The sequence below is a fragment of the Eublepharis macularius genome, chromosome 7 (assembly GCF_028583425.1).
Source record: "Eublepharis macularius isolate TG4126 chromosome 7, MPM_Emac_v1.0, whole genome shotgun sequence".
Taxonomy (NCBI): domain Eukaryota; kingdom Metazoa; phylum Chordata; class Lepidosauria; order Squamata; family Eublepharidae; genus Eublepharis; species Eublepharis macularius.
In genome coordinates, this window is record NC_072796.1 from 36,775,147 (window position 1) to 36,847,235 (window position 72,089).

The 72,089-nt window shown below is 42.1% G+C and overlaps 1 protein-coding gene across 1 annotated transcript; it reads right to left on the reverse strand.

The window, feature by feature from the left end:
- Positions 1-2,480: 2,480 nt before the first annotated feature.
- DUSP22 (dual specificity phosphatase 22) lies at positions 2,481-49,972 on the reverse strand. The gene is made up of 7 exons (XM_054985627.1): positions 49,633-49,972; positions 39,816-39,849; positions 31,084-31,166; positions 18,098-18,147; positions 11,120-11,194; positions 7,818-7,989; positions 2,481-3,726 (listed from the first exon to the last, which is right to left on the reverse strand). Exons 1-7 carry the CDS (start codon positions 49,651-49,653, stop codon positions 3,550-3,552), a joined length of 612 nt encoding a protein of 203 aa, XP_054841602.1. The 5' UTR covers positions 49,654-49,972; the 3' UTR covers positions 2,481-3,549.
- Positions 49,973-72,089: the final 22,117 nt, after the last annotated feature.

A 72,089-nucleotide genomic window follows, 5' to 3' on the forward strand; every position in this document is an offset into this window, starting at 1 on the left:
GCGTGATATAAAATACAAATGGTTATTTCCGGAAGGCATCTGGTTTATATATAAAGACCAAGCCTACAAGATAATATCGGAAGTACAGCTGAGGGATTTTGTGCTTAATCATCAAGAGTTCGAGCAAGAAGAAGATCCAGAATCTGAAGGGGGGAGTGGGGAGGAGTGAGTGAGCACAGCTATTGTAGCTGTTCAAAGAGAACTGAGACCGAGACGCGGGGGGGGGGGGGGGGAGAAGACCTGATCCTGACTGTAGTTCATATCTTATAAGATCTACCAATCTAATAGCATATTAGAAAGTTTAACTTTAAATAATTGTACTATGAAGGGAATTCAATACTTGTAGTTGTAGTCTGTGTTCTTATGTTGTTGTTTCGCTCCCCCCTTGTTTCCTTTTTCCTTTTTCTGTTTGTAGTTTTGATGTTAGTAATTAAAATAAAAATTTATATATAAAAAAACAAAACTGAAATCCACTTAGCTCTTTTAGGGGCTCCACTACTGCATGTATGAACCAGGCCCTAGGCAGTGCCAGTAAAGCTCTAGAGTTTAAAAGTCCACTTTCTATTTTTCTTCCCACCCATGAGCAACTTGGAAGTCTGAGAACAGGTATTTTCACAGCACCACTGTAGACAACTATCTAATGACCAAACAACCACTTTTCTTGGTAGCCTGGTTCTTATTGCTCACTTTCCTGCTTGATCCTTCCCATCCCCTTAGCGTCAATTTCCCAGCAACCAAGACTGTAACGTACGTTTTTTAAAAAAATGTTGTTTAGGGGTATTTTAATGGTGATGGTTATTTTTATGATGTACTGGTTCCAGTTACAACAGAAAGGCAGGTCTATACATGTTTAAAAGGAAATAAATAATGTATGTATCATAAGCAGAAAAAAGGCTGACATCTTGAAGAGCTCCTTGCCAATGAAAACTAAACAAGTGCTAGCAGAAGTGGCAAACTTCCATAAACAACAACGGGAGAAGGATCTTATGGGCAAAACCACCCTACATTCCCTTATTATCGGAAGTAAAAAAAAAAAAGAGGCCATTTCAAACATGCTTCTTTCAGATATTTTTTTTTAAATCAAAAAACAGAAATCTTTTTAAGGGGATACCAGAAGAGGAGCTGTCATACCTGCCCAGTAGTACAATAGAAGAAAAAGAAGTGAGAGAGGCACAGTTATGAGAGTACTCGTAATTTACATATATATTTTCAAATACAAAATCCACAATCGCTATAATATTAGCATTCAAATTCCCAGTCAGAATCAATCTTTCACCACGATGGGTAAGTATATGGTTCACAACGATTCAAACTGTAGTATGATACGTTGTAGGCACTCGGAGCAAATGGCTATGCCAAAGCAACATTGTTGCTGTTGCTGTTGCTTTGGCATAGCCATTTGCTCCGAGTGCCTACAACGTATCATACTACAGTTTGAATCGTTGTGAACCATATACTTACCCATCGTGGTGAAAGATTGATTCTGACTGGGAATTTGAACGCTAATATTATAGCGATTGTGGATTTTGTATTTGAAAAAATATATGTAAATTACGAGTACTCTCATAACTGTGCCTCTCTCACTTCTTTTTCTTCTATTGTACTATTTATGTGGAAGTGACCCCCCCTTTTCTTTCCCTATACCTGCCCAGTACCCTGATTTATTTTGCTTAGTATAGTGTGTTCCAACAATAAATGGGTGGCAGCCAACCAAGAGAAAACTTATAAATAGGTCATATGCCAATAGGTACCTTCGATTTTTATCAGGCCTTCCACTATACAGGCAGGGAATTAGAGCAACAGTAAAGAGATGGAGGGATGTTTCACATGTGGCCTTGTTACAAAGTTGAGGCATCTGGAATGTAAATCCCTACAGGCTTACATTACACATTCAGACCCAACTGCAAGATCCATTTCACAACTTGTGTGAAAACACCCTGAACTGTGAAACTCTCAAATCAAAACGTGCCTCTGCCATGAACTTGATAGCTAACCTGAGGCAAGCTAGTCTTAGACATTCTCTCAGCCTCACTCACTTTCCCCACCTGCAATATGAAGATTCTATTGACCTGCCTTACAGGGTTGCTGTAAGCGTTACTGAGATAATGTGTGCAGTGTTTTGAACACTAAAAGCACTATCTAAATATTAATTAACAGTGCTCTTAGGAAATTCTACTTAAATTAACGCTTGGAAGGGGTTTACACTACCTTCTGGATTTCAGTAGGGAATTTTGATTGTCCAGAATGATTCAAGATGGTCAGTGCTACCTATAGCATGATGCAGAGGTCACAAGCTGTCTTTTCTGCTATGGGCTCTTCCTATCCAGATTCAGTGACAGAGTTGGAAGATTCTATTTAACTTAAAAGTCCGATCCAAAGCACAGTGACACACTTGGAAGTCAATTGAAGTCAATGGGCTTTGGATTGTCCATTGACTTCAATTGACAATGCAGGTAAACCAATATCACAAACTATATCTATGAAGAAAAATACAACATAACAACATTGATTTTTTTATTTATCAAAAGATATGCAGCTTATATCGAATATACCCCATTCGAAAAGGCAAGCAAAAGTGATGCTTCCTCAAGTCTATTAATATTCAAGGAAACTTTGTTCAGTAGTACTGGCAGAAGTGAGGACAAGTAATTTTTATGATAGTACAATATCCATTATAACGCCAATATAATCTTTAAATATATACATCTGCAATATACTTTCAGACTCCTCCCATCAGAAATAATTCAAGCGAACTATTGGGAGACTAACGCCAGAATAACAGATGCTGACAAAATTACCTGTTAATACTTTTGCTTTACATTAGAACACAGTTAAAATATACAACTTTATGAACTGCATATTCACTTCAGTTGGAATCCAAAAGAGGGATACTCAAGCAGGAGGTAAGAATATGCAAAGCCAGAGCTTTGATTTTGGACTGGGCTGCAGAATTTCACTCTGCTGAAGAGACTGGCTACCTTCTATATTGCATAGCCGTGTCTCTGTTCTGGGCAGTGGGAATTGCTGCAGTGAAACCAGGCACAGAACGCCAACTGAGCACAAGGTTTCCTTGGCCTGCCTATTTCCCATCTTTAGAACAGTGAATTTCAAACACAGAGTCAGAAACTTTGACAAAAAGTGCAGTTGTGCAAAATCCTGGATATACAGGTCAGCCTGAAGAACAGGGAGACCTAGAAAAAGATTTGGCATCTCTACTAGTAGAAACTGGCATGCTCTTCATCCATCCAGTGGATGGCTGTGAAAGGGTAAAGTGCTAAGGAAGAGAAAGAATGGCCCTGATACTTGCACAACGTAACAATGTTAGCTGCGTGTCTGACACTAACATGCTACCAAAGGAAGGATTCTGGAGACCTGCTCCTCAGAGAAATGAGACGTCCCAGTCTGGAGTGATCACATACAATCAGCAAGTCATTTTTCCCCCGTGTAGCTATAGGAGAAAGTGAGAGCAAGTTGCCCTGCCCAGTGAATGCAATTTTTTTGAGTGTACAGATTTGTGTTTTCATAGATGGAATGACTCATTAGTTGCCCCTACTGAGGAGCAGTCATTGACAAGGAACCTACTGATGAAAAGTTATCCCACTGCCTTCCTGAAGGATTCAGTTGTGCAGCTGCTGCGTGGGCTTTGTACTTCTGCAGGAGATCCTTGGCCTCTTGTTCATCTCGCAAAGGGTTTTCGCTGTACTCTGCTCTGAGCCACTCTCTGAACTGGAAGAAATCAAAAGATAACAACATTACGTGGTCAACACAGAACTGGCACAGGCACAATTTAAAGCAGGAGATTGTTATGATTAAATTGCAACAGCAACCATGATTTGCAACAATGTATTGAGAGAGAGAGAGAGAGAGAGAGAGAGAGAGAGAGAATGTAAGTGCAGCCCTGCTGGATCAGACTAATGGTCCATATCTAGTCCAGCATCCTATTTCCCCATAGTGGCCAACCAGAAGAACATGGAGGCCAAAGCTTCTCCTGTTATTGCCACCCAGCACTAGTTTTCACAGGGCTATTGCTTCTGAACATGGAGGATACATCTATTCATTGGGTTTAACAGTCATTGATGAGTTTGTCCTCCATGAACTTGTCTAAGTCCCTTTCAAAGCCAACTAACCTTGTGGACAGCACTAAATCTCTCTGTAAGGAATTCCCCTTGAAGTGACTTGCAGTCGAGTGACCTGGAAGGCTGGGATCAATGTTTCTTTATCTCTAATTTGTTGTTCTCTCTGCACTCCAGGTGCTTTTCCCCACTTGACCACCTTGGGACACTGGCAAATGGGAAAATGGCAGGCGAGCTGGTTCCAGAGGAAGAACTGTGGATGGGAAAAGGGCAATAGGCGCATCTCCCCCACTGCTTCTCTGCACTTCTGCAGCAAACACCGAGTTGGGATTTTCTGCCACCAAACAAGTTGTCCTAGCTATACTCTCCCTAAGCAAGCAACTGCACCGCTAACACCATGGCTACTATCAGGGTTTATTTCTTTTGTTAAAAAAAAGGACTCCTCGTTGTCAGATGCTATATTTGTTTTTTGTTTAAAAAGAACAAATATAGCATCTGACGAGGAGGAGTCCTTTAAAAAAAAACCCAAATCAATGTTTGGTCTCAATTTTCTGGCAGAAAGATGTGCAATTTTTAAAATATATCCATTAAATGTGGTAGTGTAAATTGGCTACCAGAAGTTACAGCTAAAATAAAGCAACTGGTGAATTTGCATTAAAAGTGAATCACAAATGTGAAGTTCTTTCTGCCCTCGAGTTAAGTGATTTTAATCTAGGAAATTTGAATTTGTGTAACCCCGGAAAACCCCCATGGCTCTTTTTAATACAAGCCCACTATAAAAAAATAAATTTTGGAACTTTTGTTTGGCACTGGGGCAACAGTGACATGTGTAAACACCTGATACATTATTTGTTTCGGTCCTTTTCAGAAGAGTTTCCGCCGGTCAAGATAGGGAAAGGAACCCTAGCACTATCAGATGATATTGGTCTCTGAAAGAAATACAGATACCATAAGTGGCTATTGGACACGACCTTGCAGTATCCTTAAGGTTTTGAAGGTTTGTGCATTTGTAAAGTTAGGCAAGGACTTGAACACTTTGGGTGTGATCCTCTGAATCTTAAGCAGAAGATGCTCACAGAAGCAGGTCCCTCTCTTCCTATTGGCCCCCGCCAAGCCTTGTGGACAGAACATTGTACAAAGAGCTTTGTATGGAGGGAGTTATCAAAAAAGAATTCTGAACTAGCAGGGCCCGGCTGTACGAAAGGGTGCCCTCGGTCTGAGCAGTCCCTTTTGTAAGCTATTTGAGGACTCGCACAGCAGCAAAAAGCAGCTGCTATTTTCACTCCTAAAACAGTGCATCTGGACAAGCCTTAGACTCAGCACCATACCACCCTGAACATTTATATATTATGCTGCTGTATAATTTATAAATATCGTAAGTAAATTATAGACTAACGTGAGCAATACTTAGACATTTATACTCTTTTCTGCCCCAATGAGGGCCTAAAGTAACTTACAACATTGCTCTCCCCTCCTCCATTTTATCCTCACAGCGACAACCTTGAAAGGCTGAGAGTGTGTGACCGGCCCAAGGTCAACCAGCGAGCTTCCAAGGCAGACTGAGGTTTCAACCTGGGTCTCTCATAGCCTGCTCTGACACTAAACACAGTACAACACTGTATTTATTTTCCATTCCAAAGGCTACACAGTTCAGGTAACAGAGAAAAACGACGTTTACCAAAGAAAATACTAATTTAATAAGTTACAATGCCAAAACGTCACAAGGAGGGGATGCTTCATCTTATCAGTGATGCTACAAACTTCATCCAGAAGATGCCCATAACAGTGACACATCATGTTTGCACGCTATTGTGTGGGGTGGGTGGGATATCACATTTAAATCAATAACACCCAACTGCTATTGGAGAGCCAGGCTTCCTGCAGTGAGGGCACAAATCTGAGGGTACGTATCACCTCTAGACTGTAAGAGTTATGGAAGTGCTCTCTCTTCTTAGAATACCATTTTTTGCAAGCCAGCATGTTCTTGTCTATGAAAGCTGCAGGCTCTCCTCCTACATGGAGTTTTAAAAAGACACATACTTATACACACTACGATCTCAGTAAAGCTATTTGCATAATAGAACAATTAAAGTCTTTTCAGCTCAGACCCATCAGATCTGAAATGACTAAGTGTTCAAAATAAGGACGCAGGAGACAAGACTGGAAAGTCCCTATGTGTTCCATTATGTAAAGGCAGTTATATTCCCATTTGCCCTAGTTCTGTATAAAGCCTGGAAATATTAAGATTTTGTCATAAATAAATATTAATGGACCAACAACACACTGCCTCAAACACATCAGGAATATGGCTCAGACTCAATGAGCCACAGTTTGTTGTTACATGAATGAGCACAGCAGATCGGTGAATTTTTTGCTTCACTTGTGCATGGTGATCTAATCAAAGACTACTACTTGTACAGCAAGCTAGAATTTGTTGTTCTGTGTGAGCAACAAGCTATAGTTCCTGGTTTGTAAGGAGTGCGAAACCGTGGTTTGCAGTTCAGACACAATGACAAGTTACGGTTTGCCATAGTAGAAGCAGCGATTAGATCACCACATCCTAGAGGATCTCCCAGGTTTGCTCATGATACAACAACTCATGCTTACTTGTTATAGCAGAATGATGCTGTAACTTCCTCTACAGCAACTGCTTCAATGATTTGCTCTTCCGTTATTTCCTGTTTGAGGGGCTGTATGAACTTACTGGTTTTTGGAACGTTTTTGGCTACTGAGGTAATCAGCAGGCCAGATATTTTTTTAAAAAATGGTCGCAGAGCTTTGGGAGGCATTATATGCTTAGGTAGTATTTTACAACACTTTACTGTGCATGAATGTAAACTACTTTGAACATGGGGGAAAGCGATACACACACATTAGATAAAGACCAATGGGAAGAATATTGTATAACCTCATTTGTAGTGTTCATTTTAGAGAACATATGAAAGTTCAGAAAATTGGATACACTTGTTATTTACAGCAGATTTACATGTTGGGTAACTGAGAGCCAATTCACACGTGGCCAACTGGACTATCAATTAGACTGCGTTGAGAGTTACACGCTGGAAATTCAATTCCCAGGTACTCGTGTATCCAATTCAGTTTAAGACCATGGTGCACAGTAAGCGGGGGCTTAAGCCTTCCCATTTATGCTGTTGTCCCTACCTGAAATGGCTCAGAGGAGACACTATTGACCCACTGGAGAAACTGACATGTAATGAGGGTTAAGTTTCTCCAGCAGGTCAAATAATTGCTCCCAGGGCCACTTCAGGTTGGGAAAATAGTGCAGGGAAAAAGCTTACCCCATCTGTGTTTCCTGGTCCCAATCTGAATCTTTCCCATGAGTGCCTTGGAATTGTTCCCAGCATGGATGCAGATCTGTGCTGAGAGTTCCATAGTACCTAAAAGGTTGTCTCCTTCCATGGCAACCTACCAAACACTGTGGTCTATGAATGGGGCTCTCTTCCTGGAACCCATCTCGGTAGACTTGCAAGATAGTGTTTTCAACTGCTGACCCCAGATTCTGGAACTTCTGTCCCTTGTAGATGAGACTGGTGCTGTTTCTGCAGACCTTCTAGAGAAAACTATAAACATCTCTGTTCCAAAAAACCTTTGGACTGACTGAATGATGATGGCACCTTGTCTCCCTCTCACTGTTTATAATCTCCATTTCAATGCAAACAAAGAGTGAGAATTCATACTGTGGCTTACGAGTTGGGCTTGAGACCACAAGGGTCTCCCACTTACATGAGCAACATCATTTTTCTCGAACTCCTCTAGCTGCCGCTGGAAGCCAGTGTTAGGATTGGCACATGATCTTGATGCACGCACAACAGACAATGCATCCTCCCAGCCAAAATCAGTGATGGTCATGATGTAAGCCACCACCAATGTGGCACTTCTAGAAACTCCAGCAAGGCTACATCACCATCAAAATGCAAACAGACAGAAACATGAAAACAAAATAAATCATTGAACATAATACCAGGATTAGCAGGTTTCACGATAAGGCATATTTCCTAAAATATTTTTGGGTTCAGAGCTGAAGAAAGTATTCTTTTAGAAGCTGTTGTTGAGGTTTAGTTGAAATGCCAGCTCTTGTACAAGTTGTTTTTTACAGGTACACACTCTAAGTGTAGGAAGAAGAGAATGCCCTCAAGTCATAGCTGACTTGTGCCAATCCTTGACAGAGTTTTCAAGGCAAGAGACTAATAGAGGTGGTTTGCCATTGCCTGCCTCTGCAACCCTGGTCTTTGCTGGAGGTCTCCCATCCAATTACTAACCAAGGCCAACCCTGCTTAGTTTCTGAGATCTCATGGATCAGACTCATCTGGTCTAACCAGGTCAGGGTACTTTAAGTGTCAATTTTATAACTTACATGGCTAACCAATGTGCTAGACAGATAAACAGACCCCAAAACTGTAATTTAGTGATGCCACCCTTCTTAGAAAGTTACACTTTTCCAGGGTTCTATGGGAAGAGGGAATGCTGGATAAGCACAATACAAACAATCTGCATGAAAAACATCTGTATGACATGACATCATAGAATGCAACCATGCCAACCACACCAAGAAATTTCAATCAATTATATGTTTCGGCTTAGTTATTCTACTAAAGCGCCAGAATCCAATTTTGCTCAGGAGTTAGGTCCTGGGCAAATTATGTCTCTACCATTTTAAAAATTATTATTATCCCTTTCTTTGTATCATCTCTTAAACAGACATGATGCTACACTCTCCTTTGGTAAGCGTTGCCATATATTGGGAATTTGTTGTCTGAACAGGCACTGCACGGCAGTGGCCATTTAACTTATAGGGAAATTTCTTACTGAGCCTAGCATCTCAGGGGCAACTTGGCTCAGATCAATGGCAACAGCAATCGGTGCCAACACACCCACTGCCTCCTGTAGTGCTGTCAGTTTGAAAGTTGAAGCAACAGATGAGCTAATGTCCATTGCTGGCACTGCTGAGCTGAGTACCCCTTGCAGCGCTGGCTTGTAATGTCATAAGGGTTACTCAGCGTGGCTTGGTCCAGGCCATTTTTACTTCCCAGACTGCTCCTGCAACTCCATTTTAAACATCTTCCTGGGAGTTAAGTGAAAAAGGGGATCATTAATTCAGCATCAGAAGCCACAGTAAAGAAAATGCATGCAAACCCTCAAATGTCTCCCTAGACCTGCTATACCAGCTGTTGGAATTGCTTCAGCCATGTCTGGCCTACAGGTCACTAGTTACTCATCTTCTGAATTAAATGACAATATCCTCAAAGTCCCAGCTTATTGATAAAGGTAGTAGCACCATTCTTTAACAACTATATAGTTCAGTGGTGAAAATAGCTGGGCTAATTACAACAAAACAGTGAAATACAGATTATTATTTTTTTGCTTGTAAGTTTTAATGACTTTTTTAACAGATAAATATATCCTGAACATAGATAAAGACAGATATACATTTATCATTCATATTAATCTATGTAATAAATTGTGCCCAGAATATTGCTTTTCATATCAAACTGCTGAGAAATGCATTGCTTTGCCCAATCCAGGAATCAGCAGGTAGGGAAGGAAAGCAATTTCTAAGGGAACAATGGAGTTAGTCCTTGAGACACTCTTTGCCATTCCCCAGCTAAGAAACTGACTTTGGGGAGAGGAGATCATGGCATGGACTGGATGTGATGGAAGGAGAAAAGAGTATTTCAGGGTGTTGAGACAAAGAAAAGCTGTGTAGCATCCTATCTTTCCCGCACCCTCCTGTACTTCAAGCCATAGCCTGCTATGGAGGGAGGGTTACCTTCCATCACACCCCCTGGTGACCCAGCTATGTCTCTCTTCCGTCTACCAAGCAGGAGCTGCCACCTCAGCTTTTATTTATCTGATATACTAATAGCAAAGTTGCCCTGATCATAGGAGACTGGAGCTATGCACCAAGAAGACAGATCTTCCTACACACCTGAAAAATGCAAATTTACAGAAAAATCTGAAATCTAAAAAAATACATTGGGGGGGGAGAAAACCCCCCAAATAATAAAGGGAGTGCTTATTTCTTTAAACAGATGCCCTCAATGGCTGTTGCTAGGCTTCCATAACAGTTTAGCCAGTATTCTAGGCTTGGTTTCTCTCAGTAAAAGGCAGGGGGAGGGGCAGGACCCTTTCCATGGCTGTTTTGACCTTTGAGAGAGGACTTATTGTGGCCAGACCCAGAAGCAACCACTGGAGGACTTGATGCCACTTAACTTACATGGCTCACCCAGGCCTGGCTGCTTGCTACTGTTCAACAGAAGCCCCCCTGCCCCAAAAGCCAGTGTAGTGAAGTGTTTAGAATTTCAGGGTAGGAGCTGGGATACCCAGGTTCAAATCACCACTTTGCTGTGGAAGCTCACTGGCTGACTTTGATCTAGTCACACACTCTCAACCTAACCTACCTCTCAAGATTGTTGTGAAGATAATATGGAGGCAAGGAGAATGAGGTAAGCTATTTTGGGTCCCCATTGTGGAAAAAGGAAATATAAAAATGAGGTAAATTAAGAAATATAGGAAAAAATGGAAGCTGCCAGAGGGAAGGAAAGAGGAAATATTGTGGGGAAAGGGATACAGGGGAAAGTCAAGTATACCCCTCAAGTTCTTACAGGCTCTCCACCATGCAGCTGGGCCTGGCTTAGCCATCACCACACAACTGGGCCATAGGGGAGAGAGGCTGCCAGAGAGGGAACTGTGGAGATGGGGGGAGACAAAGGTGGGTGGGAAAGAGAGAAGGGAACAGGGAAAGGGGAGAGGCTATGGGGAGCAGGACTTGGTGGGAGAGGACTTGATGGGAGAGAAAAAAATTAGATGCCCCCCAAAAGTTCTGGTGGTTCTCCACTTTTTAGTTTATAATCTTTTAACCCTCCTTTCCCCCCCAAGGACCTGAGGCCAAGTAGTGGGTATTATTGAAATTGTAAGTCCTGTAACTCAAAATGCAGCTCCCCATTCCCACCCCTGAATTTTTATTGGCCTAGAAGTAACAAACAGTAAAGGTGAAATAATCAATTACAATGGTCTGAAATACATACCAGTGGACAAGACAGCTGTCACCTCTAAGCCGGCACTCATGGATAAATTCAATACTTTCTTTAAAGTGTCTGGCTCTAGACATCAGAAGAGGGGGAAAGGATGTAGTGAAATCCAACGTAGTGGGACAGAAGTCTGAAAGTCATTTAATAGGCTTATGGAAGTTATAAACTGAACAGCTGTTTAATACTGTATTTCTTTTAAACAGAATACAGAGATAGGTAAGAACAGGCAGGGGCAGCTTTCAGCACCCTTCACTCATATGATCTGTTTTTTATTTTTAAAAAAATCCCTTGTAGCTTCCCACTTAGATATGAATGGGTTGGCACAAGTATACCTGTGAATTTCCCATCATGACCTGCTTGGGCCGCAAAATGATCATAGACTTTCGCTTGATAAATCATTACAATAGCCCCATAAAGTAGGACCTGTGGCTGAAGACGCGTGATGATAACTTCCTTAAAGCTATCTAACGAGTTTGGAGCGGTGGCGTGCTGACCTGAACCACACAGCAAACTCAGACTAGAAATAGGGCTTCCTGGCACATACAGCACACATTCAATCACATGGCCCTATTTAAAGCATGTGGCAACTGCAGTGGGCAGACAGCCTCTTGTTTTTAGTAACTGAATGTTAATCTTTGCTTCTAGCAATTGGAAAATACCTGAACTTTTATAACTAGCAACTTTTATAAAGGGTTTTGTAAAGCTTGGTTGTTTGTAAAGCCAGCTGGTTGCTGGCAACCACATGAACACATGACACAGTCTTATATTGAATCAGACCATTTTGTAAAGACCAGCGCTACCTACTATCTACTCTGATCAGAAGTATCTCTCCAAAGTCTCAGGGAGAGGTTTTTTGCATTACCTACTATCAGCCTACCACTGAGCCATGCCCCTGTGCCCAAGATGAAGAAGCAGTGGCACCAGAAGTGGCACCTGCTATAAAGGTGGCAGAATAACACAAGTGATGCAAGTATACCTCAAAGCTTACACTCAGAAGTGAAAAGCAGGGCTCATCTCATTCTTCCTCCTCCCCCTGTCCCAAGTCAGATTAGCCATGTGCATTAGAGATGCACTGTATGGAGCCAATTTGATGTAGTGGTTAAGAGCAGCAGGACTCTAATCTGGAGAGCCAGGTTTGATTCCCCGTCCTCTGCTTGCAGCCAGCTGAGTGACCTTGGGTCAGTCACAGCTTCTTGGAGCTCTCTCAGCCCCACCCACCTCACAGGGTGATTGTTGTGAGGATAATAACAGCACACTTCGTAAACCACCCTGAGTGGGCATTGTCCTGAAGGGTGGCATATAAACAGAATATTATTATAGAACTCAAGGAACATTCTGCCATCCTAAGCAGGTCTATTCAGAATTCTGCAGTGGTCTAGTCAATGGGGCTTACTCTCAGGAAAGTATCCTTAGGATTGCATGGCCAGTAACACATTATTGTAGATTGCCAGTGGTTTGTTGGAAGGCCTGGGGCTCAGTGATAGAGCATCTGCTTTGCATGCGGAAAATCCCACATTCAATCTCTGGTAATAGGTGATATGAAAAGATCTCCACCGGAAACCCTGGAGAGCTGCGGTCAGTGTGACTAGGCAATAGCAATCTTGATGGACCAATGGTCTGATTCAGAATTGTGCCTGATCATATGTGTTCATGTGGAACTTAATTTTAAAATCAGATTTTATTCAGATTTTGGGGGTTGTAACAAGCTCAATAATAATTTATTTACTTCATTTATACCCCACTTTTCTCCCCAATAGGAACCCCAGGTGGCTTACATAATTCTCCTCCATCTTATAATAAGCTCATGAAAGAGCCACATATTTTGTGGCCCTGATGCGTTGATACAGAGTCTTCCTTAGTTACCATGGCAGCCATTCAAGAGTTATTTATACATGAGTCCACTTGTTCACGCGTGGAGGGAAATCTAACCGTCTAAAATAAAAAACAGAACTAATGAGTGAGGACTCGGAGAGCTAAACGCTGTCCTTTCTCCCTCTTTACCTTCAATGTGTTCTTGTGCTTCTTGTGCCAGCCCAGCTCTGATAACAGAAATAAGCCGAGCAGGAAGAAAGGAGCTGAAAACGCTGGGGCGGGGCAAGGAAGGACAGAGGGCAAGGGTTAGCTTCAGTCACCTGCACGTTTCAGTTTTGTTAAAAACACTCTCCTCGCCCTTTTAGACACAAACAGGTGCCTATAAGGATACCCTCAGTCAGGTATAATTTGGGGAAAGAGCTCTATAACTAAAAAACAGTCAAATGGGGACTTAAGGAACTGGAGCAGCAGGTGGTGAATAACTGGGAAATTCACCCTCCACTCTACCTGTAGCATACTAGAACCTATTAAGAGCTAAAATAGGCTGGTTTCGCCATCTCTGTCCATTTGTTCGTCCACTTTCTCTCAATATTCTGAGGGCAAACGGACATGCTCAATCCTCCTCACATTGTTTATTGGCGGAAGGGAGATTCTTTTATTAAAAAATTGCCAGCTAAGATTTTTCTGCACACTTAGGGAGTCCTCTGAGGAAGCAGAAACTTTAGCTTTGTCTGCAGGTGGACGGCTTCCTGTGCCTTCAACACAGGCATTCAACCATGAAGTTTGCATTATATAGCTAGCTACTAAATAGTAGTAAATATGCCGCTCATTTGCAACAGCTCACCTCTTAGTCTATTTTCTTACAACCACCATCCAATACGGATTCTGCAATCATGGGGTCAATTCCCACAACTGTTAGTAGAATGGTAAGCTTTCTAAACGGAATGCATGTCCTGTCGGTTTCTATTTTCTAGCCTTTTGGCTCTAATTGGCAAGTGTTGAGTTAAAAACAGAGACAGGTTCACTGTCCTTCAAGCTCAAGCTAAGGAAATCATTCTTTATGGGCCGAGAGGAGGCAGGTGTTATAGATATAAAAATCTTCTTGCTTTTGCCATTTTATGGAACTTTTGCCTTTCTATAAGTAAAAGAAATGGATATAGAGAGGAATTTGGAGCAAATGATATTCAGTTTTCAGCCAGTCTATAGAGGGGAAAACAACAAAGTCAACACTATGAGAAGATGTCTGAAATAGCTATCACCCTAACCACAATGGAAAGCATTGTCACATGGTTTAGACGCAACAAGCCATAGCTTGCCTTCCAAACCAGTTTGTGTCTGAGATGCAACAGGCTGACCATGGTGTGTGCGCAAAAACTATGATTTATACTCCTTGGCAGCTTCCATATGATGCTGGCTTCCAAACTAGAGCACTTAAAAAAAAAAAGAGCTACCACATATTATACTGTAACCATTCTATTTTCAGATTTTCTCCATCCTCAATAAGATGTTTTCCAAACCCGCTTTACTCCAATCGTTTTTGGAAAGAATGCAGTCTAAGCATATCAGCATGCTGTCTGGAAGGAATGGGATACATTTTTCTGCCCTGCAAAGGTGCTGCCGACATCCATCATTATTCCCTTCCAGGAGCCATTTTACAACCACATTTTCTTGCCTTGGCACTGGAAAGTTTCTGAGTGCTTTTTAAAAGAAATTGGTAATTGCTATACTGCTATAATCATCTATTGCCACATGTACTTCAAAGTTCATTAGAGCCATTATAGCATTGCAGTGTACTCATGAAGAAGAAAAACAAAAAAAGAACATAGCCACCACAGCAACCACGAAGGCCACACCCCAAGAGTCAATGTGGTGGTCTCTGTGAACCATGCATGGAAGGGAAAAGTTGAGGGGGAAAGAGACCAAATGCACAGAACATTTCTATTCCCAATGATGAAAGCAATCTGGAGAGTCCTCATCATGTGGAAGTAGACCTTGACTGATTCCGCACATGTTGGATAATGCACTTTCAATGCACTTTAGCAATCGCTTGGAAGTGGATTTTTTGTTTCACGCACAAAAAATTCAGTTCCAAATGATCTCTAAAGAGGATTGGAAGTGCATTATCCAACATGTGCGGAATCAGCCAAGGTCTACTTCCACATGATGCCAGCTTTCCCCCAGAATCTCAGGATGCCATCCTAACAAGTGTGGAACACTATGGTGTGATAATGTAACACCACACCTTGTCCAAACTGTGGCTTGTATCCAGACTAGAATTTCTGTGAGGGCAACTTTGTTGCTTCCCCTACACTGCAAAAACCTGAAATGTCCCCAAAATCTTGTTCCTGGGGAGGGGGGGGGGCTAGAAATGGAATTGAGGGTGCATTTTGGGCTGCTGCAGGATGGGAGGAATGTGGGGAAATCATGCTTTACATGCAGCAATCCTGGCACCCATGGAAATGCCAGTCTGGATCCAAGCCCATGGCTCACCATTGAGTCTATACCATCTCACTGTCTCAAGGGAACTCAAGGGACTGAATGGTGGGGAGAAACAATATACTGACATTCTGATTGGTTGAAGGGCAACCACATACTTGGTTTCCGGGAAAGTGTGCATGCTGTAATTAATTTTAATCCCGTTTAGTAGGTTGTAAGCAATTCATTAAGATCATACCATGATGACACTGAAATCTTTCACCGTTCTGATCCATACTGGGGAGGGGAATGCCACATAATGATGCCCAAGTGCTGCGTACAGCCATGGTGTGGCCTCATTTGGAATACTGTGTACAATTCTGGTCACTGTACCTCAAAAAGGACATTTCAGAGCTGGAAAAAGCACAGAAGAACGCAACCAAGATGGCCACGGGGTTAAAGCACCATTCCAATGAGGAAAGGTTGGAGAGGCTGGGACTTTTCAGTTAGGGGAGATATGTTAAGGGGAGGTATGATAGAAGTTTATGAAATGATGCAGGGGTGGGAAAAATGAACAGAGAAAGCATTTTCCCACTGTCCCATAATATTAGAACTTGGCAGCACTCAATGAAATTGCTGGGAAACAGGTTAAAGACAGACAAAAGGAAACACTTCTTTACTCAAAAAGGAATTAAAATGGAAATTCACTGCTGGTGGAGGTAGTGATGGCCATAAGTGTAGTTAACTTTTAAAAGGTTAGAGAAATTCACAGAGCAGAGGTCCGTCAGCGGCTACTAACCATGGTGACAGAAAAGAACCTCTATCTACTGAGGCAGCAAACCTCTGAATACCAGTGCTAGAAGACAGCAGGGGAGGACCTCAGCCTCTACGCCCTGTTTGGTTGGCCCCTGTGTGAAGCATCACACTGCACTAGATGGGCCACTGGTTGATCCACCAGGGCCTTATGTCCTTACATTTTTCATGGCAGCCAAAAATATCGAGCATTTAGTGAACTGAACGAGTTACCTGGAGGTTGTTTGAGCAGCTCAGCCTGTGTACAGTTATTTATAGGCAGCTGAACATATAATGATCAAAACAAAATGCAGAGAGCCACCACGATGGAAAAAATTCTGGCCAACTTCTACGTTGTTGGGAGGCCCCTCTACGCTAGTCAGTGGTCATATTCATTTGACACATAAACGGTCAGGCTCCCTAATCAAGTTGCTACCAACATGCATTAAAGTTTTCACAGTCCTAAAGTACACATACTCAGACAGGGTGTTAGGTGAACATACACACACCTTTACCTGTTGAACACAAAATCTAACAGAGATGTGATGTTAAAGTATTTTAATTTTCTTATCATAAAACTGTGACTGAAATTTAGTAACATGGTTCTAGGCTGCAATTGCCCATTGGCTGCTATTGGGTTTTGTGTTATTGCAGTATTTTTGCTACTGTAAGACATTCGTGTATGTGGATGGAATAATATTTTTTAAAAAACTGGAAAACCAAGTTTACTGCAGACCAACATTCTCGACTGACTGAAGTCACAAACTGCAACATTTGCTACATCATTCAATGAGAAACAAATATAGTTCAAAATATCTTGAGAACTTTGGGGTCAAACAGGTAGCACTCCAATCTGAGAGAAAAAGGCAGTGCTACATTTCCTTCCGTAGGTATTCGGCAGGCCCTTTGAAATTACTTCTGTTTTTCTATAAAACAAATTTTCAGGAAGTGGCTGACCCCCCCATTTCCTCCTCCCCTCTTAAGTACAAACAGTGAGTGCTAGAAGAAAAACTTGGTTCATATCCAAGTCTTCTTATGAAGTTTGTGCGATTACCCTTCAGATGCAAGACAGCCTGAACTTCCTTGATATGAAATATTTGGCACACGTGAAAAGTCATTTTGAAAGCCTTTAAGGATGGTTCAACTCATGACCTGCCAGCGGCTTGACATTCTCTTCCGTACCCTCCAACTTGTCTCTGCCAGTCTATACAGGCATCAAAAACAACAGTTTATGGAGCCCTTGAGAGGTACCCTCATAGGGAGCTGGTGGCTTGCATTTGGTTTCTGGCTTTTGCAGAAGGCAACTCCAGCCACTTATCAGGCTTACTATTACAGTTTTACGGAATCATATGTTTTATCACGTTTCTACTGTGGCATACTGGCAAGGCGCCAATGGCAGATTACATGGGGTGATCTCTTTTAATCCTCATAAAAAACCCTATGAGGTAGATTTGATAGAAAATATCACATAGACATGTTAAGTCTGTAGCAGGAAAATAAAAAATAGTGGCAATTTAAATACTAATAAAATTTATTCCAGAATAAACGATTAAAAGGTTATTCAGCAGATTAGAGCCATCATGCCAGGTTTTACTCTCTCTCTCTCTCTCTCTCTCTCTCTCTCTCTCACACACACACACACACACACACACACACACACACCTTTCTGTTGTTTATATATAAGGCCTGATGAATGAACACTTCACATATCTGATGAAGTGAGCTCTGAATCATGAAAGCTTATTCTGGCTAGAAGGTACCACTGGACTTCTGTTTCAATGTTACATTGTTAGATTTATGGTAGAGAAGGGATCCAACATTTTATATACAGAAATCCATGACCAGCAAACTTGTCTTTTGACTCTGCTTTTCACAAAAGCAATAAAGCTATCTGAAGCAATTAAGTAAAATCATCAACATATTTAATCGCAGTCATCTGTAAAAGAAAATACTTACAAATTCTGTGAGGGTGAATCAGCAGCCGGGATGCAGAGATACTTCACTCCCTGTATAAGCAGATTTTTAAATTGGGGGGGGGGTAGAAAAGAAAGGTGTGTTATAAACAAATATTCAAGAATTAGAACCAAGTTCTGCCCTGGCTTTTTTGTTGCTCCACAGAATGCAACAAAGATGTGCCATTTTAAGATTTTGTTCTGTCCACTATGTAATACAAAATATTTTCACGTCTGGCTGAATTTCTACCAAGGGCAGTCATTGTACTCATCTTTTTGAATTATATTTATCACTTAAAATGTCTTATTTATTCAAATGCTATACTTTGCTAAAGTGCTACTTCATGCATACTTCTTGCTTTCTTAAAATGAGTGTAGAGAAATATGTTTGCGTGTACAAGTGGTGAAACCTGCTGTATCATTTTCAGTGCTATATTTAATTGTTTTGTTTAACCAAACTGTAGCGTGGGTATTTTTTAATAGACATTTTCACTCTGAAGATTACTGCAGTGGTATGTTGAAGTTTCACCACTTTCCAGTAGGATATACTCACTTTTTTAGTCAATTATCACCAAAGTAATTTAAAACAGCACAGCAAGTGTTAAAAACATATGCTTCAGAAAAGAGAGGAAAACATTGTAAGAACCCCTTCTTGGATGAAAACAGCAAATAGTTTCTAAAAGGAGCCAGCCAGAGGCTTTGAAATTCACATGATGGGGATGGCCATTTGTCTTCTACATCTAGAACTCAAGTGGTAGACTGCCTCTGAACAGGAAGGCCCCATTTAGTCATCATGACTACCGCTTACAGAGCTCAGTAAGAAATTCTTACAAATACAACGGCCTGTATCCTCCTTGCTCCTCTAAGCTAAGTATGAAGCCTTCCTCTGCCCTTGAAGAACCTTCCTTCCTCTTCAGAGCCTCTTCCCTGAGCGGAAGGCAGGAAAAAGGCTTCAAACCTGGCTGAGCAGAGGTGAGGGATACAAGCCAATTCAAGTTGCTTTAAAAGGATTCTGTATTTTTGAGTAAAAGAGGAACACTTTTTTTAGCACTACTTAATTTTTCATTACAGATTTAGTTTTTATCTAAACGTAGTGCTTTAAAAACAAAAGATACAATTACTAACAGGATCAAGTCAATTGTTGAACTCAGTTATGTGAAAAGTAAAAAAGGAAGCTCAGTACTGTAATATAACCTCTGCAGTCATGCCCAAGCAAGAACAGCATTCTTCCTGTGCACACACCCTCACACAGACATCTAAGAATTGTCCCAAAGCAACCGCTAACCAAAGCAGAACAATTCATGTCAACAAGCCACAATTAAGAGTCCTCAAAGAAAAACTTCTACATAAGAACCAAATCAGACTTAGCTGCTGGTTTCACAAAGCAAAATTTATGGGGTGAGGGGGAGAGGGTGAAATTGAAATCTGTACAAAGCAGAAAAATGATCAAAAGGACAAAGGAAAAGAGAGGTGAAAATAAACACACACACAACACACACGTCATCAGTACAATGTACCAGCTCTGAATACATAGGCAGCAGAATGAAGAAGCCCTGACCTGGCTAGCCCAGGCAACCCTGATCTTGGCAGATCTCAGAAGCTAAGCAGGGCCAGCCTTGGCTAGTAATTGAATGGGAGACCTCCAGAAAAAAGCAGGGTTGTTATGCAAAGGCAGAAAATGGCAAACTACCTCTGTTAGGGCCAAACTACAAGTGGCGAATGACACAGGTTGGACACTTGTCAGCTTCCCTCAAGTTCTGATGGGAAATGTAGGCAGCTTGGCAGAATGTTGGACAAGTGACAGTTTAAAAGTCCATTGGACAGCAGTTGGAGAGCCAAGCTGCAAGACCAGGACACCTACATTTCCCATCAAAACTTGAGGGAAGCTGACAAATGTCCAACCTGTGTCATTTCTCACTTATAACTTGGCCTTGAGTCTCTTGCCTTGAAAACCCCAGCAGGAGCTGCCATACATCGGCTACGACTGGACAGCACTCTCCACAACCAGAATGAAGGAGCCCCACAGTCTCCATCTGGCATTTGAACCAGTGCCAAGAGACTTGCCATTTGCAAGGGAATGGTACAATTTTTAAAAAACAAAACATTTAATTTAGCTGAAGTCTGCAATGACTCTTCCCAAAGACATACATCATTTAGCCAGAGAGAGAGACAGCTTAAACAGTAGAGAAGTACCTAAGATTCTGGCTATGTATTCCTTCAGAGAGCAACTCTTTCCTGCTTCCAAAAAACTCTTTGGACTATTAGACCAGTGTTTTTCAACCTTTTTTGTGCAAAGGCACACTTTTTTCATGTAAAAAATCACGAGGCACACCACCATTAGAAAATGTTAAAAAAATTTAACTCTGTGCCTATATTGACTATATATAAAGTAATTCTCTTGAATAGGAATCAAATAAACACAAAGAAATTATTTTATAATTACTTTATTATGAAATAATAATACTTTATTTTATAATTGTTCATATTTCTGTTTACTTATTATCAAAATGAACACAAAAGAAATCAAATAAACACAAAGAAATTTTCTGATTACTTATTCAGTGTGAAACCTGGGCCTGTTTGGCTGAACACAAAGATGATATTCTGGCAGGAATCGAAGAAAGACACACACGTAGCTCTTCGTCAACAGCTCTCAGTCTCTCTCTGTCTTTAGTTTTCATAGCAATCAGGCTTGAAAAGCTCATCTCACACAGATATGTAGTGGAAAATGGGAGCAATGTCAAAATAGCTTTGTTTGCCAGAACGGGGAACTCCTTGGCAGTATCCAACCAAAAACTGTCCAAAGGTAGATCAGCAAATCTTAGCTTGAAACCACGATTTTGTCTCAGTTCAGTTAGTTCCTCCTGCTCCTGTAAAGTCATGTCCTTTCCACCAACTGATGCTGAGCTATAGGGGTCCCTAACCCAGTCAAGGCATTCAGTGGAGACTGAAGAGAAATAAAATGACAACTTCTCCTCGAGAGTTTTTAAATGTTTAACTATTATCTCACACAGTGCAGCAGTGTGAACGCCTTGCCATTGCTTGGTGAGTGTGAACATTTCAAGATTGCCACTTTCCACGTGTTGATGCCAGAGTTGCACCTTTGAACGGAATCCATTTATTTTATCTGTACTTGTAAGCAGGTTTTCATTTCGGCCTTGCATTCATGTGTTCAGTTCATTCAGATGATGAAAAATATCTGCCAGGTATGTCAGCCTTGCACACCACTCATCACTTGCAAGCAGCTTTGCGTAATCTGACCTCTCATTTGTCAGAAACACTTTAACTTCCTCCCGCAGCTCATACACACGAACCAAGACCTTGCCACGCGACAACCACCGGACCTCCGTATGAAACAGCAAGGTTTTATGCTTCGCTCCCATCTCCTCACACAAAGCTGCAAACATGCGACTTTTCACGGGTCGTGACTTTACAAAGTTTACCATGCGCACAACATCATCCAACACAGGAACTAGGTCTGCTGGTAAAGTCTTGGCTACGAGGGCCTCACGGTGTAAAAAACAATGCGTAACAATCACATCTGGATTTCTTTCCTTCACTCTGCTCACAAAGCCTTTGGTGCGCCCGACCATGGCTGCAGCTCCATCGGTGCAGACACTTGTGCAGTTTTCCCACTTAAGTCCTCCTTGTTCAAGGTATTCTGATGTGACCCGAAAAATTTCTTCTGTTGTTTTTTCTGGCAATGCCTTGCAAAAAAAGAAGTTTTCTCTAATTGCATCACCATCCACAAAACGCACATTGGCCAAGAGTTGAGCATGTCCACTGATATCAGTAGACTCGTCAAGTTGCAATGCAAATTTCTCACTGATACGGATCTTTTCCAAAACCACACTTTCGATGTCTGCAGACATGTCATTAATACGTCTGGAAATTGTGTTGTCTGAGAGAGGGACTTTGGCTATTTCCTTAGCTGCTTCAGGTCCGAGCATCTCCTCTACAATAGCTTTGCAGGCGGGAAGTATTAATTTCTCTGCCACAGTGTGCGACTTTTTGGACTTGGCTATAAGTTCAGCAACTTGATAGCTAGCTTTAAGAGCTCTTTCATTTACCTTTGTGGTTTTTCTCATGAAAGTTGCCTGTTTCTCCGTGTTTTCACACAGACGAACAAAAAAGTCCGCATTCTTGTTTTGAAGCGAAGGGTGTTTCGTTTGGAGATGGCGTTTAAGTTTACTTGGGACCATAGCACTGTTAGATAGCTTTTCACCACACACCACGCACCGTGGAGTTGGTTTCTTTGCATCTCCGGTGAAAGTAAATCCAAATGAAATATAGCTTTCGCTATATTGCCTTGTGCCAGAGAATTTGCTTGAGCTAACCATCTTTGCTTTCTTTTGATCCCCACTCATACTTGGGCTCTCATCTTGCTCCGAATTTTGTTCAGAGTCCAGTTCTTTCCTTTTCAAAAACTTGTCCATCACTGCAGTATCTGCTCCTGTCTCACTGTCACTCAGTACTTACTGCGCTTGTCTCCTCCAGATAGCTGCTGTCCATCACACTCAGCGCTCTTCTGCTCATGTCTCCTCCAGATCCATCACTCAGCGCTTTTCTGTGCTGCGTCCGCGATAATCCTCCAGAGTCCAGATCCATCGGCGCTCTTCTGTGCATCGACGATCTACTGCGATGTCTCCTCCTGTCTATTTGAATCTAATGATTGGTCTATTTGTGAGCCGAAGCCGCATGTTACGGATGAAATTGGAATTTTTCCCACGGCACACCAGACAATGTCTCACGGCACACTAGTGTGCCACGGCACAGTGGTTGAAAAACGCTGTATTAGACCAACAGGCCTTTAAATAAAATGAAATTAAATATTTACCCCTCCCAGTTCTGAAAAGTCTTGAAAGCTTTTTCTACAGAAGAGCATAGAGTGCACTGTAACCCAAAATATTAAAAAGTAGACACTGGGCATTCCAATTCAATCATTTAGTCAAAATCTCACCCAGCAGGGTCACTGCTTAAACTTTAAAATATATATATATATGTAGAAAGAAAAGGAAAGAAAACAAACCAAACTCTATACATAAGCTTCTACAAAAGGTCTCCAGATGTCTAAAAATAAGTCCGTATGATATGCTCAAATGCTGATAAGTTTATAAGGTCCTCAATCCAATGAATTATGGGAAGTGGGATTTTGTCTTTCCAGTGCTGTGATATAGGTCTTTTAGCAACTGCTTAAACCTAAGACCCTGTAGTGCCTACCTCCCAGTTCCTTTCCACAACTCTTCTTACCAGGGCCCTTTTCACACTACATACCTGCTTCCAGAACATCGCAAAATGCAGCGGAAAAAACGCAAAAGATCACGTCTTCTCACGAGAGTTTTGCACGATGTCGCGCAAAACTCGCACGATGTCACGCAAAACTCTCGCGAGAAGACGCTATCTTCCATGGTTTTTTGGGCTGCGTTTTGCGATTTTCTGGAAGCAGGTATGTAGTGTGAAAAGGGCCCAGGGCTGGTGCAAGGTATTTTATTGCCCCAGTCAAGGGATACTTACCACCATCAGTTTGGCAAGGACCTGGCTGACATCAGCAGAGACCCTGGAGGGAGGGGGATACCTATTACCAGCTGTACACTGATGGCTGGAAGTGAGCTGAACCTCTGTGGTGGATAGAAAAGCTCTTCCTTGTGCCATCCAAAGCAGCTGCTTGGGTGACTTGGCCAAGAACTGGCCTGAACCTTACACTCACTAAGCCTCCTGACCCCCCATTTGACTGCAATTTTACCTCTTTCATCTCCTCCCGCCTTCTTTTAGCTTGGAACAGGATTAGCCGATTGACCCATTTTGTTTTTTCCCTCCCCTTTCTCATCCTCCTGGCCCCTTCGATCATTGAATAACTATAAATGAGCCTGGAATACCTTTTCCTTGCAAGGCAGTGCCGCTCCTCCTTCCAATCCCCCCTCTAAATCTACTTCACCAACACTTTTCTACAAATGTCCCAGATCATCAGATCTCTCATTAACCTGACAATATCCTAGACGCAGACACCCTCTGTTCTATCCAATTGATTAAAAGATGGGCCCTGATGAGACAACGGCAAACTTTTGCACATAGAAAATGACTGTTTCACAGAACTCTTTTTCTGCTTCTTCAAATTCTTTAGGCCAGTGTTTTGATCTGACATATCCATTATAACTCTTCCTCTCTCTATAAATATATCAATAGGTTCTTAATAGTGCTATCCAAAGAAGAGGTAGATCCTTCTAAATTCATTTAAATCAATGGGCCTAGAAGGGTGTAACTCTGCTTAGGATAGCACTCTAAAACTAGCATTTGCGGGGAAGCTATTCACACACACCCCTCCAAAATGTGAAATTTGATCAATGCCATCTACAATTCCAAGTAGCAGAACACCCTTTGCACATAACATGACTTTTTGTGTAATAATGTTTCTCCAAATTGTCTGATTATTTTGTTGGGAACTGCATGTTATGAACCAGGCATGGGGTTTCTAAATCAGGTATACCTTTTAGTGCTAGTGCACTAAATCAGTGGAGGGGATGGAGGGATTTAACCTTCTCTTACCTGCTGATCGTCCTTACAAACCTCCTCTTCTCCAACTGTTTTTAAAGTATTTTCTCACTAGTTGTGCTAGAGAGCCAGTTTGGTGTAGTGGTTAAGAGCGCGGGACTCTAATCTGGAGAGCCGGGTTTGATTCCCCATTCCTCCACTTGAAGCCAGCTGGGTGACCTTGGGCTAGTCACAGCTCTCTGGAGCTCTCAGCCTCACCCACCTCACAGGGCATTTGTTGCGGGGATAATAATGGCATACTTTGTAAACTGCTCTGAGTGGGCATTAAGTTGTCCTGAAGGGTGGTATATAAATCAAATGTTGTTGTTGTAAGTAGTAGTAGTAGTATTCAAATTATCTGAAACATAATCAACAATAAGTAGCGATCACATATTATTGATTGGCCTTGCTAAGCTGATACAGGTTTCCACCAGAGACCTAAGTATCAACCAGATATCAGTGTAATATGTACGCTGTTCCAAGTAGTGTCTATTATAATTATTATTATAATTATTATTATTATAATTATAGAAAGTTGTAAACAAGATGATTGCATGGAAAAGCAGCTGCGAGGGCATTTTGAAGGGGAAATGTGATAGATACAGGAAGGGTTATGCAACCCCTTCCCACCTGCCAGTTTTCGAATACAGGTGTTCATGCTTCCCTCAGTTTACACTGACCTGCATACCTAGGATTGGATTAAGCCAGGTTTTTTCCCATTCATTCTCACCTATATCCTTATTACAGCACTCATCCTACATAGTTTTTGTTCATGCAGTTCCTAAAGATTCCCAGCATAGCTTTTCGGGGGATCAATTGAGAACCTGTTCCCTTTTTCACCAGTGGAAAAGCTGACTGGATAAAGCTCATAGATTTGCTGGGTTTTACACTTCATATAAACACAAGAAGCTGCCTTATCCTGAATCAGACCACTGGTCTACCAAAGTCAGTATTGTCTACCATGACTCACAGCCTCTCTTCAGAGTCTCAGGTAGGAGTATTTCATATCCCCTACTTACCTGATTCTTTTTAACTGGATATGCCAAGAATTGAACCTGGGACCTTTTGCACACAAAACAGATGCTTTACTACACAGCCATTCTAAAAATCCTGGTTTCTGACACGGGCTATCCCCAATCAAGCGAAATATCAGACACTTGTTTTTTCTGACAACATTAACAAAATTCAATCAAATTATTACCATTACGATTGATATCTATTTGTGCATCCATTGGATAAAAATGGCATAAAGGAAGTAAACAAATCAGACATGCCAGCAACAACAGGCAAAAGGGAATAATGACAAGGATGTACCCCCCAAAAAATGAAAATGGTGAATGTGTTCACCCCTATTTTGCACAATCTGGGTACACTTGAAGAACTAAGCACATGCAGACCTAATCAATGCCTATATAGAAGGCTGCTGAGACCTCCTTTGAACTTTCAAAAGGAAGAGTGGAAGAAGTCTCCAAGCATGGCATGCATCCACTGGGAAGTCACTGGGCAAGGATGGTTTCACACTCCTTTCCAGTTCAGCGTAGGAATTTTCTAAGCTTTGCAGTGGTACAGGAGTAAAATTGATCGGTAGGCTGTGCTGACCTCTAGGAAAGAGCCAAATCTTAGAATACATTGATCAAGGATGCTGATAATATATCTGAAGCATCAACAGATGGAGAGACACAATTAAAGAGATAAAGGTGCCAACCACACTCAGTCTTGATGGCCATTTGCCCAAATTCCAGTGCATCTGCCAGAATGGGAAGCCAGTACTAATAAATTCATTTTCTTCTCAGTTTTCTATTTCAGCAGGCAAGAGTAACCACAGAGACAAGCCTTTTATTTCTCTTAGGCCCTGAAAGTCAAGAGAACAGTTAAACCGATACAAAGGGAGAGTTAACAAAACTAGCGCAAGTATTCTGATTTCAAGATAGTCAAAGCTGAAAGAAGCAAGAGTTCAACAGGATTTTCTAACCCTCACTCTGACTACAGAAACAACCGTTTCGTTGGTACCCTGTACATGGGCCAAGGAAATCTAAGCTGGGCATCATGGCTTACTGGTCCAAATAAGGACCACTCCTTATAGTTGCATGGGTACATTTTAAAAGATACACTAATTTCAAATTTTTCAAAAACTTCAAGCTTTGGGGGGAACATTCCAGTTAACCGTGGATACAACAGTAAATATTTTAAACCCATTAATCTGTTGGTGATGCTGGCTATAAAGAATATGGAAAATAATAACGCATACAATTAAATATTATATTATTATAAAAATTATTCTAAATTATGGTATGAAAACCTTTGCAAAACAAAAACAATTTATAGCATTTTGGAAATTAAGTAACTACAGATTTAGTCACAAGATAATTCAAATTATATGGCATACATTTCTGGGACAGTTATCTTTTTAACATACTGGAATTCTAAATATGAGGGTGGAGTTCTGTCATACTTTTTTTAAAAAAAGCTGTAAATGGTAAACTACAGTGAATGTTTTTTTTCCTGTATAGCTTCTCACAATTACTAAATAACATTTAAATGTCGCCAGAGAATACCTTCCGCGTCCCACAGAGACTTTCTTCTTTATTCCCTTTTACTGCTGTTATTTCTTTTCGTTTTCTTTTAAAGAAAAAGGCATCAGAAAATCTTAGTGTCAAACGTTCACAGTAGCAATTTGAAACATTCATGTGGTTCTCAGTTCGAACAGCACATAGAAAAAAAATTACTATGGACAATCACAAGAGTAATAGAAAGAAAACGGAGTAAAGTCAAACCAAGACCAACTGTAGTTTCTTTACTTCAAATGATCTCAGAAAACATGACTATATTGTTTTATTTGGTGAGGGTTTTCTCCCTAGTGTTAAGATACATCGTGTCATCTCAAAGAACATTCCTCAATTTCCTCTACCTAGCAATCACTAAATGTGTGCTAACCATACCATTTAAAGTTAACTGTTTTAAAATCCAGCAGAATTTACTTTCATATAAATATATTTAGGATCAGGGAGTCAGTTTTTTCAAAGGCTATTAAATGAAGTGGCTACAGATATATTTTAATGTCAACGTCTCTGTTAGTGCCAATACCATGATAACTTTTAAATCTAAAGTGACCATCTTTCATACATGCATGAATCATCACTTTAAATTACAGCGTAATAGCCAGGACCTTTTTAGTTATCCGGACTTCACCGCAAACTTCAAGATTGAAAATCATTTTTTTAAGCATTATTTTTGGTGTTTAACTTCTCAGTATTTAAATTTATGTAAATTTTTCAACGATGACTTCCAAGAAATACTTTTTTAAGAGCCAAAAACAAAACCTCAAGCACAGATAATTCTGAAGCCAGATGCAAATAGAAAACCTCGAACACCTGGCAAGTTCTTTCAGGTTAGCCCAAAAAAACCCCCCTCATGTTATTTTGAATTGCCACATCAACAGAAGAGGGATGGAAGCACTTCTTTCGGACCAAGGACATCTCATCAAAACGGCTTATGTAGGAAACAGTTGGTATACAAGATTTCCTCAAGCCTAACTTCAAGAGGTTACCCAGAGTTCTGGCCAGCCCAGCTACAGAACCACTAAACTGTAAAAAAATACCCAGTAATTTGTTTTTTGTCCTTTCAGTTGCTTTAAGGAGCAATCACCCAGTACAGTTTGTACATTCATGACTCATTTTATTCTTGAAAATATTCAAACGTTTCAGCAAGAAATAAAGTCATTATGCCGTTATTTCGTCTTTTAAAAAGTACCCCTCAGACTAGCCCTACAAGATTTACTTAAAAAAGGATTATGCAATATTTTTGAACTGGGAGAATGAATCTAAGGCAGATGTGGAGTCTTGACTGTAGTGAAGCAGTATTTAGCAGCAACTGAATCACCCACTTCAGAATGTTTGCTTGAAAAATAAGCCAGGCAAAATTTAGAGCCACTTATATTGAAATCATTTTACCAACTCGTATATTTGTAGACTCCTAGTGCAGATTCTTAATAGGAAAGTCAGCAGCAGCTTTAGGGCTCCAGTAATAAGCTCTAAAAGGAAACTTCTTCAGATTAGTTAGTTAAAAGGTAAATTTACCCAAATCTAATGCTTCTCCCCTCCTGATAGAATCAGGATTTTCTACAGGCTTTTCTCTCAGAATTTCATTGAGAACATCATAGACCCAAATGCCACATGCTGAAGACAGAAAAGACGGAATAACTACAGTCATCTAGGAGAAGAGGATTAAAATCCAAGCAATCATAATATCTCAACAAAATTCTATGTCGTATTGCAAATAGAACACTTTGAAACATAAAAAGAAGTGTTATTTTAGAAGTCTATACTACTTTACCCATGAATCTCAATCTGACATTAAATTCAAGACATGATTCAAAATTCTGATGACATCTATAGCAGGATTAGTCAGAATGAACAGCAGTTTGCAAGAGTTTAAACTATAATTAGTACCTAATAAAATCAACTGTTTTCTAGAATTCCCTATTAAAGTGTAGGACATCGAGCACGACACTGAATTGTTTGGTAGATGGAATGCACCCAGACTAGTAAATCTATGCAATACTGGGTAGGTTATTTTCTAAATGCATATGGGACTACCCTACCAGCTGCATATGCACTTTATTTTTAGATGCCCTGGAAACTTTTTTTCTTTTCCTAGCATTGGATTCCCCCCCCCCCAAAAAAAAATTTCATAAAACATACATAAAGATGTAACCCAAATAGCCATAATTTCATAAAACATACATAAAGATGTAACCCAAATAGCATCTTCATTCACAAGTGTTAATCAGAGAGCACCTGCAACTTGAAAATGTTATGTCCCAAAGGCCTTTTTTTGGAATTCCTGTTTGACATGAATAACCTGGGAAATGATCCACCTCTAAATGGAAAAAATGACTCCAGTTTGGAGTTTGAATGTCTCCAGATCGCATCTCATTGCCTTTACCACTGATCATTACAGAAAATTCAGGGTGTCAGCAACCTCAAGTTACCCATGAACTAATTCACAGCACTTGTTGGGAAAGGGCTGAGATACCTCTTATTCTGATTGGTTCAAAGAGTTTAGGACACAGCTCTCATATTCAAATTAACATATTATAAGAGAAGCTATTAATGGATAACCACTGAAAAACTTATTGAAGACAATGATCATGAATGTCTGGAATCCATTTCAGGACAGGGTTTGTCCAGCTGTGTTTTTTCTAGCAGTGCAATCTTTAGAGGGTTTTTTTTCCTATATTGCCTAACGAATTAACAACAAAAAAAGAAAACTCAGTATAATTTACATATTAGTTTCTCATATATATTTTTGTCTGGAACAATGTCTTTGAAGTATCACTATCATTTCTAGTTTACCTTGACTACAATTCATCCACTTAACTAGTCCTAAATAAAGTGCCCAAGAAACAATATCACAGAAGTATTTCTCCACACTATTCCTTGAAAATGTGTTTGCAAAAACGCTGCACAAAGATTAACATGCTGCCATGAACTACCCAAACAATATATATTATGACACATTTAACTGTCAAACCAGCTTGTAAACAAGAGAAACCTTTGGTCATCCCATTGGGAAGCATCTCCGAATTCTTCAGGCTACCTCTCTACCAGCTAAAATATTTTTATTGAATTCTGTCAGCCGAATCCCATCTTAAAGGTAATAAGTCAAGGAACACTGGCAGAATATCATGCCATGTTTTTCTCTGTTTTCAAGAAGCAGTAAATGAAAATCCAATAAAAATCAAATCAGGGCAATGTTTTGATTTTCAAAAATGAGAAAGCCTACCAGTGAAAATCGGAACTAATCTGTCCAATTTCTGTTTTGTGCTAACATCAAGGACAACAGACTTGAGTTCAAAAGTAGTTTTCTGCCAGTAGAAGGGGGGATGATTTTTGCCAATTATCCACTCCCATTGTAGACTCTGACCAACCATGCTGATCCTGGGGGTCCCCCGTCCCCCAAGAACAGCATTTAATGGACCCCCATCAAGCTGTAGCTGGAGGGGGAGGGAAAGTTCAGTTCTTCTGGCACCAGTAGCCTTCTGTAAGTGAAAAAGAACTTTTGATTTCAGCCTGAAGTCTTTAAAGGTTTAGTACACAGAACACAAGAGACAAGACTAGTAGTGACTTCATAGCACTTATGGAGATTTTATTTTTACACTTATGGCAGTCATACTGAATAACAGTAAAGTATCGGAAGCCGATAAAGGCAGGAGGGAAATAAGGCCTGCATCCACTCATCATTGGATACTACACTATAAGCTGTGCACAAAAGAAAAAAACAGTTGCCAGTAATTGCTGTAACACAATGGTAGCACAATACCCAGCAATGTGTGGATGGAGCCTATGTGCTAGATTGGGACTCCATGCCCTATTAGGTGAACTTAAATCAAAGATATGTAAGCAAGCATTTTAGTCAGATTGCGGCTGAAGAAATTATAATGACCAGGGTGCCAACCCTTACCTCAAGCATAGGCCTAGCACTATCATGGATTGAAAGAATGTGTGTAATGTTGTTCCGTTTCAGTTGTTCACCGTCACGAGCATCTGTAGCACAAAGAGAGCAAGGAGAAAGATTATAAGCAAAGTCAACGGTATTCAATTTAACCATCACACATCACAAAAAGGATGCAAGTCCAAAGTACACTCTGGCCTTATCAGCCTTGTATGGTTGGGTTATGGACGGAGAAGGAAGACATTCCCTCTTGAATATGCAACCTCAATCCCTAGAGAAAGAAAGCACACTCCCAAAAGTCAACATAAGCACTGATATTATTTAAATTACATTTCTGTTCTTCCTTTCTCAGGGCACCAAGCAAGATTCTGCCCTTCCTCATTTTAGCCTCACAACAATTCTGTGAGGTAGGTTAGGGACAGCAGCTGACCCAACATCCAGCAAGGTGAAAGCCAGATCTCTCCAGGCTTATGTATAACCACACTAACTGGCTAGCCATGAAAACTTGGGTCTAAAGTTCGTTCACAGTTAACTGTCTGTCTGAGCATTGAGAAGAATGGACAAAGCCTTCCTAAAGGGACCAGCCTTACCTGATATTAGAATGGCAGGGACCCATGGGATGGCCTTTTCAGCAACTGAGGTGATCAGAGCTGCTCCATCACTTCAGAACATTCACAGAGTATTAAGACCTTTCTGTTCTGGAAGATCTTTGACAATGTTTTCTAAATGTTTCGCTGAATTTCTCTTAAAAGCCGGCTATCTGACTGACTCAGTTTTGTTTTTAATCTGATGCCAATTTTACTATTTTCCATTCTTGATATGCTGCTTTTATAGGATTCAGTTGGTTCGAGAGTTTTTAATATATATATTTGTATCTAATTTTATTTTTTGTGAACTGCCTTGGTGCCCTTACTGAGAGAAGAGGCAGCCATATGAATAAACAGACATGTGTGCACATGTAGCATTAAATCGTGTGCCTTTAACAGTGGTATGCTTCCTTCAACTATATGGCTGAAAGCTCCAGGTTGGAAAATTCCTGGAGATTTGGGGGGTTGGGGTTGGGGAGGGACAGGATCTCAGCTGGGTATAACTCCATAGAGTCTACCCTCCAGTACACCCATTTTCTCTAGGCGAACTGATCTCTGTAGGCTGGAGATCAGTTGTAAATCTGGGAGATTTAGATCAGTTGTTGGGAGATTTAGATCAGTCTGGGAGATTTACTTCCAGCTACTGCCTCTCCAGGTCAGGAAAAGTTTCTGAATTTGTAGCAACCTAGGAAGTCTTCGAATACCCACAGTTAGGGGAAAGCTGTTTTGTAGAAGGGAAAATACCAGGCTTTTCCCATTATAAGCTACTAGTACGAGAGAAGCTTTTTGGTTGGTAAATTCTTCTCTGAAATATAGTTGATCTGTTTCTGTAAATTGCTTTTATGTTAAAAAGATTTCCATTTAATGAAACTTAGGTCAAATCCACATTCACCCATTACCCGCATGTTTATCGGATATCTTCCGTTTGCCTCCAATCCGCGATTTTTTCCTCTTCGTTCACATTCCTGCTTCCAATCCGTCTTTCTCGCGCGTCCCTCCGGTCACACGGCCGCTCGAAAACCGCTTTTTTTGGGCAGGACCTTTTTTCCCCGCCCATTTTTTAATTTTTTTTTAGCGCACTTTTCCGTTATTTCGATCTTGCCTTATAAAGAAACATCATTGAAGATAATGATGCCTCTCTTTCCCCCACTGACAGCACTGATGGCTCTCTCCCATTTCTTTTTTGGAAATTGGGAAGCATGTGGGAAGCTTTCGTGGGCATTTCCTATGCAGGACAGTTCAGTGCCTGAATTTTACTGAAGTTTCACTTCCTTGGAGTGTCATTATTTCGATATTTCGTAATTTCGATATTACAGTAAAATAAAATAAAAAAAATAAAAAACAGTTAAAAAGGAAGTTTCGCGAGTCCGTTCTGAGGATGGATTCACCCCAAAATGATTTTTCAAACTACCAGATTTGATTCAGAAACAGCATAATCAATAAATCCAATGCTCTGAAGTCCAAAACAGTCTTTTGCAGACTACGGAGCACTTGCAAGTTGAATCAGCCAATAGGAACTCTCGGAACGGCCGGAGAGACAGGAAGGGGGGTGGTTTTTAAAAAAAACCGCGTAAATTGCGCATTGGCCTGTTCACGGCCACCGTGAAACTCCCGTTGAAAACCTGTGACCACATATTCAGGAGAAATGCGAATGAAATGCGTCTGTTTAATGAGGTAATGTGACTGGCACTCGGGATTGCATGGGGAATGCGGGGAACATGCGACTTAGAATGAGTAATGTGGATTTGCCCTTATTTGTGAACTATTACAACCAAACAGCACTGCCCTCAAATATCCAGATGAAGACCAACTGTGAGCTAAAAATTCTTCCTTCAGCTTATATTACTGAAGTTAGGTACAGAAGAGGTTAATTCTAAGAAAGTTAGAAACTTTAGAGGACTCTACTGTAAGAGGTGAGATGATCTTCCAATTCTGAGTCACAACTTTTGAAATTTAAGAAGAAACAAATGATATAAAACAAGAGTCCCCAATGTGGTGCCTGCCTACACTTGTCCTGGTGCCCACTGAGTGCTTTTAGAAAGTGGGTGGGCCAAGTGGAGCTTTTGGTCAGTAGGGATTCCGACTGGCCCCTGGATCGGCCGTACAGGTTTTTAAAACTGATGTTTCAGCAGCAGCTGCCAACACAGCGTTAGCTTTATTCTCTCTCACTCCTCTTTCCCAATGTATTTTTAAAAATTACCACTCTTCTTCCCTGCACTTGGGTTTCCTCTGTATGCAAGTGTGTGTATTGCCTCCTGCAACAGCCATTGTGTGGTTGCTCTCACTACCATGTGTAAGAATTCCAAAGATGCCCATGGTTGGGGACTCCTCATATAATTTTCTTTCTTTGATTAATTTTTTTTGAAAATAAGTTTCCTTTAAGTAAATTCTGGCATTAAAAGTAATTCTAAAAAGAGCAGTTAATAAAGGACTGGATCCTACAATGCATGAGTATATAGACACTTGTGATGCAGATCTTTCCCAGCTCCCATTCTCCATGCGGCCCTCACCCCCAGACCTCCATAACACAGGACCCCCTTGGGGTATTAGCAATTAAAGTTAAACTGAACCTTTACACCTGAAAGAAGGTCTCAACCCACTTTGGGTCCCGACATGCAAAACGCAAAGTGACATATCCAACTGACACAATGTCAGAAACTCCCAGTCTTGTCAAAGTTGTTACATCTGCAATGCTTTCAAATCAACAGCTAATAACAATGTAGCCAAAGTTAACACTCAAATACAAAATCAGTCAAAACTGCAAATAAAAAGTATATGAAGCTTCTGGAGAAAAGCTGGAGCGGCGGCGTGGTCTGTCCGACAGGTGGCTGGCTTCCAATCTGTTCCGCTCCTTTATTAAGGTATTTCAGTCGATCCTTTTTAAGAACTTTCCAGAGCTATAAATAGTTCATGCCGTAAAGTTACCCATATCAATTCATTCAGTCAGGTGGTAGCTGTAGATCTCTTGGAATTACAACTGATCTCTTGCCGTAGAGATCAGTTCCCCCGGAGAAAATGGCTGCTTTGGAGGGTGGACTCTATGGCATTATACCCGGCCGAGGCTCCTCCTTTCACCAAACTCCATCTTCTCCAGGCTCCACCCCCTCCCCAAATCTCCAGGAATTTACAACCCAGAGCTGACAACCCTAACATCACACCATGAAGGCAAATATGTTTGTAAGGCCAATAGTTAGAGAACTCCAAGTTTATAAATTTAGTTCTTCACAACACAAAAACTCTTCTAAAAGGATCATGACCTAGAGATCATATCTGGTACATCTGAAAGGTCTGTCTTAGGGCTTAGTCAGGTGAGATGGGAAAGGAATTTCAGGCCTCCAACTATAAAATACAAATTTATTTATTTATTTAAATTATTTATAGTTTGCCTTTCTCTCTGAGACTCAAGGCGGACTACATACTGTAAGTTAATGAAACTAACAGCAGGCACATTCAATAAATAATGAAACAGGGTATACAAATGCAAATTTGCAGAGATGGGAAAGCAAGCAAAAATCCGATACAGAACTGAAACAATGCTGAAACAGAATGTAAGTAATTCTAAACTGACATATTAAACGTGAGAATGATTTATTCCCCTCACCAAATAAGATATATTGCAGGCTTTTGCAGCCAGAGGGACGGGGTGTTGGTTAGCCCTACTTGATTTCACTATTCAAAGAAACAAGGGTTGCAGGAGCTGGTTTCATAGAAGGCGAAGGGTTAAATTCCCTCTCCCTTTCCTGCTACGGCCCCGAACAGCACTGAAGCTGCACCAGCCTGCAATTTGCACTCTATGGAAAGAAAGATCTTGGCTGAACTATCTGAGCACTTACATTTTTAGTACAGAATAATAAAGAATAGAAGCTTTCTTTTCAAAGGTTGCCATTTAACATTCCAGTTAGTTTCCAGACATACAACCATCGTATGCCGCCTTATTTTAATTTTTTCTATTTCCCAATAGCTTCCCTGTCAAGCTAATCCAGTAGCCCACCGTGAAAGCTGAGAATAACTGCAGCTTTGCTATCCCCACATATCACATCTACAATGACAACATTTCATAGACCTACTTGACAGAAATGAAGTGGTTAAGAACAGAGGTTACAACGGAGGAAAGCTGCCGGGTTTTATATGAACTGAAGTGCTGACTCACTTTTGAAACCTTTTTGTTCTTGACTCAATTACAGATGAAGAAATTAAGAGAACTAAATTGGGAAACTGATACCCCGTCTTAGTTTCATCGTTCATGTTGGGTGTATCATCAAATTTTGGGCACAAAGTACAGTGTAGAGGCATCCCAATAAAGACTGGTTCAGTGTCACATTCTACAAGCTTCAAATGAAGTTGTGTGCTTCTTTGTGTGTGTGTGTGTGTGTGTGTGTGTGTGTGTTTTCTTATAAACTTCACTTTCACCATATACACAAAGGCATCCACAAAAGCTACTGCCTCATCACATTCAGTATTAGCAGGGCTTTTTTTCAGCTGAAACGCGGTGGAACGGAGTTCCGAAACCTCCTGAAAATGGTCACATGGCTGGTGGCCCCACCCCCTGATCTCCAGACAGAGGGGAGTTTAGATTGCCCTCCGTGCCATGGAGGGCAATCTAAACTCCCCTCTGTCTGGTGATCAGGGGGTGGGGCCACCAGCCATGTGACCATTTTCTCTGAGGGCAACCCACTGAGTTCCCCCACCTCCTTTCCCAGAAAAAAAGCCCTGAGTATTAGTTACATATACTGTATGCTGTCTTGTGAACTGCTAAAAGGAGTGTAGAAAAGAAGGCATTCTAAATCAAAGCCAAGTTTAAAAAAAACATGAAATCAAGATCACACACCAAACTGTCGTATTACTAGTATCTTCCTTCTCTTTATTTTTTAAAGTGCTGGTGCATGCATGACAATTCTTGGGAGTTTCATAACTAGCCCAATCTCTGCAAGCATGAACTGAAGTAACACTACTGTTACATGTGGCTTGGTGGTGTGGCTTGTGATGTGCCATTAATTCCATGGTTACTCCTCCACAACCTGCTGTAAACTAGCATCGCTTGTCTAAGAAGGAAGCGTCGAAAGGAGTCTCACCAAAGTTTCAAGGTGAAACACAATACAACTGATAGTGAATTTGTCAATTAGAAGCTGTAGCGGGGCTGCGGATATGAAAATCACCAATTTCATTCTTTGAAGTAAAAATATGTATTATGTTCTAGGCCAGAGACATAAATGTCTAGATAAAAGAAGGGGAGGCAGTATCTAGCATAAGCCCCCCACTTTTGATGGAGAAAGGATGAAACTGACAAGGCTTTCTTCATTTCTGTTCAGCAGCTAGAGTTGGAAGGTTAAAATGAAAGGAGATGAACATTAACAAATTCTCCTCATTTTGCCTTCTTCCATGGATCAACAGTAATAATTGCATGAAGTGTGCATAGTAAGAGAGATTAGTTGCTTTTCTTCCCTCAACTCTTCCTTTCCTCTCTGCTTGATACCTGCTAGGACTCTGGGATCTCAAGAAGGTCCACCATTAATAAGGCCAAGTCCACCACTGATAGCTAAATCACACCCATGGTGGTGGAAATCATGAAGTTGCCTCTACTTCCTCTACCAGAGAGGAGAGGAGGAGTTGAGGGAAGAAAAGGAACTAATCTCTCTTACTACGCACACAACCTACAAGGAGGAGAGGAAAGAAGAGCCCTTCTTCCCTCAGATATATGCCTTCTTGAGAGCCAGTTAGATGTAGTGTTGTTCAACAAGGACCTACCCACCATGCACCCACCCTCAACAATCAAGATCTCTCAATCCTAATTTATGCTGATGCTGTTGCTCTACTATCTCGCACATCGATAGGATTGCTGGCTAGCTTTAACTCCTACTGTGCTGAGGAAGGCTTAACTACATATAAACGTATAAATGTTGAGAAATCCAAAGTAGTCTTTGCTAGAGGATGCCACCTGAAGAAAAAGGACTGGAGGATGGAAGATACCAACACTGAACAAGTAACAACATTTAGATATTTAGGCATTACATTCTCCCAAGACCTATCTTGGAAAAATCAGTTCCAATCCATCTCCTACAAGATAACACCATATTTAAATAGCTTGACACGTTTCTTTCACATAGAAGGAGGAAAATATTCCTCGGTAGCTATAAAGATCTTTTGGGGTAAAATTAATCAAATGATACTTTATGGTGCCAGAGTATGGGTCAAAGGTATTATCTGAGACTATTGATTCATTTTTATTAACATTCCTGAGAAAAATAACCAAATTAACAAAGTGTGTATCCAGTATAGTTATCTGCCAAGAATTTGCAATCTCTTCATTAGAATCACTAGCTTGGCTGGATGCATTTAGACTTTGAATCAAGATCCTCTTTAACTACAGATCTAAACTCTTTTTTAGATTAAGAGAAGATCCCTTCCAGAGTAAATGGAAGAGGCTGGTTAACCAGAGACTGGAACAATTAGGCTTTACTCCAATTTTACTACTTTATGAAGGAAGCGAGAAAGCCACATTCCAAAGGGTCAAAAAGCAGTTATTGCTGCTAGATTTCAGAAGCACAAACAAGTGCGCAAGAAGGGACTGTTCTCTTGCCTACAATGGACTCGAACCTCCAGATACTTTATCAGCATATTTAAAGTCCATGACAATACCTAGATATTTTCTTGGCTGCTAGACTGAACGCTGTATTAACTCTAGAAATGAAAGGTCACTTTTTAAGAATTCCCTTTTCAGAACGTGTTTCTCTAATACAAGGAAGATAGGCACCTTAGCTCATCTAGTTATTGAATGCCCAAATTTCAGTGAGGAGACAAAGATGGATTACTTCCATACTTGAGAAGAATGAGCTCACAAATATTAATCAGAGCCTTCTTCTTTTCTTTTACAAGATAAGAACCCATACATAACCAGGTCTCTGGCATCCTACCTTTTAGTAATCCAACCTAAAATTAGGAAATTTTTGTGATTGGAGTGAGATTCTTTTATCACTGTTATTGGTAATAGTAGTTTTAGTATTTTGGTTTTTGTTTGTTAATGTGGGATCAAGCTTAAGGCTATGGCCAAAAGAGCTGTACCAGGAAAGGAAAAATAACCGTTTTGGTGTAGTGGTTAAGAGCAATGGGACTCTAATCTGGAGAACCAGGTTTGATTCCCCACTACTCCACTTGAAGCCAGCTGGGTGACCTTTGGCAGTCACAGCTCTCTCAGCCCCACCCACCTCACAGGGTGATTGTTGTGGGGATAACAACAACATACTTTGTAAACCACTCTGAGTGGGTGTTAAGTTTCCTGAAAGGTGGTATATAAATTGAATATTGTGGTTGTTATTAACTGCTACAGCTTTGATTAGCTGCTTACCTTTACATATCTCGTACAGGAACCAAGAGAGGAAGAGGAGAACCTATAGTTTGCTGTCACATGGACTCCATTTCTTGCATTATTATGGCCAGTGGATTATCCCAATTGGTAGTCAGCACTTCCCTCTCTTACTGTCTGGGCAAATATTAACTATTTCTAAGCATCAATGTCCTACTCTGGGGAGGAAGAAGCAACGGTAACTAAAAGTAGCTGGTCCCCTGCCCACCCGTCTCTTCTGGGGCTGGGCAGCCAATGAGTCAGGGGGGCACTAGACAAGTGGGCCCCCATAATGGCACCTTGCCATTAGCCTGAACTATGCCCCGACTGAACGGGAAGTCTATAATTACCCACAGAAGCTCTAAGGAGGTGATGGAACCTGGGAACCAACAACCAGAAGAAAAAGGAGCCTGCACTGAAGGACCAATGGCGATTGCTCTCATGCCCATCTTCCCACATACTTTACCATCAAGCCCTGCTAGAGTCCACTGGACCCAATCACCTGCTTAGGATACCATAACATGAGTTTACCTGATTTTCTTTCCTCAGATTTTAGAGCTCATGTATAGGTTCCAGGCCTTATCATTAAAGACACAGTTGTCTGTCACAGGGTTCTGAGCTCTGCACAGAATGGAAAGGGGTGGGTGGACACTCCATTTGCTGGCCCAGTGAAGATGTGGTAGGATTAGGTAGTATCTCATGCCCCATTCACACCGCCCACCCCCAGTCTCCTTTGCAAGGCTCAATTGATTACTCTTTTGGTTTACAAACCACAAGTAGATAAACACTAGAGGTGCAAATGAGACTAATTTTACCTTTAAAATTTCCAAGGAATAAGCCAGGAAGAATCTGCAAGAAAGAAACAGAATATCACATGTAGATCTCTTGTGGTAACACAAGTTGACGCAGATCAATTTGCATACAGGATGGAACAAGAGACTGCTCAAAGCCTATACAGTCTGAAAGCACAGCAAGTTTAACATGTTTTCCTTGTAATGTTTCCGACACTAATACTTCACTGTGAAATGTTTTTCTTTTGGGTTGTAATGCCCCAGAGCCTAAGAGTACTAAAAAATTAAGCACATGTTTCACATAAGATTGTAATATTAGGTAGAATGTAAACACCTGGAAACCAGGTGCTGGAACTTGCCTACAGTTTTTTCCTAGACAGTTCCTTGTGCTTTCCCCCCCTTAGCATCTAGGGCCTAATGCAGTTATACTGTGTATGTTTTAGGTGTGTGTGTGTGTGTTAAGAAACACATGCAATGGTAACCGTAAGTGAAAAACCCTTCACAAACAACATATATCCAGTGCATAGAATTCATTGCTGCACACAAAGGCGACCACTAGATTAGAAGGTTTTAAAGTGTTCTAAGACAAATTGACGGTTAATAAATGAACACTATCTACATAACAGCTAAATGGAAACTCTAGATTCTGAGACAGTAAACCACTGAACACTGGTGGCAAGGGGTGACAGCAGGGAAGGGCCATTGGCTCCACGTCTTCCCAGAATCATTCTGGGAAACAGGATGCTAGACGAGTTCTCCTGTGTTCTTCATCTTCAGCGTGTCTCCTGCTTTCCAATCATCATGAACTATAATATATCCCTCACGCATCTGGGATTAAGGTAAGCAACTGGAGGCCACAGGGTTAGATCTAGATTTTCAATACCAGCTGGTCCTCTTTTTGCCAATCTAGAAGCTAGAAAGGTGCATGGAGGAAGTGAGGTTCTATAGAAATGTCTTTGTCCACCAAAGCAGACTGCCAGCAAATCCAAAGACGTGGGTCTATCACATCACACATTCTACACAAAACAACCCTTAGGTAACTTCAAGGCAAGCTGGACTAATTCCAGGTCATCTGTGAAATTTTTATTTAAATTTAAGACAGAAGAAGACCCAAAACTTCAGTTTTAGAAAAGGTATCTTCTAGGGAGCCTGGGTCTCCTGGTGGGGGTGAGGGATCCGCCCCCAGCCACCATTCACCTGGACAGCGTGGGGGGGGGAGGGGGAACAGGCATCCTGGGTGCACCCGATAGTGCTCCTGCACATGTTCCTGGGCCTGCACGATGATGTCATTTCCTGGGAGTGACATTACTGTGCCGCCCTGAGAGTGCTCCCATGCTTCGCAGAGAGCTGATCTGAGCTTGACGTCATTGCACAGGCCCAGAGGAGTGTGCACGTTTTGCAGTGGGCCAATTTTGGCACTGGGAAGTGTGGGAGCACTCCTGAGGTGGTTCGATGATGTTACTTCTAGGAAGTGACATCATTGTGAGGGCCCAGGAGCATGCACACACTTTGTAGCAGGCCAATTTGGATCCCAAACATGCCAAATTGGGCCCCTTTGGGGCCTAAATTGGCCCACTGCGAAGTACGGGAGCACTCCCAGGGTGGTGCAATGTTACTTCTGGGAAGTGATGCCATTGTGCAGGCCCAGACCCAAATCAGTCCGCTTCCCAAAATGATATCATTGTGCCAGCCTGGGAGCACAAGCATGCTTCACATGTGAGGAGCAGAAACAAGGCTGAGTGCTGTGTTCCCCCCACCCCTCCTGCCAGAAGGGTAAGGGGACCTGGCAACCTTGGTATCTTCCTTAGTTCCAAATGGGGGAAGGAAATACAAATGTTTTAAAGGGCATGCTTTAAAAATTATAACTGTAAACCTATTTATCCTAAAAAAGGCCCGGTTACTGGTTCAGGAGTGTGGATGCCCCATTCAGCCCTGAACTCCTGTTCATACAAATAAGATCTTTATTTAAAGGTGAGGGAGTAAACCAGGGGAATAAAATTTGGGGGTTTCGAACAAACAGTGTTGTCAATAAAATAAATGAAGAGGTCCCAAATCCCCACTTAGGGAGTACTTGACTTTCAGTCTTTGAGATCTCACTTGCACACTCTATTAGGGGCTTGATAGAAAATGGCTGCTTTATGGCTCCAAGAAATAAGGGGACCTCACAAAAGCAGAAACACTCCAAACAGAAGGCCCACACCTGATGATGGTTACTCTTCATCCACCTCTTTTTCCCTCCATCTCTCCAGGTTCTCTCCTCTCAGAAATTCCCCCCTCAGAACCTTCACTTTTTCATATTTCTTGCTTCTAACTGCCATCTTCCAACTGTTCAATTACTAAGCAACCACTCCTCAGCCTCTCTTTAAAACTGTCTCCCTCTATAGGGCAATGCTTTCTTTTTCTCAATAACAAATATTTTACAAGGCTTACATAATAATAATTTGCACAAGATTTAAGTGCATCCCTCATGATCTGGTAAACCAGGATAAATCTTCAGTCAATTATTTTATCAGCTTCCTTGATAATGAGACATAAGAGGTTTGGGATTGTGTTTTTCATTTCAAGGAAGTATGTACACATGCTGAATTAATGAATTAATGCTGTTGAAGATGAAGGCCATTAGAGGGTTGCCAGGTCCCCTTACCCTCCCGGTGGGAGGTTGGAGACATGGCACTTACCTCTCTGATGGAGTGGTGCGCATGTGCGGAGCCACTTCTAAGAAGTAATGTCATCATGCAGGCCACATGCTGGCACTGGGAGCACACCAAATTTGGGCCCAAATCAACCTGGATCAGGCTGCTACAAAGTGTGGGAGCACGGCTGTGCTCCACAGCAGCCTGAATTGGCCCAGATCGGGCCACTGCAGCAGCCCAATTTGGGCCAAATCAGGCTGCCACGCTGCCTGTGAGCATGCACCAGAAGGCACATCCCCCCCCCCTTCACCAGCCAGGTAAGCAGTGTAGGGTGGGGGTGGAGGGTAGGAGCAGGGATCCTCTGCCCCCGGTGGGGGACTGGCATCCCTAAGGCCATAGCAGTGTACATCAAACAAGTACTGCTTGCCGAACTGTATGGATACATGCAGCCCATAAAGTGTGAGCAATTACTGCTTTTTACATTTTTTACTTCATTTATACTCCACCTTTTGCCCCAGTGGGGACTCAAAGTGGCTTCCATTGTTCTCCACTCCTCCATTTTATCCTCACAACAATCTGTGAGGTAGATAAGGCTGAGTGGTGACTGACTGGCTTAAGATCAGCTAGTAAGCTTCCATGGCAGAGTAGGGATTTCAACCTGGGTCTCCCAGATCCTACACCAACACTTTAACCACTACACCACTCCAGCTTAATAGTATGGAACTAAACCATGCTCTTCTAGTACTGTAACTGGGATACACACTCATTACATATCTCTGTACTGCAAAGGTCGTTGCCAGTAAACAGCTACAAAAAGTCAACTACTCCAAAATCACCATATGACCAATGGTATGTACTCCAATAGCATCTCCTTGCAGAAGTCCTCTGTTTTAATTCCTTTACCCTCTGAACACAGAAAGCAATGGGCTTGTAACCCTTTTTTAAATGCTTATCTCCTGTCACAAGACTTCAAGGTGAAGTGGGAAGGTCCTAGATTTTACAAAAATGCTTTTAACTCTCCTGTACCACCTCAGCAAAGGGAATACAGGCACTGGTTGTTTTCAATCGCCTTTTAACTTTTAAGACACATTTTTGTTTAAATATTCTTGATTTAATAAAACCAACTTCCCTATTTCCTTCTCTCTTTAAATACTATGTCACGTATTAATGAAAGAACAGCCTTCTCCTACAGCTTTTCATTTTTTAAAAAATAGGATCTAGTTGAACTAAGGCCTTATTAATAAATAAATACTGGAGATTGCACAAAATGTTCTGGAATATTGCCCAGGACTCTTTTGTGAACAGGCACATGGGTTAGATCTTGACCAAGACAATGCTACTGAATGGCACCGGGTGATTTACCAGCATTTGCAGCCCCGTGGGCAAAATTGGATGCCAGAAACATTCCAGGCCTTACCGTTTATGACAGATGTAGAGATGGGAAAGACCCTTAGTTAACACACTTTGGGGTCAGCACAGCTAAGAAAAGGACTCCATCCCTCCCCCAACTATCCAAATGCTGTTTATTTCTTTAGTCATATTGCTTTAAAAATAGATTGTTCCAGGACTTTTTTTCAGCAGGAACGTGGTGGAATGGAGTTCTGGCACCTCTTAAGAATGGTCACATGGCCGGTGGCCCCGCCCCCTGGAGATCAGGAGACAGGGCCACCGGCTGTGTGACCATTTTCGCCAAGGGCAATTTAAACTTCAAAAAACTCCCCCCTTGTTCCAGCTGACCCAAAGTGGCGTCATTGTGCGGTCTTGAGTTCCACCACTTCTTCCCCCGCCCCCCCAAAAGCCCTGGATTGTTCAAACTGCTCGATTCAGTACATGTTTGTTTGGAGTTAAGTCTCGCTGATTCCCATAAGATTTGTTCCTAAACAGGCACACACAGGACTGTAGTGTAAGGCTTCAGATCAACAGTTCATCCCATCCCCCTCACTCAAAGGTAGCGTACGGACCATCACCATCATTTGGAAAACTTAATTCTGTTGAGTAGCACCCATTCTAGATCACAATTGGGAAAATACGGATCATAAAAAGGAAAGTAAAAGTCTAGTTTCTTCCTAATTCAAAGCATACAGTATTATCAGTCCTGTACCCCTCCCTTGTAAAGTGAGGGCAATCCTAAACACAGTGGCACTCTTGTAAGTCCACCGATGACTTATTTTAGGGTTTCTGTGGGAAGGAGCAGAATTGGTCTTGGCCAGTCAGTCATAAAGGGGCAGTATATGCCATATTCCCTCCAAAATGAACTGTAACCAATGAAATTGGGTTGCCAGGAAAAAAGGTTTCTGTACTAAGTACTTTGTGCAAAAGTTTACAGCAATGTGCAGAGATGTGCGGAGGAGGAGATTACAGAGACAAGCCATTAATTATCAGTCTGTCTCTACTGCTTCCTCCTTATATATACTCATCCAAATTCTTGTCAGCCATCCTAGATGTCAAACTGATGCAGTTTACATGACAAGTCCCAGCTAGGGAAATTGTGTTTGGTCTGCAAAGATTCACACAAACATCCTTTCTTACAGCTACAGCAGAGAGAGCTTTTCTATCACAAGACTGTTCTCTGTAGCTACCAAGTTACAAATAAGGCTGTATAGGGATTATGTGCCAGAATGCAGAGAGAAAGCAGGAAGCAAACAAACAGAACTTTATGAGCACAACAAGACTTATTACTTGTTTCAGACAGCCTGACCCAAGCTTGTTTGCATGAATCATGACTTACTGCAGTGTCTGAATGTGGCCTGATATTGACGTTAGAATAGCAACACAAAGGGTTAGAACCAACAAAGGCAAGTGAAAATAAGCCCATACTTAAAAAAAATAATAATCACATTTGTTGAGTAATTCTGAGTCCATTGTCACTTCTCCTTAAAGGTAAAGGTAGTCCCCTGTGCAAGCACCTATGGGGGGGACGTCACATCACGACGTTTTCTTGGCGGACCTTTTGCGGGGTGGTTTGCCATTGCCTTCCCCAGTCATTTACACTTTACCCCCAGGAAACTGGGTACTCATTTTACTGACCTCAGAAGGATGGAAGGCTGGGTCAACCTCGAGCTGGCTATCTGAACCCAGCTTCCACCAGGATCGAACTCAGGTCGTGAGCAGAGCTTGGGCTGCAGTACTGCCGCTTACCACTCTGCGCCACGGGGCTTCTCACTTCCCCTTAGTGGAGCATGTAAGAGATGTAAAATTTCCAGAAATGTTGGAAGCTATTGGGAAAAATCTCTCCCTCTTCATTCTTTCTGGGGGGAAATGGACATATATGTAATATTTATTTTACTACCAAACCTAAACTTATTTTTCTCTTTTGAAATCGTAAGTGACACATTTATAACTTAGTTTAGAAAATTATACTATTTGGTGTATTTATGTAACTATGTGGCATATATGGAAATATAAATACCTTAGGTTTCTACAGGAAAATAGCAAATATACCCAGTAATTGAGAGAGCAGAGCAAATTGCTGCACCCTGTTCTATCTTAGCCCATGTATTGTTTATTTTTGCTACCTGAGAGGTAAAAAAAAAATAAAAGTTGAAATTTGAAAACAAATCCCATAGTAAATAAAAAAATATTGTTTAGGCAGAAACAGACTCATACAGACACAAAAGAATTATCAGTATATTTGGATATCCCATTAAACTTTATAAGAGTGAAAAAACTAAACTGCTTAATAACATTATCAAATGCAATATAGCATATTGATTTTGCCAAAATTTACATTTAAACAATAAACATATCCCTGAAAATATGTTGCATGTGTCTACAGTACACATACATATTTTTATCTAATGCTGTATATGGAGTAAAAACTTTGTGTTAAAAAGTATTTCACTAATTCCAAAAGAGAAACTATTTCACAGGCGGCTCTATTTTGTGTTCCCTGAAATTTCCTGATTTAGAATTGCCAAACTGGGGGGGGGGGATAATCCTTGGGGAAAACCCCTCCCCAATTTCTAGGCCTTCACATCACTAGGGGCAAAAAGTAAATGTCACTGGCCCACGCACCCCCCCCCCCCCAATCCATGGGGCTCAAAGTGCACAGATTAGATAAAGAGGACTACACGGGACGCTTAAATGATAGATACATGTAAACTCAGATAGCAAGACATTCCTCTGAATGAGGGTTGGACATTATACTGTGTGCAGCATTACTGTTGGTCTAATACATAATGGATAGTAGGAAGATGATCCAGGAACCAATTGTGGCAACAGCAGCTGCCCGGGTGGGGCACGGGGGTTCCCATCAGAAACTTTAGGAATAGCAAGTAAGCCTTTCTGGCTTAAGAGCAAAAGGGAACATTTAAACGGAGATACTTCATCACTGGCTGACTCTTCTAGCCTGCACCATACAAGGCCATGGCAAAACAGTATGGTTCGTTACCAACTAAGGGCATTTCTGCTGATGGAGTAGGGCATGTCTAGGGCACATGTTTGGGACATTAATGGCTCATGATGATATCAAGCATAATGTCACTAAAATTACCAATGAAAAAAATCACTAGCATCACCTCATAAGCTTGGTCACTCAGCCGCCACTTCCACTTCTAGTTTCCCCCATTTGACCCTTAGCTACAGTAAGTTAAGAGCCTCAGCCTGGTTTGTTTTCCAGGTTCTACTCCTAGAAAGCAGAGGGAAACTTCAAGGCACAACAGACAGGACCCCCTTCACTTCTATAAACAGACTAGCACTGGCTATGCTGTGAAGACAATACATGAAGCTACTTTGTACAGAGTCAGACCATTGGGCTACGCAGGCCAATGCTGTCTACTCTGACCAGCAGTAGGTCTCCAGTTGGGTCCGCTAACACCTTTCCTGGTGCCTGCTAAATGGTTTTAGAAAATGGATAGGGCCAGGTGGGGCTTTTGCAAAGCATTGCTTCTGACTGGCCACTGGAGTACTGATTGGCTATGGAGATTTTTAAAAACATTGCTTGGCAGAAGCTGCTTCCACAGTATAAGTATCTTCATTGTGTGACTGACGGTAAGCTGTAGCAGCCATTTTGTGGCAGGCTCCATTTCCTGCAGCAGTCATTCTACGGCAGCCATTTTCCTGCTGTACTCACCACACTGTATCAGAATTCCAAATGTGCCCACAGGTTCAAATAGGTTGGGGTTCCCTGGTCTAGAGGGTTTGACAGTCAAGCCAATCTTACTCTTCATTCTATGCTCATTATTACTTGATGACGTTAGGACATGGGCAAATAGAGGCCATCTGTTGTACAGATTAAATGTTGTTTAGTGTTTCCCCAGTATAAAAGGTAGACCATTTTAAAAAGAGAGGCTACTGGTAAGAGTAGGTCAGCATCCTTACAGAAATATGATTGTAATAGCTTCCTTGATGTTCCTAGGATTCTAGTTCTAACCAACACTTCAGATGGTACGTAGATTGGTGGAATGAATAGCTGTTAGAAGCAAAACTATAATAGACAGCATCTTGCAGAAAAGAAAAGAGGGCCATGCTTTTTTTTAGTTGCCACTTCCCCCCCCCCCCATTATCAATGGTTTCACAGTAAGATTTTATTACAACAGATCATACGGTGGGCGTTACAGAACTGTTCACACACGCACAGTAAGTATGAGTGAAAGTCAATGTAGTAAAGAGGTTAGAGTGACCGACTAGGGTCTGGCAGACTCAGGTTCAAATCCCAATTCTACCATGAAAGCTCACTGGGTGACCCTAGGCCAATGACTCTCTCACAGTCTAACCAACCACACAGGGTAGTTGTGAGGATAACACGGAAGAGGGCAGAAAAATGTTGCTGAGGTGGGGGAACAGAATATAAAACAGACTGCTGCAATGTGGTATATGCCCTTGAAGACTGTTCCAGCTACAGCTGGTAAGACTGCTTGCAGCCCAAATGCTGACTGCAGTGAATTGTAGGGACCACATCACTCCAGTATTATTATCCCCACAACACAACTGGGGCTTTGGGCTGAGAAGAGCGGCTTACCCATGACCATCAGCTGAGTTCAGGGCAGCAGTAGAATTTGAACCAGCAAAGTACTGGTTTGTAACCCAAAACACTTAACCACTATGCTATAACAGCTTGCATGCTGCTATTATATGAACCTACCATGGTGATTATATTTACTTACACTGTGTAATCCACCTTGAGTCTTGCTGATAAAAGCAGACTATAAATGAGGTAAATAAATATCCAACCACTGTGGCCATCTTCAGGGGCTCTTCTGTGGGCGCCCTCACCATCTCAGCTTAGAAGGGTGGCAACCGAAGAAAGGCCCTTCTCGATGATGGCATAAAAATCCTGGAACATCCTCCCTGAGGAGATCCATCAGTCTCCCTCTGGCATGAGCTTTCTCAAGCAAGTGAAGACTTAAGTGTTTCATCTGGCATTCCCTCACTGATCCTCCTTCCTGGTTACCAGTTTTAACTGTGCATGTGTTTTGTTTAACTGTTGTTTTCATACTATGCATTTCAAAAGCTTGGTTTAATGCTTCTGATAGTGTGCTATCTTGGGGACCCTAAGCTCGGTGGAAAGCCATTACAGAATTTTTTTTTCCAAACAAATACAGTGCCATAATTTGGTTTCTGCATCATCACGCATAGCTATAAGAGCCATCGCAGATCAAAGGCTAGAGACAGATCGCGGTAAATCCCAACCCCGCGGGGCCCGTTCACACGTTCAACTGCAAATCATCAAGTACTAAGGGATGCTTTCGCACGTGTGAATCAGTTCCATAAGGTGGAGGCGGTACACAAGCAAGGTTTATAAGAAGCTCCGGCTAAGAAACGAAGCCCAACGCCCTCCTTTCTCGCAGCAACGGAAGGGAAGGCAACCTGCCCACTGGAGCGCATTAAAGAATACACCCGACCCGAGTCGCCCCGCTGCTGAATAACCAGCTGCAAGTTCCTCGAACATCTGAGGCGTTTCCGCCCTCGGTATATGCAAATAGCAAGGCACATATACGCAAAGACAGCAAACACACGGAGAGAATATTCGCGGCGGACTGCGTGGCCCAGACAGATCCGGACGTAAACTGGAGGCGAGTCTGAAATCAACACGCACCACTTTGAGCCCGCACGTGCCTTTGGGAAACGCACACCCACCCTTAAGCGTCCACAAAGTTCTTGCAAAGCAAGCGTCACTTAAGATAAGCCTTCCAAAATACGGAGGCGGATCCTTCTGCAAGCTCTTGCACGCGAACACGCAAACCACACACAAAGTAGAGAAGATTTACCTTGTTCATCCCATTCCCCATGGCTCTAAGCGGCTTGAAACTTTTGCACCGCAGACTTGAAGGCAGCCTAATGGGCGGAGAGCTGCAAATCGGGAAATGCGAGGTAGGGGTGGGGGAAGGAAAGGGGAATATTTACTTCTTAAGAGTGAGCGGCTGAGTATATGAGCGATATTATTAGCTACTCTGCCATGAAAGATCTTTTCACCATAAGATTAACAGGGACTGTCCCTTTTAAGCCTCTTATGATCAACGGTTCTTTTCCCCTAGACTTCCGCGGATAAAACCCCAGAAGAACTAGTTAAAGCCTCTCCGTTGCCAGGAATTGCGTCTCTCTCACTCCGGCCCCTTCTAGCTTCACCACTCCCACGTGTGATTAAAACCCAGGCGCCGAGAAAGCTTCGCACGTTGACACCGCTAAGCACCCTGGAACTTGTAGTTGTTATACTTATTCGTTGAACAAGTTTGACGCAACCAAACACTAGCACACCCAGCATGCCCAGCGCCAAGGATGGGCTTCGCCTTCCAGAAGGCACTCGCGGAGCCTGGAAGCCCCGCCCACTTTCATTCCTGGAAGGATGAGTAAGCGGCGGCGGCGCGGCGCAGCGGCGGACAGTTGTGGGGGTGTCGTGTTTGTTTGGTTTCTGGGCAATTGCAGGCAAATTACTCGACATGTCTTTTTTGCAGATAAATAAATATTGGGATTTGTTGCTATTTATGCAAAACAGGACTTGATGGCCGGACTTTCCCACCAGTAAACGGTTGATCTGTCAAGTTGTTTTTCTGTTTCATGTGCTGGGTTACCCCAGTTTTCAGATGACTCCACACAGACACGTGTATCCTGGCCTGCTTTTCTTCCGAGTGCTGAAGCTTGTATAACCGGCTTTGGCTTGCATGCTGGGTTTTACAACATTTCAAAATCTTGCTTGACAAGAAACTGTGTGGAGGTAGAATTGCCAACCTCCAGGTGAAGCATGGAAATCTCCGGGAAGGGCAAGAGCTCCAGACAATACAGAAAAATGGCTGCTTCAGAGGGTGAAGTCTTTGGTATTATACCTTGCTGAGCTCTTTCCGCCCCAAACACTGCGCTCCCCACGTTCCTCCCCCAAAGCTCCAAGTATTTCCCAAATAGGAGTAGGGAACCTTATGTGGAGGCCTGGGCCACGTTGCCTTCTATTTGATGTTCAGATATTCACATCATCATCCCCAGGGCTACCAAGTCTGGGTTGGGAAATTTCTGGAGATTTGGGGATAAAGCCTGGGATAGGGTTGCCAACTCCAAGTTGGGAAATTCCTGGGGATCTGGGGGGTGAAACCTGGAGAAAGTAGGGTTTGGGGAAGGAAAGGACCTTGGCATGGCATAATTCCATAGAGTCCACCCCCCAAAGTAGTCATTTTCTCCAGGTGAACTGATCTCTGTGGCCTGGGTACCAGTTGTAATTCCGGGAGATCTCCAGCCACTACCTGGAGGCTGGCAACCCTAGCCTGGGAGGATGGGATTTGGGGATGGGCCTGAGCCAGGTATAATATCATACAGTCTACCCTCAAAAGCACCCTGACCTGGATAGCCCAGGTGAGCCTGATCTCATCAGATTTCAGAAGCTAAGTAGGGTTGGCCTTGGTTAGTGATTGGATGGGGTTGCAGAGTCAGGCAATGACAAGCCACCTCTCTTAGTCTCTTGTCTTGAAAATCCTGCCCATAAGTCAGCTATGACTGGACAGCACTCTCCACAGTCACACCCTCCAAAGCAGCCATTTTCTCCAGGGGAACTGAACTGTTGAAGTCGAACTTAGATGGCTGGCAACCTTAGTCACCCCCTCAGATATAAACAATTGTAGGAAGAACAATCTATGTTAAATAGCTATGCTGTTGCCAAAGGTGGGGGGGGGGGACAAGGTCCTCCTTAGGAATGAAATTAAGTACACCTTTATTTATACCCACCATTGTGCCCCAGTTTACATCATTCCTCCATTTATCCTCACAACAACCTTGTGAGGCAGGTTAGGCTGAGAGAGTGCAAGCGTCCACAACACAGTGGGGATTCAAACCTGGATCTCCCAGATCCTAATCCAGCAGTCTAACCACTACACCACATTGGCTCCCAGTATAATCAGAACACGGGGCCAGGAAGGTTCAGATTTCCAATAAGCTCACAGGCTGATTTCAATCAGTGACTATCAGTGCAATCCTAAGGACACTTTCCTAGGTGTAAGATCCATTGAATAGACCTGAGTAGGATTCCAAGAAGATGTCCTTAGGATTGCAATAATTTCTCAGCCTATCCTACTGCACAGAGTTTTTTTTGAGGATTTAAATAAATTATTATTATTGTTACTATTATTATTATTAAAGGAGAAGGCTATTAAACCATGTATAACATTGTGTATTAAATACAGGAAACACTGCCATATAGTCAGCTTTATGTAAGGAGATTCGAAACTGCCTTTTCACATAAAAATTAACACTCTGGCTACTGTGGTGTGTAATTCTGTACATCTGAGCCATTGTGACAATAGGGAGGTAAGAAATCTGTATCATTAGAAAGTATGGATTTTGTATGTAAACAAGCACAGGAAACACTCTGGATTCATATTGCTTGCATGATGAGTCTCGCTTTATATAAGCAAAGAAGATAAGCAGGTCAACTACCAGCCCCCGCCACCCAAAAAGGCAATGTCATCCTTCAGTCGTCTGCCCAGCACTGATAAGGAGGCATTGTTCCAACAATAGCAATCAAATAACAAGTCATTGGAGCTAATTTTGCACAGCTGGGGAGATAAAATACACAGCCAAAAATATTCCCATTGCTGCACTTGCTAAATCTTGTGTGTGTGTCAATTTACAACTTCATTCTCAAAAACCTTTCTTATTACAAGCCCAGTTCACAAAGGATTTGTTTTTGCTACCTTCAGGACAATTAATTATTGTTTTTAACATTTTTTTTAAAAGCACAGTGTAGTTACTAGATGCTGACCTCAGATTTTGGACAAACCAGATTCAAAACTACACTCTCCCATGAAGCTTGTTGGGTGACCTTGGGCTTGTTACTTTCCTCCCAGCCAAACCTCTTTCAGGGGATTGTTGAGGGTAGTCCGCCCACTACAACACACTGGTCCCTATGCCTGTCCTGAGAACCCAGGAAGAGAGGAATTACCAAGTTGAGGATCTTAGAGGATTTATGCCTCCTTCCAAATTTTATGGCAGCTGTGTATACTGAAAAGTCCCAGACTTTCTGTGGCCTCCCTTGTGGGTGTCCAGGGCTGGTGTCAGCATGTGTTAAGGTGGGGCAGCTGCCAGGGCCCGTGGCTTCTGGTGGGGTCCACTGCTGCTGACTCCCTCTCCCCCCAACCAGGCAAATGCTCATCTTTGGTGTCCCTGTCATAGAAACTATGGCATGTTGTCTTTCGTTCCCCTTTATCCTATCATTGCTGAGAATTGGCCAGGCTGCAGATAAGGCAGAGGAAAGACTTGAACTCCCTGCTCTACTGTTAATTGTCACCTTAGGAAAACCAAACAGTATTTGCTGGAGGAGATTCATGTGGTGATGGTGGTGGTGAGCAGAGCAATTTCTACATTATTATAAACAGGAGTCTTGTGGCTCCTTAAAGGCTAACTTGATTTAATTCCAGCTTCAGCTTCTGTGGACTATATAACTGTGCTTGTGTGTCTCTTTTCTAGACAGATTAATGCTCCACTCAGAGCAGTGAACAAAGTTGGTGTTATTATTAACCCCACAATACAGCTGGGGAACTGGGGCTGAGAGGAGCAGCCACGTGCTTGTTAGTGTTTAAAACTGTTTACCAAAATTCTGGGATGAAATTCAGCCCCACTTGCACTTTTAAGGGAAGAACATGTAAAGAAGTGGCTCTATACTTTATCCTTTTAGGACTTGGTCATCTAGACATTAATAAACAATGTCCCCATACTACAGCCACTTGCCACTTTCCGTAAACAAAAAGCACTTAGGATATTAACCCCAGAAAAAGAACCTGTGTTTGTGTGTGTTTCGGCTGGTAGCTTTTCTCCTCAAATCATGAGATTAGGGTGTACTGGGGTACATTTTTACCCCAATGTAACATTTTGGGATTTTTTTTTTACTGGAGGGGGAAGAAATATGCCTGGAAGTAGAATGTTTTCACGCTGACCAATGCCACCTTCCCTGGCAGTATGGTCCATTTGAGTCACACTGCAATCTTACACAGACTTATAACCCTTCTTGATTTCAGTTGACTTAGAAAGGTGTTGGTCTGCTTAGGTTGGCAGTCAGGTAATAACAACAACAACAACAACAACAACAACAACATTCAATTTATATACCACCCTTCAGGAGAACTTAATGCCCACTCAGAGCAGTTTACAAAGTATGCCATTATTATCCCTACAACAAAACACCCTGTGAGGTGGGTGGGGCTGAGAGAGCTCCAGAGAACTGTGGCTAGCCCAAGGTCCCCCAGCTGGCTTCAAGTGGAGGTACCATGGTTGCTGTTGCCAGCATTATGGGTGGAGCAGCAGATGGGGACAGCATTGGGATGGATGGGCCATGAATTTGCTGTGTCAAAACTGGATGGAATCAAAGGTACTCCTTTAGAAAGTATGAGTAGTTTTGCCACACATTTCTACTGGGGAAAGTAGCTTTCAGTCAAGTAATGGCACCCACAGAAAGAATCACTTGACCTAATATTTCTGTAAATAAAGAAAGCAGACGCTTCAGGAAATTTCACAATATCCTTTTATATTATTATTATTATTATTTCACCTGCTAAGATGGTTACTTTATTTGTCACTGTCGAGCAGAAAATGAAACTTATCTTAATCGCATTGAATATCTGAACTGAAATGCAGAGAGACAATTTCATATTCAGGAACGTTTCCAGTGCTGAGTAATTTTACTGTTTAATATAAGCTGATAATATCTGACCAAATATTCAGGGGGGAGGGAGTAAAATCACTATAGAAATGAAGGTAGATTTCCTGTGTCACTTGAAATCTTATGTGAAGCCATGAAGAGAAGCCTCTCACAGTTTCAGTGATGAAACCATATGGAACTGTTTTCAGAGTTTCACTGTTTCTTCTAGTGTTATGAAACAGGTGTGTTTTTACCAGTTTATTCAGCTGTGTGTTTCGACACAATTTTCAGCATGGAACCCGTCGAAAATGCTGTCTAATTTGGGATGATATAACCAACTGAAAGTGTACACACGCATAAATCAGAGCTCCCTGATACATGTTCCACCAATGTGTTTCCTGGCATCCGCTTCCTTGTTCCCTAAAGCATATTTTCTGTAAAGCAGACTGTAAATATAAGGCTGGTGAGCAATGCATGCTAAGGAGAGCATTCAGAGTTGTGCCCCACTCCATTTATGGAAGTTCTTGTGACACAAAATTCACGTTGACCTTGGTGTGGTATAATGGTTAGAGTGTTGGACCAGGATCTGGGTTTTTTGCTGGGTTTTTTTTCAAACGCCCTGCATAAAATGTCTACATAGTGACAATCCATTCATAGCATCTGAAGAAGTGAGCGCTAGTCCACAAAAGCTTATGTTGGGGAGAGGGAGTTAGTTTTTAAGGTGCCACAAGAACCCTGTTTATTTTTGCCGCAACAGCCTTACATGGTAAGCCCCCTGGAATTACCTGTTTCCAACTGCTAAAATGTTTACATAGAGTCTTATAGCATCTCTGGGATATTTCCCACTCTCCTAGCTTTCCACAAACTATGTAAAACCAAATTATTCAAGAGGGCTTTTTTTAAAACTGGTGATTCAAACCTAAGTCTCCCACATCCTACTCTGAAACTCTAACCACTACACTACATTGGTTGAAGGGGGCTGCTGTTGAACATTAGCAAGTAGCTGGGCCTGGGTGAATCATGCAAGCCATAAGTTGTCCAATCTGCCTTAAGTCTCGGTGATAATGTTTAAAATTTCTCAGGAAGGAAAGAGTTCCTGATCCAGTGAGCACCATCTGAAGCAGCCCTCTGTCTCTAGCCCATCTAATTTGTAGACTTGATAGTGGATGCTTAAAGGGGTCCTCTAAGCATAAGGCCAGTCTTTGCCATGGGGCAACTGCCCCAGGCCCATGCAGGTGGTAGGGCTGCCATGACTTCTGGTGTGTGTGTGTGTATGGGGGGGAATACCCCACTCCCACCCCCTCACCACCATTCACCTGGCTGGTGGGGAAGGGAAAGGTGGAGGAACAGGCCTCCCAGGAGGGACATCATTGCTCAGGCCCTGGGAGCGCGCCTGTGCTTCGCACCAGCTGATTTGGGCCCCAAACGGCCCAAATTGGCCCAGTGCAAAGTGCAGGCATGTTCCCAGTTCCTGAGCAATGACATCACTGCTAAAAGTGATGTTATTGCCCCGTGCTGGGAGCGTGAGCACATGCACAAAACGGAAAGAAGGGTGAGTGCCAGGTCCCCCCAGTGGGGCGTACACTGGGTAGTGCCACCACTGGTGGCTTCTCCGCTGCCTCCAATGCCAAAGACTGTCACAGACAGCAACTGTCCAGTACAGAGTGACATAGATCCAGAGGAGTTAGCCGTGTTAGAGCAGAACCACAAGTGACAAAAGGCACAGATTGGACACTTGTCTGCTTCCCTCAAGTTTTGATGGGAAATGTAGGCAGCTTGGCAGAATGTTGGACAAGTGACAGTTGAAAAGTCCATTGGACAGCAGTCAGAGAGCGAAGCTGCGAGACCAGGATGCCTACATTTCCCATCAAAACTTGAGGGAAGGAGGGGGGGCGGGGCGTCGTGAGCGTGCATGCCAGACACGTGAAGTTCAGGCTCCTGACTCAAACTCCCTCCCGACTGATTTAATCAGCTTTTAACCCGAGCTCTTCATAACAAATCATGGGCAAAACAGGAGGTAATAAAAATAAGACTTCAGAATTGACCGTACAAACGGTTAAAACCTTTTTCTCACCATCTGAATCAAAGAACGGGGCTGAGATGGAGCTGCATGCTGCAACCAAGATGGCTGCTGCCCCTGCCAGTCAGAAGGCAGATTACAAAGAAATCCAGGTACTGGAAGCTCATATTAATCTTAAACTAGATCAACTTGAGGAGAAATTTGCTAATCGGATGGAAAAGTTGCTTAAGCCTATGAATGAGCAGCTAACCCTCATTAATGAAACTCTTCAGCAAGTTACTAAAACAGCTGACTCAGCGTTAGACCTCAGCCTGTCTTTGCAAAAAGACGCGCGCATAATGCAAGCAAATGAATACTGGCTGAAAAATAAAATCATGGATCTAGAGAATAAAATAAAATACAATAATTTGAAATTCCGCGGATTTACAGAGTCAGACGAAGGCACAGCAGATTTAACTGCGTTCTTATCAGGCTGGCTTGCTCATGAGCTGCAGTTGGAGAAGGGGGTGGCACCAACCATATTGTCTGCTTACAGGCTGGGTTCCCCTCAAAATCTGAGAGCAAATGCTAACAGAGACATTGTTGTCCGCTTTTTGGATTCCCGTACCAAAGAAAAAATCATTCAAGAAGCAAGGAAAAGAGGCACGTTTTCTTTTCAAGGGAAAAAAATACAAGTCTTCCAGGACCTGTCGAATGAAACGCTGCTGCATAGGAAAGAGCTTAAGCCTGTCACCTCAACGCTAACTAAAGCAAATATCAGATACAAGTGGGTGTCACCGACTAAGCTACAGGTTGCACATCAAGGCAGAGTTCTTCATGCAGTGGATATAGTCTCTGGCCTGAAACTTCTCACCGATTTGAACTTGCCAACCCAAGACTTGATCGTCAACCCAGCAGAAAACATCTCGGCTCAAAACCTTCCCACTCAAGAGAGATGGATCACAATCCCCACGAAATCATCTTCTTGAGCTAGAGATTGTTCACCAATGTCTCCTGTTTGACTCGGCTTTTGATGCGAAGAGCTTGCAAGGAATAAGGGGGGTGGGGGAGGGAGGGAAGGAAAAGAGGGGGGAAATTTTGGCTTGTTTCTTTTTTGTCTGAGAACTGACTGTTCTCTTCTGTCGCTACCCTTATCTTTTTTCTTTCTTTCTCTCGCTGCCCTTCACCCTTTCATCTCCAGCTATTTCATCTTTTTCTTGCCAATCTGTGGTCGGGGGGGGGGGGGAGTGGGAGTTACCTGTTTTTCATTCTAGTTCCCAAATTTCTTAGGGACCTCCAGATATAGGGAGGTAAAGATTTCTTTCCTCCCTATTAGTAGTACAGGAAATTTCTTTCTGTGCTTCTGGAGGGGTTAGCTCTTTGGTTTCAAGGAGCTATAGTTTAGGTTAGTTATGTCTAAGTTGTTACTGGTTGGGGGGTGTTTTGGGTTAGTTGGTACTGTTAATGTTTTCCCCTGGAAGGTCTGGTCATTCTTAGCTTCCTATGGTAAGCCGTGCAAGGTAAAGGAAGAAGCAATTCTTCATTCTAGAGCTGTATTTCTTTTGTCTGAGTTTATTACTTGTACTCTGCATCAGCTTAGCCTCTTCACAATGTTAGGTCATGACAGGGAAAATTAAAATTGTTACTTTCAACTGCAGAGGCTTAAATAACCCCATTAAGCTCAAACGTGTTTCCACAGCTTTAGCACAGCAGAATGCAGATATATTATTTTTACAGGAGACCCATTATAAAAAGGAAATGCCTCAGATACTGAAATCTAATAGATTTAATTTGCAGTTCCAAGCTCCTGGCTCCTCAAACGCAAGGGGGGTTGCAATTGTATTTTCGAAAATATCAAATTTCAATGGGTAGACTCTGAAGTGGACCCTAGAGGAAGGTTCATATTTATCAAAGGGAACCTGGAGGGGACAAGGGTAACCCTAGCTTCGATTTATGCGCCTAATGATAAGCAACTTGATTTTTTGCATGAAACCTTTTCCAACCTATGTATGTTTGCTGAAGGTGAGATTCTGATTGGGGGGGACTTTAATTGTATAGCTGATTTAAATCTGGATCGGTCCCAGAGGGATGGGAGACGTTGCAAGAAAATACCACGTCAACTGAAACTACAAATGTTGTTCGATAAATTTGCTTTTAAGGATGTCTGGCGAGCTCACCATGGAGTAGAGAAAGATTTCACTTATTTTTCAGCCCGGCATCAAGTTCATACCAGAATCGATTTTATTCTGGCCTCCAGTAAACTTTATCAAAATTTAATTTCTTCTAATATTGGGAGTAAAATCTGGTCAGATCATGCCTGGGTGGAAAGTCACTTGAATTTAGATGATAAAATAAAACAAGAAACTCATTGGCTATTAAATAAATCTCTTTTATTAAACCCATCTATACATAAAGAAATAGAGAAAGTACTTGAAAATTATTTTAAAGAGAACGTTGCAGGGGAGGTCTCCCAGGCAACAATTTGGGATGCTATGAAGGCAGTGGTCAGAGGGAAAATCATCTCAGTAGCCTCCTTCTACAAGAAAGAAAGAGAGAAATTCAGATTGGACATTTTAAGCAAAATCCAAGCACTAGAAATTAAGCATAAAAAATTTAATAATAAAAAAGTTTACAAACAACTTCTGCTTGAAAGAAAGAAGTTGGAATCTCTAGAGTCCTCTAAAATCAAGAAGAACTTACTTTTCTTAAAACAGAAATTTTGGCACAGAGGTCCTGGAACACTTCGCTTGCTTGCTTGGAAAGTGAAAAAAAAGATCTCAGCCCACCAAATTAATCTGATTAAAAAAGGCAATAAGGATTATACTTCCAATAACAGGGAAATGTTGGAAGTATTTTACAACTTCTACTCTAAGCTCTATAGAACCACAAACCCATTTATATCTGATATTGACAACTTCTTAGCATCCTGCACCTCCCTAAAAAGTCTTACGCCAGCGCATAGGGAATTCTTGGAGTCGCCCATTTCTCTCCAAGAAATCACAGAGATTATCAAGAAGCTTAAATTTAACAAAACTCCCGGCAGGGACGGTTTTCCTGCCGAATTTTATAAAAGCTTCACACGTAGCTTAGCAGAACCACTCAGGCTGACTTGCAATGCAATTCTTACCCAGGGCATCTTCCCTCAGTCATGGAATGAAGCCTCGGTCATTGTGATCCCCAAAAAAGGTAAAGATGTCACCCTCCCATCATCCTATCGTCCGATTTCTTTGCTGAATCAGGATGCTAAAATCTTTACAGCTATATTGGCCAACAGATTAAACAAAATCATTAATCATTACGTTCACCCTGACCAAACTGGCTTCATTCCACACAGAAACATGGCAGACAATGTGCGTAAATCTCTTAATATAATCAATCATTGCATTACCTATCAAATGGAGGCTCTCTTGTTGTCACTTGATGCAGAAAAAGCGTTTGACAGCTTGGAAACTAATTACCTTCTGAGACTCCTGTCAAAAATGGGTTTTGGCCAAACTTTTATACGATCAATCAGCTTACTTTATGCCAACCCTACGGCCCGGTTAAAAATAAATGGTATAAATTCAATGGATATTAAACTTACAAGAGGGACCAGGCAGGGCTGCCCCTTGTCACCACTACTGTTCGCCCTTGCTATAGAACCTCTGGCGGAATCCATAAGACAATCAACTGAGATCAAAGGCATTAGAATAAAAAGTCATGAATATAAAATTTCTCTCTTTGCTGATGATATGGTTCTGTATATCTCTCACCCTTCTGCTTCATTACCTCCCTTGGAAGACAAGTTACATACCTTTGGTCAACTATCAGGTCTTAAAATTAATAAATCTAAATCTGAAATTTATCCTATTAATTTATCCCCAGACACACAAGCTCAGATAGCCTCCAATTATGAATACCAATGGATCAGCAAGAACTGGGTCTATTTAGGAATCACGATCCCTGTCAACCTAGCAAATTTAAAGGAATCTAATTTTAAAACCCTAGAACTCAAAGTTATAGGTGAATTTAAAGAATGGAGCAAGTTGACTTTATCCTGGGCTGAAAGAATACAACTGGTCAAAACCATGATTTTACCACTTTTCTTATTTAATTTTCGTATGCTGCCTATTAATCTCACTGATCAAGATATCCAAAAGTGGCAAACTCTTATAAATAAATTTATTTGGGCTAATAAACGTCCTAGACTTAATTTTTCAACCATGAAACGTTCAACCAAAAAGGGTGGCTTGGCTATTCCAGACCTAAAATGTTATTATATGGCAGCACAGCTAGCAAACATAGTGCTTCTTTTGCATTCCTCAGATAGTTCAGACTGGACATATGCTGAAACTGCACATCTTCTTCCCCATGATATAAAGGATATAATTTGGACAGACCCTAAACACAGGCCTACCCAAACTCTTGCCAATCCATTTTTGAAATCTACTATATCTGTATGGGACAGGGTAAGAAACTATCTAGCTCCTACACCGTCACCACTATCATCCTTCCTGGACCAATCGTGGTTTCCACCAGGTCAGGATTTAATTTCATTTCAGCAATGGAAGGTAATTAAGAAATCTAGGATCATTGACATCACCAAACATGGGGCCATCCTAACTAAGGAGCAAATAGAAGGGGATACAGAGGTTGTGGTCCCTTGGTATCAATACTTACAATTATCTCACCTTATAGGCAGCCAATTATTTGTCGACTCCTGGAAACGGGAGTTTACAGATTTTGAACGTTTATTAAAAAAAATAGAACCTCATCGTAAAGGCCTCATAGCTAGCATCTATTCTAATTTAAACTCACAGAATGATCAATCTTCATTAAGGTACCAATTGAAATGGAATACAGACTGCAGTACCCCCTTAACAGAGGAGCAATGGTCCACAATATGGTCTGGCAAGCCCCTAAATTCGAACGCAATCAATATCAAAATGTCTTCTTTTAAATTGTTGTCGAGATGGTACATGACTCCTCAATTACTACACCAAATTAATCCCAATTTAACACCGCTCTGTTGAAAAAGTGTGGTCAAATTGGTGACTATATCCATTTGTGGTGGTCTTGCCCCAAGATCCAATCATTCTGGGACTTAATTTCAAGGAAAATTAAGGAGATTACAGATTATGAACTGCTCATGACTCCAGAATCAATTTTGCTGGGTCTTTGGGAAGACCCTGTCATACCAAAGGTGCGGAAAAATTTAATATTTATGTTACTTGCTGCTGCAAAAATGCTTCTAGCAGCACACTGGAAATCAGACAAGCTTCCGAAGCTACAACAGTGGGTTCAGAAAGTATGGGATATTTTTATTATGGAAAAAATAGCAGACCACCTTCATTCTATTGATAAACCACAGTATCAGTCATCATTCTTTACGCAATGGTTGCCCTTTTTGAATTACTTATACAATACTAATCAACTGCCTAATGCTGACATCAATACTTTTAGCTTCTTAGCTATATTATGAGAATATCTCCTCACTGTTCCCCCTTGCACTGTTTTTGTAGTCTATTACATTGGCTTTGTTATTGTTATTGACCGTTCCAAGGTTTGTTTCTTGTATTATTGTTATATGTATTTATGAATATTGTAAATTGTAAAATGAAAAATAAATAGTTAAAAAAAAAAAACTTGAGGGAAGCAGACAAGTGTCCAATCTGTGCCTTTTGTCACTTGTGGTTCTGCTCTAGTCTGTAGTAGCAAAGAAAAGAGTCCAGTAGCACTTTTAAGACTAACCAACTCTACTGTAGCATAAGCTTTCGAGAATCACAGTTCTCTTCGTCAGATGCATCAGACGAAGAGAACTGTGATTCTCAAAAGCTTATGCTACAGTAAAGTTGGTTAGTCTTAAAGGTGCTACTGGACTCTTTTCGATTTTACAGAGTGACAGGTGCTCTTGACAAGAATGTTCTCTGTTAGATGCAGAAAGAGGCTTCCTACCTTGCCAGCCCATGCCCACCCATGGCTGGAGATGAATGCACCAACCCAGCAGCTGGCAGATATGCCAGCCCTGCTACCTTTTTGGTCAACCCAGAAAAGCACACCTGATGGCCCCAGCCATCACCACTGCCCCCGAATGGGGAAGGGTGACCCAGCAGCAGGTGGAGGCTGTCAGGTTGCTACATCTCCCTCCCTCTCCAAGGTGAGTCCTGCAGAGTCCGGGGGGGGGCATCCTGCCTGATCCCAGACACTATAGCAATAGAGGGTGGTGGGAGACTGCTCTATAGCTAGGATTGCCAGCCCCAGGTTGGGAAATTCCTAGAGATTTGGGGGATGGAGCCTGGAGAGGGCAGGGAGGGGAGGGGCTTCAGTAGGATATAATGCCATACAGTCCACCCCCCCCCCAAAAGCATCCATTTTCTCCAGAGGAACTGATCTCTGTGGCCTGGAGATCACTTGTAATTCCAGGAGATCTCCAGACCACCACCTGGAGGTTGGCTACCTTAGATGATCACCAGCCCCTGCTCTGAAGCTGCCACAGCTGGTGTTAAAGGTGTTTGTTTTCAGTCGGGCAGCAGTGGGAAATCTGCAGGGGGGCTGCTTTCTTCCAAACAGCCTATGGCTAATTTCCAGCCACTACCCTGAAGTTGCTCTACCCACCATAATCAGTGATTCTGGAGGCCCATCCTTGACTTTTGCCCAGGGCCTCAGAATCATCTAGATCACCCCCATCTCTGCAGTCACATCTCACTGCAGACATGGCTTTCAAGCTTAGCTTTCATGGTGCGGCGTGTGGAACTGTGCTGAGTACCTCCAACCATTTTTGGAGACTCAGATGGAATATACAAAAATTCCAAGCTTCATGGAAAGAGTGGGCGATTGTGTGATTTGCTATATACCATATGCTCTCTGTAATGACAAAAGTCTGTCACCTTCCAAAAGCCTATGCTTTTTGTTCTTCAGTGGCTCACCACATAGGATAACAAGACTGAGCCAAGAAAGCCCCTAGCCCCTGGCGAATTTTGACAGTTTATCACTTAGATTTCAAATATGAATTTGGTTGCATAAGATCAGAGTCACATTTCCCCTTGGGCTGATGTGTTTCGGAGTAGTTATATTGCGTGCAATCCGTTGAAATAGGTGTTGACGCCAAACCACCCCTTGTTTTGAATGTCTCTGGCCTGCACTCACCACATACTGATACTGTTTAGGTTAAGAGGACAGTTTCTTTTCCATGTTGTGATATCACATGAGGCTTCTGTTTCATCACTAAGAATGAAACGTGATGGGAAAGAAAACTAAAAGCTGAAGAAACCATTTGCTTTTGATTTCTCAAACGAGAGATTGTTGTGACAACAGTTAGCTTCTAGGCCCAATTCAAGGCACCAATTTTAATCTTTCAAGCTCTTCGCAGGCTGGTGGCCAAGGTTTTTTTTGGAACCACCTCTTCCCACATTTTCCCTTTTCCACACCAGTCTCAGATTTAGGGACCAAATGGGTAAGCTGCACATTCAGCCTCTCACTATAACGGACCTCTAAATAAGAAAAGATTTTGGTCAACAGGAACAGGATAATTTTCCCTTGGTGCCTTCACCTTTGGAAATATGCACTTCTGCCAGCTAAGAGGTGGGTGCATCCATTTTCTGCCGGGGCGGGAATGAATATACACACACATACATTCATATTTATATTTTGGTACATTTCAGTTAATCACCACCACCATCATCCCATTGGTTTCAATGGAAGATTGTAATTCTGTTTAGGATTGCACGTGGGCTGATTCTGCACGCATTGGATAATGCACTTTCAATGCACTTTATCAATCGTTTGAGGTGGATTATTTGTTCCGCACACAAAAAAATCCATTCCAAATGATCTATAAAGAGGATTGGAAGTGCATTATCCAACGTGTGCGGTATCACTCTTAGTGTCCTGCTTCATATGCTATCATTGGAGAAGACCTCCAAAAGAAGCACGCCGTTCTGAGTCATTGTTCTTGGGCACTGCGTGGAATGCTGTTTTGGGGGCATCTGTATAATCTCAAATGACCCAATCTGTCATTAAAACCCACTGTTATAATGACATGTGCTTCCAGCAACCAAGTATGTCAACAATCAGACTTTTTCTAGTAGTCATTCACTGACTTACTCTAAAATAAGAAAAGAGACAATTGGAGGAATATACATATTAACTTTAAGAACCTTCACATCAGAATACCATTTTAATCAGTTTGCATATTTTGGTTGTCAGAATTAATAGCTACAGGGTCATGATTCTGGGACTGAGGCCTAGAGTAGATTTCCAATAGGCCTGACTATCAATTCCCCTGCAGGTCTACATTTGCCAAGGTCCATCCCAGCTTTAAGATGGGACTAAGGGAAATTGGAGGGGAAAGGAAGGCCGACTGGAACCAAGGCCATGGGAAAAGTAAAGAAGATGGCTCTCAGGAGATGGCTCTCTTCTCTCAGGAGATGGCTGAGAAGCAGCTACTGGTGGGAGTGGTGGGTTGGACCCAGAAAGGGCCAGGTATTGTAGGCAACAGTCAGCCGTGTTAGGAAGATTTACTGTTTTCTAGTTAGCGCCTTTATGTGTTTATTTTGCCCTGCTTGTTGAACAGTATCCTAATTAAATCCCCTACTTCCCCCATCTTGTTGAATAAAAAGGTTTGTTTTACTTTGCCAGGGTTCTCATATCTCTCGCTCGACCAGTCATCTGGCAATGCCCTCCCCAGCAGAGGGGCTTGGCTTGAAAGAATGGAGGAAGGGAGGGCACTGTGAGTTGAACTCCCAGCTAGTATACAGCCCTTGCCAGTTCTAAGGGTGAAGGGGCAGGAAGGAAAGGGGTGCATTTGTGTGGCTATAGGGCTCCCCAGGAGAGGACTCTAGCCCCCCACAAGACCCACTGCCCCATGAAATACTGTTTGGATGTAAAAGTCATCAGAAATTATAAGACTCTCTGAGACACTGTTCCAAGAAGAAAGAGAAATGCATTCTTGCAAGGTGGCATTAAGTTATCAATTCTTTTAAAGAAAGAAAGTTATAAAAATATAGGCTCTCTGGCCAAGAGAAAGTCGTGATGTGACGTCCCCCCATGGTTCAGTAATGACTCGGTGCTTGCACAGGGGACTAAGAGCAGAACCACAAGTGACAAAAGGCACAGACTGGACACTTGTCTGCTTCCCTCAAGTTTTGATGGGAAATGTAGGCATCCTGGTCTCGTAGCTTCGCTCTCTGACTGCTGTCCAATGGACTTTTCAACTGTCACTTGTCCAACATTCCACCAAGCTGCCTACATTTCCCATCAAAACTTGAGGGAAGCAGACAAGTGTCCAATCTGTGCCTTTTGTCACTTGTGGTTCTGCTCTACCTTTACCTAAACAGTCCATGTAATTATCAATAGAATTCTCAGTGTGGCCACATGCGTGGATACTTAAATCCAGAGACTGGGGCCATGGATGGACAAGACAGATCTTTCTGCAAAACTGAGTAACACCTCAGTTTTGCAGAAGAATCTGAAATCTTAAGAGGTGGGTGGGAGTGGGGCTTAAAACCTTCCAAAATGACAGAAGCAGAACCTGTAGCTTTAAGAAATGGATGCCCTCAGTGGCTGTTGTTAGGCAACCAAAACAGCATTATGAGCATTCAAGCCTTGGTTTCTGTGAGTAAAAAGCAAGGGGGAGAGGGCTGAGCCCTTTCCTGGGCTGCTTTGACTTTTAAGGGAGGATTCTTCAGGGTCAGGCCTGGTGGCATCAACCACTAGGCAGTTTGCTACCACATGACTTGCATGACTCACCCAGGCCCATCTGCTCCCTACTGTTTAACATCAGCTACTTTGCAAAAGCCAGTGTGGTGTAATGGTTAGGCTCGGTCCTGGGAGATCCAGACTTGAATCACCTCTCTGCCACAGAAGCTCACTGAGTGGCTTTGGGCCAGTCACATACTTTCAGACTAACCTAATTCACAGGGTTATTGCGATGATAAGATGGAAGAGAAGAGAGTGATGTAAGCTGCTTTGGGTCCCCATTGGATCCCCTGGAGAAAGTAAATAAATAATAAATATAGCCGAAGATGGGGGCAGATATAAGTAGTTTTGTTGGTGGGTGGGAAAGAGAAAAGGAAGAAGTTAAAAGTGATGGTATGGGCACACCCTACAGCCTGATAAGCCCTCTGAAATTTGTTCCAGGAGTCAGAAACAAAATAGTTGTCTACAGTGGGAGTAGGGGGAATTAGCAAAAATTACCATCCCTTTTTAATGTGGCTAGATCCAGGTCACTGACTTTCAGAGTACTGGGTGTGTGCAAGCACATTCATTCTTTTCCTAAGAACCAAAAGTATGAACTGTGGTACATCTAAGCATCCCGCGCATGTGCATGTACACAGTGTATGCCATTTAAACAATGCATCTTAACTGCAACTGCAAAGAACTGCAAGTAGCTTGTTCTCAAAAAGTAGGTCATTTTTTAAAAGCCAAGATCTGGGGATGAGTGCCCTCATTGGTTCTATAAACTATTCATTGTATGCTGTTCTATGCGAATGCAAAAGCCACCTCTAGCTGCAATGTGTAAGTTATGAATGTATTTTCCAAGGCTCAACCTGCCCACGATCCTATAGTATATGAAGCAATAAGCAGCAAGTGGCTACTGGGCATGCCCAAAGCTGCTCATCATGGTTCCAATTCAAATGTGTGCTCTGATCAGGGGTTCAACTCGCATGTAAACCATCAGTTCAATCAAGTTCAACTGGCATTAGCATTTGTGTTGAAGTTAGCCCAGTCCTAAGCAGAGATACACCCTTCTAAATCAATGGATTTAAAAGCATGTAACACTGTTTAGGACTGCACTGCTCCTATGAGCCAGCCCATGGTGGTCGAGAGTGCCCTCAAGTCATAGCTGACTTGTGCACCTCCCCTCCTCCCCGCCTCTGGTGGGGTTTTCATGGCAAGAGACTGACAGAGGTGGTTTGTCATTGCCTGCCTCTGCAACCCTGGTCTTCATTAGAGGTTTCCCATCCAATTACTAACCAAGGCAGACCTTGCTTAGCTTCTGAGATCTGATGAGATCAAGCGCACTTCGGCTATCCTGGTCAGGGTGAACCAGCCCATAAGCTACAATAAACTGCTAATTCTATGCTCTGCATGCCTTTTAAGCTGGTGAGTTTACAGAACAATGTTTTTTTGGGTGATAGCCTCCAGATCATGGAACTTCCATTTAGACTTTTTTTAAAATCCCAGACAAGGGGCCACAAGCACATTTTCACATTAGTAGCACACCATGTTTTTTCCCCTCTTCCAGAAGAGTAATAAGTATAAACATGAGGTGTAGAACTCCCTCCTTTCTTTTCCCAAAGACCTCGTCCTCTACAGATCAGGTTATGGATTCTTACCTCCATCTTCAAATGTTTCTGTATCCAGGTGGACACTTGCAAGGAGGCCCACTGCAACATAGTCTCATCAAGGTCTTCAAATTATCAGGGATTCCCCCATTTGCAAATACATATGAATTTCCCAATGAAAAGGGGAGTTCCCCACAACACAAGGGGACTCACTGAAAAACAAACGCAGACATGGCATGTCTTTAGATTTCCCAAGGGGCTGAACTGAGTAGTGAAAAAGAAACCTGCTTCAAACCATCTTTTTTTTTTTTTACTATACCTTGTGATTATATCACTGAGCCCCAAAGGATTGACTTGAAGAGTTAAAAAACTAAATGGACTTCAATATACGGGAGTTTTTTTAAAAACCCAACTTCCCATCGGCTATTTCTCCAGAAGTCTTTCTTTCAGTCCCAGCATACATCTGTCTCAGTAGGAGTTTGACGGAATGGAGGACTATTCAAGACACTACACTTTTACTCTAGCGTAGTTCGTGTAGAGAGTTAGCATTGTGTAATGGTCAGAACAACTGACTAGGGGAGACCCTGGTTTAAACCCACCAGAGGCTCACTGAGAGCCAAGCTACAAGTGACACCTTACACAGTTTGGACACTTGTCAGCTTACCTCAAGTTTTGATGGGAAATGTAGGCGTCCTGGTTGTACAGCTTGGCTCTCCATTACAGCTGCAAGACAAGGATGCCTACATTTCCCATCAAAACATGAGGGAAGCTGACAAGTGTCCAACCTGTGTCAGTCATCACTTGTAGCTTGGCTCTGAGTGATTGTGGGCCCAGCACTCTTTCTCAGCCTAACCTACTCCACAAGGTACAAAGGGGAAACCATGCATGGTGCCTTGACTGCCTTGTAGGAAAGATGGGACAAAAAATGCTAAAAATAAAAAAGAAACAAACTTAGCAAGCCAGCTTGAAGTAAAACTTGGAACTTGAGTTCAAGACTCAAGATCAGTGGGGATAGCTGGGTAACAGTCAGGAGGGAGGCTAATGAAACTGAAGAAGTTGGCTCAAAAAGAAAATTAAAGCCTGAAAGAAGGCACTGAATGGGGGAAAACCCTGAATGTAACGGCCAGAAGGGAAAAGCACACTTCCTTGCCCATTATTAGGCATTGGCTTTGTAACGTGGGAGACCAGACAAGGGGCCCACAAGCGGAATACAAGGATCTAGCCTGGGAGGTACACAAAAGGGGTGCGAGGAGCAGTGACAAAGATGAGGCCCCATTAAGGGCAACAAAGATTTAAGAATTGCTGTTTTAGGTTGTCCGCAATAAATACAATCTTCTGATAAGGTTGCCCAAGTCATTTAAAGCAAGAATTAAATTCAGACATTGTTCTGCTTTTTATTTCGCAAATTGCAATTGTATTCCTTTTGTATATACACCTAATAATAAATCTACCCACTTAGCTAAGTAAACCTTCTTCTTCCAATTAGCAGGGATTCCAATTAACATATGTCAACGTCTGCTATTTCAGCCAAATTACTAAAAAAAGAGCATGGGAACCTTTGGGAGGACTTCAGAAGACAAGAGGCTGCTTTCACAAATGTTGGATAACGTACTTTAGCAATAGTTTGCAACTGGATTTTCCTGTATGAAACAGGAAAACCCGCTTGCAAGTAATTGCTGAAGTGCATCGGAAGTGCATTATCCAACGTGTGTGAAAGCAGCCAGGGAATGGAAGGTGGCTTAAGAGCTTTACAGACATTTTAGAGCCAAGCTACAAGTGACACCTGACACAGGTTGGACACTTATCAGCTTCCCTCAAGTTTTGATGGGAAATGTAGGCGTCCTGGTTGTACAGCTTGGCTCTCCATTACAGCTGCAAGACCAGGATGTGCCTACATTTCCCATCAAAACTTGAGGGAAGCTGACAAGTGTCCAACCTGTGTCAGGCGTCACTTGTAGTTTGGCTCTCAGTCATGCATACAGGGAGCCCAATGAATGTGCGTAATGAGAGTGCCTCCTCGTGACGTGCTGTCCCATGTCGCATGAATAAAGGCAACATACTTATTTACTATTCACATGCAACTTCAGTACAGCCAATATGATCACTAGATTTATCAGGGTTTGTTCTCGTGTGTACCAAAGTATATGGTAAATAACACAGTGCTCCTATTCACATAGTTTGACAATTGCGTGTATCAGGAAGATAGTGGATAGAGGGCACTTCTATCTTTTGCAGTCGGTAGACTCCCAATGTAATATCTGAAAAAGAATTTATAACCAAGTAGATGTCTCACTTGGAGTAATGACTCTTGAGAGCTGTAAAGAATTTCTGTTTCTCACTCATTTGATGGTGGCAGCTGCAGTACATACTCTTGGGTATAAGCTTCTGTGAGTACAAAGCCCATTTTGTCAAAGGTTCTTGACTCACGAAAACTTATACCCTGGAAAACTGTGTTGGTATTTTAGGCGCTACTGACTATGTTCAAATATTGTTCTACTACTGCAGGCTAACGTAACCACTCACCTGAAACTATCCTAAGCAGTTTTATACCCTTGATTTCAATGGACTTAATGGATGCTAGGGTGGAACAGTACAAAACTTCAGAAAGTTTCAGATCCCATGTAACTTTAATAAAACTTTCTAAGATCCCTATTCCTCCTCCTCTCTTCCATCAGAGCCACACATGAGTACTTTATTGATTTCACTGTGTAACCCATGCTCTGTGATTCTCTTTCTCTCCCAAGTATAATCCACCACCACCCTGGTTCTCTTAGGTCAAATCACACTTGGACTTTCTGTTCTCAATATCCTCCTTCATACATGTGACTCATCCGTCCTCCTTTTAACAATTTGCCCAACCTGTTACCCTGCTCTAGTCATGTGAACCCCTGTTCACCCAAACCAGTGGTTCCGCATGACAGGCTGACTGAAGAGTGTGGGGGTATTTACCAGAATTTGGAAGCGTTACCAGAATGTTACTTTTTAAAGGCAGCATTGGTTTTCAGAGACTGGAATGGGTGGGTTTTCCCTTCCATACTGTAGGTTTGCTAAACTTTAGCAGTGCTTGTTTAAAGGAAGAAAAGAAAATCACTGCTAATTAACACGATGACCTACTGTGCAATATTTTAGTGTAATAGTCAAAATAATATATTGATTTTACCCTGACTTTGTTGTCTTTGTGGCAATGTGATGAGAGACGGGCATGAATGAACAACAGGACAACTATAGTGAGAAACACAACTTTCTGTAAAATCACATTCTTACTAAGGTTTCTTGCCTGCCCGTATTTTCTCATCATTCAATGCTTGCTCAGAGTCATGAGTCATGAACAAAATGCTGGATTTACTGGGGATGGCTGTGAGTTGGAAGATGTCAAAGACCTAGGCGGAGATCCTTATTGGATAAAATATGTACTTGGGCAAGGTTAGTTCTCACTTATCTATTGCTGTGAGGGTTAAAAAAAGAAGATTCGCAAAGAACATTTTGTCCTCCTCATTTTTGGTCCTCTAACTATGAAATAACTGGACTGCTGAGAGAAAAGGCAGCTTGAAGAACAGGTGGTACTTTCATTACTCACAATTTGGTTTCATTGTGGCTGAGATCTCCCCTTCCTTCCTTTCTACGCAAGGAGGTTTTCCGAAGAGGCCTATGCAATACTACTAGTATCAACAGTGTTTTGCTTTTCAGCCAGCGGTTCCCATGGTTAAGGCACACTTGTCTTTGAAGAAATGGGAGCACACTTCACTTTTACACCTGAAAGGTGTACATATTACCTACCCTAAAAAAGAGTCCAGCCCACCCTTCTGAATTTCTGCAGTAGCCACTGACCAGGGTTTGCCTCCTCATTGGAAGAAGGCAAGAATGTGCAGGGATACAACAGACAAGATGTAACAGAGTTTACACCTATTCAGGACGGGTATACTGTATAGGCATAATTCTGTTGCATCTTTCCTTTGGAAGTGACTAAAAGATCTACTTAAGGCAGCAAAATTACTTCTTTCACATAAAGGATGAGGTCAGGCCAGAATGGGGCCTTCAGAGATTCAGTGGGCACCATTCTTTCCCACACAACCACTCTTTTTAGTGTACATTTCCTATAGTAAACAGTCCTGTTATTTTCCCAAATATTGGTGTGTCACCCAGTCATTTAGATAAATAATACAGAAAGTAATACGGTAATTAGAAAAAAAAAACCTAGACATGACAATCAACTCTCTGGATTTTGCCGAGAGGCCTTAAAAACGTTGCTGTCTTTTCATAGTGCTCTTCAATTGGAATGGAACAAAGTGGGTTGGCCACATAGAAATGTAAAAAGTGGCTATAATTAAAGGATTTCATATGACTATGCTC

Excerpts from the sequence above, each read along its gene's own strand:
- DUSP22 (XM_054985627.1), bottom strand. The coding sequence starts at position 49,653 with ATGGGGAATGGGATGAACAAG. Across the intron at positions 31,167-39,815 it reads ATTCCTTGGAAATTTTAAAG|ATGCTCGTGACGGTGAACAA; the intron begins GTAAAATTAGTC and ends TTTGTGCTACAG. Across the intron at positions 7,990-11,119 it reads GACAGCTGTCTTGTCCACTG|CCTTGCTGGAGTTTCTAGAA; the intron begins GTATGTATTTCA and ends ATGGTGATGTAG.